The following is a 72,089-nucleotide window of genomic DNA, read 5'->3' on the forward strand; positions in this document are numbered from 1 at the left end:
AAAGCTGCGTCGAATGAAACCCGTTGTAGCTCTTAAAATAAAAGAAGAAGTTCAAAATCAAATAACTGCAGGTTTTATCAGGGTACCCAAATACCCCGAATGGGTAGCAAATTTGGTCCCAGTTTCGAAGAAGGATGGAAGGGTAAGAATGTGTGTCGCCTATCGAGATTTAAATAAGGCAAGTCCAAAGGACGACTTCCTTTTACCACACATCGATATCTTAGTAGATAATACAGTAAATCATGTGCTTCTCTCGTTTATGGATAGATACGCGGGGTACAACCAGATTCTCATGGAGGAATAAGACATGGAGAAAACGACATTCATAACACCTTGGGGTACTTACTGTTACACGGTAATGCCATTCGGGTTGAAAAACACGAGTGCTACTTACCAACGAGCAGCAACTGCCCTACTCCATGATATGATGCACAAAGAGGTTGAAGTATATGTATGATATGATTGTGAAGTCAAAAGATCGCCCAGGACATCAAGTAGCCTTAAGAAAATTCTTCGAAAGGCTAAGAAAATACAACATGAGGTTGAATCCATCTAAGTGTGCTTTTGGATTCACATCAGGCAAGCTCTTGGGATATGTCATAAGCTCTAGAGGAATAGAGATAGACCTAACCAAGATCAAGGCGATCATGTTGATGCCACTGCCCAAAATCGAGAAAGAAATTCAAGGATTTATTGGCCGGTTGTAATATATAAGTAGGTTCATATCGAAGCTAACAACGATATGCGAACCAATATTCAAGAAGCTAAAAAATAATGTGCCAGTAATATGGGACGATGAGTGTCAAAAAGCCTTTGAGAAGATCAAAGCCTATCTCGCAAATCCTCCCGTATTAGCACTAGCGCTTCCAGGGATCCCTCTTAGGTTGTACTTAACAGTCACCAAGGAGATAATGGAGGCTATGCTTGCGTAAGAAGTAGAAGGAAAAGAAAATGCAATCTACTATCTAAGCAAAAAAATGCTCGAGTATGAAGTACGCTACACACCGCTTGAGAAATTGTGCCTCGCATTAGTGTGGGCCACAACCAAGCTAAGACATTACATGCTCGTGCATACAGTCTTTGTAGTTTCTCAAATGGATCCACTTAAGTATCTATTCGAAAAGTCTACACTCAATGGGTGAATATCAAGATGGATAGTCAACTTAGCCCAATAAAAAGATTCATGCCTCAAAAGGCTATTAAAGGATCTGTAGTCTCGGACTTTCTAGCGGATTTCCCAATAGAAGATTCGACGCCAGTACACGACAACGAGTTTCCAGATGAAGACTTGATGGTTACAGAAGATGATACTTGGACTTTATACTTCGATGGAGCCTCAAACCAAAAAGGATGTGGCGTTGGAGTATTATTAGTATGACCTAAAGAAGAGCATGTTCCAATCTCTATAAAACTAGATTTCGACGTTACCAACAACGCTGCTGACTACGAAGCATGCGTGGTAGGCCTCGAAGCATCTTTGGCATTGGGAATGAAGAAATTACTATTAGGAGACTCTTATTTGATCATCAACAAAATTTCTAAAAGATGGAAAGTAAGGAGTGAAAGTCTAGCCCCTTACCAAACCTATCTGGAAACTCTCACCAACTAGTTGGAAAAGGTAGAATACACCTATCTACCTAGAGAGGAAAACCAATTCGCTGATGCCTTGGCAAGACTAGCCCAAAGAGAAATTAGGATTCCTACGGAAATTGAGCAAATGCCTTTAACCATAGAGAAAAGGCATAAATTAAACCGACTTACATTCAAGCTAAAGTAGATGATGCAGTGGTCCAAGAAGAAGAAGAAGAAGAACCATGGTATATGGATATACTCTATTACGTCACCAAAGGAGAATATCCTCCTCATGCTGACAAAAGATCAAAACAAGCATTAAGACTCTTGGCTTCCCAATACGTACTCATAGACAACGAGTTACACAAAAGGGTACCTAAGGGTCGAGCTCTCTTATATGTAGGGGAAAAGTAAGCCCAAAGAGCTATGAGGATAGTCCACGAAGGCATTTGTGGAACCCATGTTAATGGCAAAATGCTAGTCCAAAAGTTAATACGAGAAGGGTATAATTGGACTACCATGAATAGGGATTGTCATCAATATGTAAAAATATGCCCTAAGTGCCAAATTTACGCTAACTTACAACATGTTCCTCCGTCTCTACTCTACACTTACACTTCACCACGGCCATTCGCACTTTAGGATTACAAGGATTGGCCTGACAAACTCCATTTCGCACTTTAGGGTTATCGCACGTCAATTTGTACATCAACAGGAAATACACCATTCTCCTTGGTTTATGGAATGGATGCCGTACAACCTTTAGAGCTAGAGATACCATCTCTACACATTACAGAAGAAAGTAAACTGGATGAAGTCGAATGGATTAGATCGAGCAAGATATTAAGAGCTAGTTCTACTCGATGAAAAGTGACTAAAAGCTCTACATCATACCCAATACTATCAAACCCGTATGGCTAGGCACTTTAATAAGAAGGTCAGGACAAGAAACATCAAAGTAGGAGACTTGGCGTTAAAAGCTCTAAGGAAAAATGTTTTGGATCCAAGGGGCAAATTTACGCCTAATTGGTCCGGACCATATATTGTCAAAACCATCTTAGAGAATATTTCAAGCATTACCCCAAACTTGAACCCCATTGTGATCATACACTAAAGTACGATGGCGTCCAAAGGGAAGGAAGCTAGAGAAAAAGAGTCGCCAACAAGTTTTAGGAACTTGTAAACCGTTCACAGGGTGAATGTTACACCCCTTAACGATCCAGGATATCCTCAACTCCAATAGGTCTGGAAGCATGACTGGTAGTTCGGGGATGAAGGTACAAATCCAACCTAAAAGAGAGTGAACATGCCCTAATAATAGGCCTCTACTTTATTCTTCTCGTATTCATGTGCGCTTTCTGACTAACATGCAATCAAAAGGATTAACCCTAAACCTGTTTAACTATGTTGGTTGAATATTAATGCACAAATAAATCTATTATTGGCGATCACTTGAATTATAATCAAATTAACCATAACAAGATTATTAATTATCTTATTAAGCGTGATTACAAGTACAAATTCCCTTTAAACATGCATAAAAGGTGTGATCAAGCAATAACATTAATAAACATCAAACAACATGATATTAACAAATTATATATAAGTTATCCGTCAATTAACAAATAACATGGAATAATTCGTAAATTAAAAAATTATGTAAAACAATTTGTAAATTAACAAATTACGTGAAACAATTCGCTAATTTACAAATTACGTGAAACAATTCGCTAATTAACAAATTATGTTAAATTATATAATTTAACACAATAATTATCATAATTATCATAATCATGTTAAAGCATAATATTAATAGCAAGATCCTAGGCATGATACTAACAAGATTAATAACAAACTCTAGCATGTCACTAAACAATAAAGATCAAATATATAGCCCTAACATGATACTATCATGAATATTTTGAAAGAAAATATGAAGCATCGCAGGAATTATAGTTGTCATATTTGATATTAGAAATTATAGTTGTTACCCTAAACATGATACTAAGAAGATCAAAACATCCCAACATGACACTAGGAATCATAATAACAATCTAAGCATGATTTCTATATCATAATATCAATAAATCAATTAAAGCACTTACTTGGATGCCTCGTACCTCTTTCTAATAACAAAATACACGCGTTAGTAACTTAAAGGAAAACAATAAAACAATTAAACTAAATAATTGAAATAGAGATTTGGGACCAAACCCTCAGAAATTAAACGTTTCACATCTAGGGCTAAGGCAACTTCGAACAATGCTAGGTGTTTCTAGATCTTGTGAATGCGGAATTTTGTATGCAAAAGACTAGTTTAGAAAAGAAAGAGAGAGAGTAATCAAGAGATTCTTGATGAGAGTTGGTGATAGAAAACGGAGGTTTTAGGAGGCTATTTATAGAGAAAATCAGCCGGATATGATAAAAAACGAATCAGAGTTTCGAAAAGAGTAAACGGAGGTTTTAGGAGGCTATTTATAGAGAAAATCAGCCGGATATGATAAAAAACGAATCAGAGTTTCAAAAAGAGTAAAAAACGATCGTAGCGCCGAACACGGCGACAGAGCTGTCGCCAGACGCCAGATCTCTCGCCAGGCGACAGTCTTGTCGTCCGACGCTGCAAGATAGTTTTTACGCATTTTGTTTTTATCGTATCTTTTGATCCAGAAATCCAAATAAGTCATATAACATGCCATTGGTTAGCTCTTGAAGTCTAATTTCCAATCCAATTAAAATCATTTGTAGATAAAAAAAATATGGCCGAAATAATGGAACGGTGTTAGTTTTGTATAGAGTTTCATATTCCATTCATATCTTTTTCGTTATAGCTCGGATTTAATATTATAATATATCATTGGAAAGATGATTTTAAGATCTATCCAATCATATAAAATTTGGATAAAGGTTATGAGGCACGAAAATAAAATCTGAATATATTCCACTTCGTACAAAATAAGGATTCTCAAAAGGAGTAGTTTTATTCAATTTCAAACTCTTTGAAACATAATTATCAATCCTAACTCCATTAAGATTTAAGAGAACTTTCTAGAATATTCTAGAAGACTATAATCAATCCTAATAGCTTTAGGAATGATAATTAATAATAGGCCCTCCTCTAGATCATTGGGCCGCATATAAAAACCAAACCGGACCCAGTTTAGTATTTTGGCCATAACTTCCTCATTATTCATCGGAATTGGGCTTATAATAAATCGTTGGAAAGGTCTTTTCAACCCCTATCCAACTACACTATTATTGGACCCTTATCATGGACCAAACTAAACAGGAATGCACGTTTTTCATAAATAAGGTAAGAAAAGAAATATTTTCAAAAATAGAAAGAAGAGATATTTTAATAAAAACATCTTCATCACTAGACTTTTAACACTTTCGCTTTATTCGATAATCAAATGACGTGAAAGGTATTCATCACTGGGTTTGGTATTGGGGAGACACATTTGGGTGTCTACACCATCCTATCAGGAGGTGTAGCAAAACTAACTGATATGGATGGCAATGAATTCTCAAACATGACTAACCTTGACCAACTTAAAAAGTATTACCCATAAATACTTGAGTAGGAAACTCAAAAGAGCTACATTTAGCCTGATTCCTTAGGAAAGGATACGTAGGCAACCCTTTACAGGGTGCGGCCACTTTAATTTTCGCAAACCTCACATCCCAGAAGCAATAAAAACTCAACGCAATAGCAACGCCACAGAAAGAAGTCTGTCGTGGCCGACAGACTGCAGCGCAAAGCGGCAGAGCCTGTCGCCCGATGACAGGAAGCAACGTCTGGCGACAGACGCAAAATAGTGGCGTCGATTTTCTGCGACTATCTGGGCAAATTTCGGTAAATTTTGGAAATTTTTCGACTTCCATACTCAAGAAAATTTCTAGAAAATAATTGAAGTTGTTTTCATTGCTTTAACAAATTAAATAAAAAAAAGTTGATTTAATTTAAAAAGCTGAAATTGCATTAATAAAAATAAAGTAAAAATTACATTATTGATAGAATTTAAATAAAAGCTTAAATAAAATAAAATTAAATTTAAACTAGTCTAATAAATTGGAAGTTAAGCAATGCTTCAATCTTTCTTCTCTTTCTTTGCCCTCTTCTAATTTTTATCTGCATCCTCTTCATCATCCATGACTTTAGCTAGTAGGCATCCTTTAGAGGACCTACATTCAATTTTAGAGTAAATGGTTTCTCCCTTAGCTAGGACTCCATGTTTCTTTTCTACCCAAACCTTCTTTTCTGAAGTGTCAGCTTTTCTTTTCCCTTAATCCCTTGTAGTGGCTTTCTTCTTAGGCATCACAAGTGTTTTAAATTCAACTTTTTCACCCAAGCGTTCCTTAATAGGAATCACTTTGTCACCTAAGCGGTTCTTCATATTGGTTCTACTCTAATTTTTCTTCATGTCCTTTGTAGGCTTATTAAGAAACCATTTCTTCACATCGTTGGGCAATGAAGGAGGAACCTTTTGGGTAATCACTTCCCATAAAGGCCTAGCACTCTTCTGGGGATCTCCGTCGTCCTTATGAATTCCCTATTTCACAAGAAGTAGACCGTACTGCCTTTTTACGCTTTAGGGATAATAAAATGTCATCTTGGTTAAGCTTGGAAGACGGTAGAAGGGTTGCTTGTTGACACCAACCATCTTCTCTATTTTCCACCATCGGACGACCCACTTGATAGCAAAGTTGCAAGAGGCAAAAACTTTATTCCACTCATGGCGACCCATCTTAGAGAAACGCTTCTTTCGCCTCACAAAGCAATTTGGAGTGTATTTTTCAATGTTGTCAGGAGGACTAATTAATTCTAGTCTCTCCATTAGCCATATCTGCAAAAAAATTCAGTGCAAATAATTAATATTACTATACAAAGACATGTTTTTGATTTCTATAATTAAAAATTTTATTTTTCAACCTGTAATAATATTGGAGAGCCCCGAAAAGGTGCTTTTGGATTTTTCTTTAATTCATCTAGACTAAGCATAGTCTCTCCAACAATTAATGGCATTGGATTCCTTCCAGATTCAATTTGCTCCAAAACAGTTAATATAATTGCTTGACCCTCATTAGTTCTACCACTAGTGTGAAGAAATTGGTTAAGCATGCAAAAGAGAAAAGCCCTTCTTCTATAAACATGAAAAGACTCAGAATAAGGTCTATCAAAGTAATGGCGTGCAAATTCTTGTAGATTGACTACGCTACCATCTACAATATTTGTTAGATCTCTGTCCTTTAAATTAAAGAAGCGCTCAAAATCTTTATAATAATATTCGTTTACTCTAGGGATTACCGCAAGATCTAATGAAGGGAAGCCTAGGATGGCACCAAATTCTTCCGGTAAAGGGCTAATTTCATCACACCCTAGTCTAAAGCAATGTGTATCTATATCCCAATATTCTAAGGCTATATGAATAAAATCTATGTCAAGATCTACCCCCTTAATACCATAAATACCTCCCATGTGGAAAAAAGTCAAGTTCTTTTATCTATTTAGCAGTTAAAGACCGACACCATTCACGAGTAAAATTGCTAAAACTCTTAGTGACTAAAGACATGATTATTTGTTGAGAAGCTAAAGTTATAATTAATCTATTCGAATTATATAGAAAATCGGTAGATTAGGGGGCTATTTATTTACAAGATCGATGCAGTTTGACTCCGGAAAGGATTCGGAAGCAGCGCATTGCAGTGCCTGACAACAAGCTTGTCGCCTTGCGACAGAGTCTGTCGCCTGGCGACAGCAGCAGCGCGTGGCGACAAGCGGCGTTGCAGCGCTTCTTCAGCGTGCTATGCAAACGTCGTTTTCTCTGGCTATGATTCGAATTTGTACAATGACTTTACAATTTTGCCCTGTGTTCAATTACCCCACACATATTAACATATTTTCATTTTCTTTTATTTTTGGATTTATTCAAGCTTAATTAACTTTAGGTTTGTTTTAAGTCCGATTTATTTTTTCATTTTTTCTTTTTAGGGGAGAAAGTCGGATACCCTCCATTAGTAATAAAATGATGGAAATTTTTGCGCAAAATTAATCACAATTTTTCACACACACATATGCACATAAAAATGAAAAATAAATGCAAAGATAAAACAACCATAATAGATAATAGTCTGTATATATGCTCCTCACCAACTCCGGTCTCGCCAGGAGTCGGAAACCTCAACTCAGGACCCGTCCACCCAGGGTCGCCCTAGTGATGAATCAGCAAAGGCTGAGGCTGCGGAGGCTGCTACGACGACGAGCCTACCTCGTACGTCCCACCACCTACCGGAGCCGATGTAGCCTCTCCTTGGCCCATCGGCCCAGTCCACGCACCCTCAGATGAAGAACCCGAGCCCTCCACTACCTCGGTCCGAGCAGCATCCGATCGGCCACCAAAAGCAGTGCGGCGACGCCTCGTGCCAGACCGAGTCGGCTCTCTCCTCACCTCGGGTCTCGACCGAGTACGTGAAGGGATAGGCTGTCCTTGAAAAAATAAATTAAGTCAGATGCAAAGATAATAGAAAAATGAAATGCAAAAATAAAGAGGAAAAAGTTACCTCCTGAGCAGCGTCGTCACAACGAAAGGAAGCAACGTTCCTCATCTGCACTAGCTGGCTCTGAAAGGCGTCTATGCACCTCGCCACCGCCAACACCACCTCGCGCGAAAACTGTCAAGAAAAAAAGTCAGTAACAATACAAGACAAATGTAAACAAATATCAAGCAGGTAACTCACCCGAGTCTGGTGGCGAGGGATGGATCGCTCTACGAAGCGCTGATCCTCAGGAGCCGGGGGGGATCATCTCCTCAACAGGACCGTACATCCCCTGATAGCTGATGGACATCCGAGGAGGAACGAACTCAGCAGGCTCAGTCTGGAAAAAAAAAAAAGCAAACCAAACTGAATAAAATACTACTTGGGGGCTACTCAGCAAAGAAATAAAAGATAAAAAGCATATCGTCGCCTCCTCAAACAAAACAGGGGTCGGAGCTAACAACAACAGCAAGTCCTCCTTGTAGCATCACCCCGAGCTAGCATAAGATCGCCAAGGGGTACCCGCATGTGACCTCTCCGTCAAGTTGATCAGCATCGCGTCATGGAACATGTGGCGAGGCGGAGGAGCAGGGACGACGAAGATCTCCGAAGAGTGCTGAATATAAACTCTCTCTCCTAAGTACACCGCCGCCTCATACGTCCCATGAAAGTACCGACGCTTAGCAGTGTACAGCGCAGCCAGCGTAGGAATAACCATACCGTCCCATGGCCGATATACTACCTCAGGCTCCTGCAAAATATGTCTATAAGATAAAGCTCTACAAAAAACAATACAAAAGACGAAAAATGTTCAAAAAGAACATACTGAGAGGATCAGCTCTCGGACATGGGCAGTAGCTGCCTGGTCACTGAAACGACCTCCCCAACAGGCGCCAACAGGGAGCTCGTGAGGAGATGGTCTCGTCGGCGCAAGCGAAGGAAATTACTCGTAGAACCAAATCTACAAAGATATAGAAAGATGTCAACAAGTGCTAATAAGAGTCTAGAGCTAACTTTTAAAGAGATAAAATATACCTCTACGACTCTCCAAAAGCTAGAGAGTATGACGTTTCCTGTGTAGGCTCTGTGGTGACAGGAGTCTCGCAAACCCCGCAAAAAGTCAGCATAGGCCAAGCTGGCCCAATCGTAAGTCCCGATAAGCTGAAGATCGCGGAGAGCAGGAAGGTAGTAAAGCAGCACCCGACTACCCTTGTCGGGGGAAAAGGCCGCTGACAGCAAAATAAGCTCAAAGATGCGCACCCGCTGCTCTCGGGTGGTCGCATCGTCCTCGAAAGCCATTGCCATAGTCGACCGTGAAAGGAATGGTGTCCTTCAAACAAGTGTATTATTCTGATAGCGGGTTCAGAATTATTAGAAAGCTAATATATTCAGTAAGGTCAAGTGATCGGAATGCCTGGGTGGAGGCCGCTTCCGATTAGTAATATTAATATAGTTAATATTACAGCTTAATCTTGACTGAACCCTTCGGGTCACACCCAAGAAAAATATACGAACCAACTCGACGAATTAATTCGGAAGAAATTAATTCGTCGCCCGAGTGTTAAACATTTAGACGTCGGAAATTCGAGCTTGGAGCGTCGAAACCGAGCGTCGGAGAATCTCAAATGTCGAGCCAAAATTTAGGATTTGGCGAGACGGGAAAATGCATCAGGTAACAAGTAAAATCCTAGCCACGCAAAAGGCTAGGAATGCATGCCCAATAGGAGCATGCCACGTGGCAGCACACATGGCAAAACGTCATGTGGCAGCACACGTGGCAGCACACGTGGCCGCCACGTTGGCAGCCACCAAGTGGCAGCAGCCACGTTGGCAGCCACCAAGTGGCAACGTGCCACGTGGCAGCGCCATGGTGGCGGCGGGCCTCGGTGGCGACACATGTGGCAATGGCCGTGGACCCGGGTTGATGGGTCATGGACACGAGCCAAAATAAAATGGGCCAACCGAACCCAACTTGGGGCTCAAGGTTGGGTGACACATGGTTAGTTCACATTGCATGTGAAATGCCTTGGGGACCAAGTGAGAAAGTGGTCCACACCTAACCATGTGACACTTGTTACTTGTTCCTTTGTTTATTTAACTAAGGGTTGAATTCACCAATCTTTCTATGTGGGATCTTTTTGTGAAAAGTCCCACATTGAAAGATGAGTGAAATTCACAAGGCATACTTCCTTATAAATAGTCATGGCATGGCTTGAGAATTCTTTGCTTGAGTGGGAGTTAAAAAGAGCATTCCATAATTTTTGGGAAAACTCTTAAACTCATATAACACTCGGGTTTTGGTCGGACCTTGCTAACCCCAAGGTAGCGGAGCTTAAATTTGTATTCGCCTTTTTGTGGGTGGATACCGTCGGAGGCGCAGCGCTTGACGTGCTCGTAGCTTTCAAGTAAGAGCCCCGGTTTTTGGGCGAAGCTCGCTTCGAGGGTAAGATTTGTTATCTTTTCTTTGTGATTATTTATTTATGCTTTATGATTTTAATTATTGCGAGTGGTTCCTCGGGTCGGGGTTGTTTCCGCGGTGAGTCGGTTTCACCAAACCCCAACAGACCGAAAAAGCACTAATGGTGCTGTCGAATGGCAGCGCAGTCGAGTGAAACTCCAGTCTCGAGATGAGACTGAAGTCGGCTGGGTGACAGTCTTCTCGCCCCAAGGAAAGTGAAAAGTGTTGGTGGTGTCCCAGAAGAACTCCACCAAGGCACGAACCACGTGGTGGCCCGCGTAGAACGAATACATGGCCTGAGTTGCCCGGAACAGGGCAGTCATCCCACAGGACTCCCAAAGCAGTCGCAGCCCCTCATCGCCGCGAAAATACTTGTTGTACAGCTTGCCGATGGTCTCGTTGCCTGAACCATGGCTACGCGTCCTACCGCTAATGATCCCACAACGCACCCTCTCAGAAATGTGGTGCTCGGAGGCGAAAAACAGTGTCCGCTCATCCCACTCGGGGAAGGGACCGAGAGAAGTAGACGGATCTGCGTCCTCCTGTACGGGCTCATGCTCCCGTCGTGTGTCTCGGGACCGGGAACCAAAACCTCGTTGTCTAGCCATACTACATTATGCAAAATTGACAAAAATTAAGGTTCTATGGTATCTAAGGTTCGCCTAGCCGCATGATACTATGTTCGCAAAAAACAGAGTACGTAGTACTAAAATAGAGCATGATTTCAATTCAAGCATATATGGCATTTTTCAAGCAATCAAACAATTTCTTACAATATTATGATAATTATTGTGACAAATTGGACAAGAATTGCTAGCAAAAACGTCCAGAACAAGACACATTGTTCTCACAACCTTAAGAGGTTCGGCAATGGTGAATCGCTCATTTTGTAATACCCCGTATTTTCATACGTATTTTTCTAATTAATTATTATTTTCTAAAAAGGGTATTTTAGTAATTCAATTTACTATTTAAATCTTGGAGCCAAAATGATATTTGAATTTTGGCGCCAAAAGTATTTTGAAAACTAATCATTATTTTGGATAAGATTTATTATACATTTATCCTATTTTAAAAACCGGATTATTTATATATTTCGGATATTTTAATTAAGGCAAAAGCTATATTTTATTATTATTTTAATAAGTCCTAAAATCCCATTTATTTAGCTAAGTATTTCAGATTTTCTTATGTATAAAATCTGATTTTTATTAGTTAAATTATTTGGTGAATATTTGGTATTTTATTATTTAATTATTTATTACAATAAATATTATTTACACAATTATTTTTAATTCCTTTAAACTAGAAAAATATATTCCTAAAAACTAAATAGGAAGGCCGAAAATATGAGCTTAGGAAAGCTCAATAATTTCGGCCATCACATAAAGATTTTGGGAAAATATTTTGGTAATTTGTATTTTTAATTATCTGCCTTAAATCTCCTATTTTCCATAATTCTAATTCTCCATCTTTTTGATATCCAATTATTATATTTTCTTGCCATTTATTCTTCTTAATTATTCCCCAAGCAATTCCAATTTCCTTAACATTTTTCATGACATACATACCTTCCATATTCAATTATACACAATCTCTTCAAATATCAAAACTTTCCTTAAATCTTTGCTTACTTCTCCAAGTAATCTCTTAAACCCTAATTATCATAATTCTTCCTACATTTTCCTACCATAATTCATGATCATACTAGCCTATAAATACCCCTTCATACCTCTCACATTCTTCACACCAATTCTCTTCTTTTTCTTCTCCTCAATTTTACACAAATCATCCCGTTCATCTTTGAAGCCAATTTTCGGGCACTTCTGGTCCGTTTTTGGGGTAGTAACGTTTCACAGAAAGTTGTTCCTCTAGAAAACTCCTTGAGGTTAGGCTCAAGAATCACCCAATTCGGAGCTATATCAAAGGAGTTATAGCCTCTGAAAGTTCTGCCTTTTATTTCCTACGCAAATCCAATTCTTTTCTTCTCCTTTTCTTTTATTCAATTATTATTATTATGGGAGATTAATATAAAATTATTATGAGTAGTTTTAATTATATAAAATCAGATTTTAATAATTTTCATGTTGAATTAATTTAAGAGGTTCATGTACATTTAGTTGGGAGGGTTTAATTTAATTATTTGTGATTATTTGTTAACCTTATATTGATTAAGGTTATATTTACTTGTAGGGTGTTTTTGATCAAACTACTTGAGAGTTTTTTTGAAGTGTTGTTGGCTAAGTGAAGATCAAGGTACGTTAGGTGGCTAGATACCTTGAAAATGACCGATTTGAATAACATGTTTGAATGATTTTATGATGAATTGAATTAAATTGAATTGAATTATGGTTTATGAATTAAAAGTATGTTTAAAGGATTGGTTTTAATAATTAAATTGGAGTATTGATTTTTATAACATGTTTTGATTAATTAATTTATTATTCATGTTTAAAAAGGATTGGTTTTAAAAGCATGTTGAATTCATTAAAAGAAGTTTGAATTATTATTATTAAAGGTTGAATTATTGTATTTAAAAGAGGATTTATTGAATCATGGATTTATTATTATTTATGCTTTATAAGCATGTTGGTAATCCCACTATGCGGATTTGGTTTATTGATAAGGCCTTGGACTTTGCATGACCGGGTCTTTCCTCAAGAATAGCCTTGTAACATAAGGAGACTAGCTTGGGGGGTGTGCACACTTGGGAGAGGAATTGGTTTTAATATGAGGAATTGGTTTTAATATGAGGAATTGGTTTTAAAATAATTGGATTTGGTTTTATTGATTATTGATATTGGAATTATTAGATTATTTATTGAAAATTGGTTTTAAAGCATGTTTGCGAATAAATTGAGTTTAATTATCTCGCACATACTGTACTTAGCATAATTTGCTAACCCGTACTTCTTATTTGTTTTGGTTCGCCCTGTTTACCGTAATGGTAAGCAATGTTGCTTATTTTTAGGTATGAGTCAATAAATGATGCATTGGAGTCCCGGGATTGGTTTTCACTAAATTAGGAATTTGGTCTTGTATCTATTTGGAGTACTCATAACATTGGTTACTATTATGGTTATTATTAATAAAGAAGAGTATTGAAGTTTCCATTGCAAAGTATTGTTATTTTTAGTAAGTTGAGTAGCCTTGCGTAATCACGCGGCGGTGATATGCCTAAGTCTATCTCTACGGTATAATTATACGTATTATACTAGTATTTCCGTAGAGGGAGATTTGGGGGTGTTACACATTTCTCCATCAAATTGAGTCAAACAAGTCTCAAAATACTCCCAAGGCAATATACAAACATAATCAAGCAATTTCATGGCATAAAATTTGACAAACAAAGCAAGTTGAGCAATATAAGTTTCGAATTTTCAAGATATTTGTGAATAAACATGTGCAAAATTCAGCAAAATTCTAATGAGTTTGAAGAAAACTAAAATAGATCAGCAAACTAGATGAATAAAGCTTCGATTTGCAACAAGTTTGAGCAAATTTGGTTGAGAAACGAGCGAAAACGGACGATTTGAAGTTTCCTAACGAAATTTCGAATGAAAACAGCAGCAGTAGCGAAATGAGGAAGAAAGGGCCTTTATTCGAAAAACCCGAGTGCAGCACCGCGTGACAAAGTGCAGCGCCGGGCGACAAGAAGAAATCGCGGCGACAATAGTTGCTGGAAGCCGCTGTAGTGGCGACAGAATTTGAGGCCTCTCAAAATGATTATTTCGACCTCGTACAGCAGTTTGGGTTCCTTGGTACGCCAGTTACCCCCTCTAAGAAACTTGACATGATTTAGTAATCGGCTCGGTTGCAATCACAGTAAGTGATCGACCTGATAAATGATCGTCTCACTTAGCTTAAAGCGCCTAAACATTGGCTCATGGCAAAACACCGACATAATGGTTCATAAACAGCAAAGGCACCGACATCATGGTTCATAAACAATAAAAGCACCGACATACTGGTTCACAAGAAGCAAAAGCGCCGACGCACTGGCATAGCAAAAGGAAAGTTCAAGCGTACTTTAAAGGATCGAGCAGTCTTCGATCATGTTCCCTGGCTTGCGGAAGATGGTCACAAAGCGGTAGAAGGTCGTTTCAAGCGAAGCAATCCTCGATAGTGACTATCACAGCGGAAATTCGAGGCAGTTACAGGCGTAGCAGTCTTCAGGCGGTATCCCCTAGCTCAAGGAAGATCGTCAAAGCTCTTTGTTCAGAGAAGCGTGGACATATCAACATCAAAGCAGCAAGATGGCGTTCCCTAGCTTATAGAAGGTTGTCACAACAACAACAACAACACAACAAATCGGTTACTTTAGAGACGTGTGCTCGACGGTGCAAGATACGCGTTTCTTAACTCTTTTATCTGTTTTAGCTAACGCTAGTTTGCAATTAGCGGCTTTACAAGAATGATTTAGGATCGCAGAACGTTCTGGATCATTCCCCATCGCTATCGATACTTTGACTTTTGTTTTCGAAACTTGCGTTTCTCCAAACTCAGTCAAAGTGGGGGCTTCTGTAGACACCCATTTGTGTCTCCCCAAAAACCAAACCTGGTGATGAATACCTTTCACGTCGATTTATAATCAAATGAAGTGAAAGTATGGAAAGTCTAGTGTTGTGGTTAGTTTTAATTCTCTTCTTTCTTTCTGTTTTCGAAAAGCTATTTTATGAAAATAGTCAATCCAATTTAGTTTAGTCTATGGAAAGGGTCCAATAATAGTGTGGTTGGATTGGGTTTGAAAAGAGCTTTCCAAAGATATATTATAAGACCAATTCCGATGAATAATGAGGAAGTTATGGCCAAATTACTAAACTGGGCTCGGTTTGATCTTTATATACGGCCCAATGATCTAGAGGAGGGCCTATTATCAATTATCATTCCTAATGCAATTAGGATTGATTATAGGCTTCTAGAATCTTCTAGAAGGTTTTTTTTTTTAATTCTAATGTGATTAGTATTGATAATTGAGTTTTATTTAGAATAAAGAAGTGTTTTTAAATGAAATTACAGTTTTACCCCTTATACGGACTTTCACGCTTAATTTTATCAAAAAAATATGAAAACGTGGGAAAATTGCCTGCATCGCCGCATACCAGGATGTCGCCTGGCGACAAGCCTTTGTCGCGCGACGACAGAGGCTGTTGCGGCGCCAGCGTCGTGTTTTATTTTTCTTAAAACTCCAATTCTTTTTTATCATATTCCGGCTTATTTTCATTATAAATAGCGTCCTTAAATCTTCTTTGTGGATTACCAACTCTCATCAAGAAATTCTTGATACTCTCTCTCTCTCTCTTATTCTAAACCAACTTTTCACAAACAAAATTCCGCATTCACAAGATTTAGACACACCTAGCCAAGTTCGAAGTTGCCTTCGCCCTAGACGTGAATGGTTTGGTATTTCTGAGGGTTAGGTCCCAAATTCCTATTTCAATTATTTAATTTAATTTTTTGATTTTATATTTTCTTTGAAATTAATAACGTGTGTATTTTGTTATTAGAAAGAGGTACGAGGCATCCAAGTAAGTGCTTTAATTGTTTAATTGATATTATGACATAGAAATCATGTTTAGGTTGTTATTTTGATTCCTAGTATCATGTTAGGATGCTTTCCTTAATTAGTATGATGTTTAGGTTGACAACAATAAGTTCCTTATATCAATTATGATTTCTATGATGCTTCCTATTTTCTTTCCTAATATTCATGTTAGTATCATGTTAGGGCTAAAGCTTTGATTTTTATTGTTTAGTGACATGTTAGGGTTTGTTATTAATCTTGTTAGTATCATGCCTAGGATCATGCTATTATTATGCTTTAACATAATTATGATTGTCATTATGATGATAATTTGTTATGTTGCTTGATTATATTATTGTTATTGCTTGATCACACCTTTTATGCATACTTAAAGGGAATTTGTACTTGTAATCACGCTTAATAAGATAATTAATAATCTTTTTTAGGGTTAATTTTATTATAATTCAAGTGATCGCCAATAATAGATTTATTTGTGCATTAATATTCAACCAACATAGATTAAACAAGTTTAGGGTAAACCTATTGATTGCATGTTAGTCAAAAAGTGCACATGAATACGAGAAGACACTACAACAAAATTGGCCAAAGAGACCCACTATATAAGACCTGTTATCTACATAAGCGGTCTCTTTGATCCAAGAGACCATTTATTATTAATAACGGGTCTCTAACTTTTGTGTTGGAATGGTAAAAGTATTCGAGAGACCACTTATTTAAGACAACGGGTCTCTTGTGTGTTTTTTTTCAAAAAAATAATTTATCAAAATAAACCAGAGACCGCCTATTGAGAAAACCGGTCTCTTGTTTAGATAGATAGACTTGTTAACATTAAAAACGGGTCTCTTGTTTTTTAGGTTACACGTCCGCCACTCTCCTTTTCTCTTTTTAACTTCTCTCTCCTCTTCATTCACTCCCTAGTTACACGGCCTTACCCTACTCATTTCCTCCCTCTTTCTCTCTCGTCTCTTTCTCTCTCCTCCTTCAACCCTAACAAATTCCTTCAAGCCAAATAGCTAGCAACGATTCAATTTGAGCAGCCATTAACAAAGAAAAGGAAAGAGGAATGACAAAGCAAATAGAGCAAAATTATGGAATTTAAATTAAGCTCTTCGATTCCTCGATCGGTGAGTTCTTTGATCCCCTTTTTCAATTTTTTTTTTATTTTGCTCTTAGATGTGGCGCAAAAAATAGGGGGTTTTTCCCTTAATTTTTCTTTCTAGTTTATTAGTTTATTTGAGTAGATCTGATCTTTGAGTTTTAGTTATCTGATGTTCATTTTTTTTCTTAATTAAAAATCCAAATTTCTTATAATACTTGTTTTTAAACATTTTTTTTTGTTAAAAAATCAAAAATTTGTTTGATTTTTTGTTTAGCCATGGTAATAGATTATTGTTTGTATATTTTGCATGTTAATTTTTTCGTTTCAAAACCAATTTTCACCATTTTTTTATGAAATTTTTGTTTTGAAAACTTCTATCATAATCAGATCTAGTATTTTTCGTTATTATCGCTCACTTTCTTTAGTATGGAGTCGGATCTGGTATTATTCGTCATTATTAAGTTCGCATTAGATTTTATATATTTCTATTATCATTTTCAATTTCGGTTTCAGCTCTTCAAATTTAAGTTCTGGTATACTTTATTTTTTATTTTTAAATTTCTTTTAATTTAGAGAATTTCCTGATGAATTGTTCTTTTGCTTGTTAGTTTTTGAAATCAGTTTTTTTTTTCCTTGCTTTGATTTTTTTGTTCATTCATCAATTTAAACAACTTTTATTTTAGATCTAGTATTTCATTTATTAAATTAAACAATTTATCATTTTTTTTTTAATGTAAACGAATTTTATTTTGTATCTTGATTTTTAAATTTTTGCTTTTTCCTTTTTTTTTCATTCCTTTATAATTGTTCTGGTTTATTTCTAGATCATAATATCTGTTGTTTTAATTTTTTTTTTTTTGAATAGAAATTTGTAGTTTCAAGTTTCATATGATGATGACTAGAGGCAAATCGCTTGTTGGGTGGGAAGTGTCAGCGAAGCATAAGTGGTTGCCTAAGAAATGCTTTTGATGCTGGGTTTTGCAAGTTGGATATATGAGCGTTCAGCTACTCCACCTTCCCTGCTTCAATTCCCATTGTTTTTTTTTTTTTTTTTTGATAAGGGGGTTGAGTAATAAAATTTGTTTCTTCAATTTACAGAATTTTTGTTTTTTATTTTTATGTATTGAATTTTCTTTGACATCTGTACTATGTACGTAATTTTTGAGGAGTATACAAGAGTTATTTTTCTCCTTTGTATTTAATTATGAAAAATATGAATGAAATTAAGTAGTATATAGATGAATCGAATTGTAATTATAAAAATCTAATAAGCTATTTTTTTTTAATTTAAAATGTGACCAAAGAGACCCGTTGAGTTAAAAAGCGGTCTCACTTTTCTAAAAAAAAGAGACTGCCTAAATAAGATAGGCGGTCTCAGTTTTCTTAAAATAGAGACTGCTTTTCTTATAATGGCAGTCTTAATTTCTTAAAAGTTGAGACCGCTTTTCTTAAAGAGGCGATCTTAGCTTTCTCATTCTAGTGACCGCTTTTAATAAAGCAGTCTCTTTGCCAAAGAGACCGATGCGCTAGAGACCGCCTCTAAGGCAGTCTCTTTCGCTAATTTTGACGGGTCTCTTTGGCCAATTTTGTAGTAGTGAGAATAAAGTATAGGCCTATTATTAGGGCAGGTTCAATCTCTTTTAGGTTGGATTTGTACCTTCATCCCTGAACTTCCAGTCATGGTTCACCTATTGGAGTTGACGATCTCATGGATCGTTAAGTGGTGTAACCTTCACCCTGTGAGCGGTTTACAAGTTCCTAAAACTTGTTGGCGACTCTTTTGCTCTAGCTTCTTTCCCTTTGGACGCCACCATGCTTAAGTATAAGATCATAGTGGGGTTCAAGTTTGGGGTAATTTTTGAGATGTTCCCTACAAAGATGCTTTTGGAGCAAGCTCATTGTAATAGGAAAGCTCAAGATGCAAGGAAGTGGGTTCTCCAAGTTCTAGCTCTTGCGCTCTCAAGTCGTGCTCTCATGAAGATGGGGTGTTGAACCCACTGTCAAGTGCTTTTTTTAGACTGCCACTCTTGGTGTCCATCATCATCATTCGTTGCGCTCAATCAAAGCCATTACCGAACGCAGGTGCGCGGCCACCTCGCACGGGCGCGCAGCACAGTGGCGCAAGCGCGCGGCCACCCCGCGCGAGCGCAGGTGCACAGTGGCGCGGGCGTGCCCCTTCAAGTCCCTGTTTCGCTTGTCTTCATTTCGCGCCTCCTATAAAACCAATTTGTAACCTGATTTTTGTAAGTAGATTTAGATTGAAATTGGATGATAATTTTAGCTTAGTTGAGAGCTTCTCTCTCTAGTTTTCGGGTTAGTTTAGGAGTAGATTTTAGAGAGAGAAAGTGCGGAATTTCAATGGTGATTTAGAGATTGAAGATTTAATGGTCACAATTATGTTGAAGATCTTCTCTATTATCAATGAGCATTTCTAACTCTATCTCATTTTATTGCTTTGTTTAATATTCTTGTTTTTTTGGATTGATTTTGATGTTTGATGCTTTATTAGTGTAGTTGTTCTTCATATATTGTTGATTTTTTATTTCTTTAGTTGTTAATTGATTAGATGATGATGTTAGGGTAGTTGTTTGGCTAGGGATTGGGTAAAACTTGTATGATTGATTGATTATGCCTAATTTGGGGATTATGTTGATTAATTATTGAGATAAGTGATTAATGGAAATTGTGCATGTGTGTAATTCGATAGGCCTTGAGAATCATGCTAGATTACATTGTAATTGCTAACGATACTGACCATTGATTTAGGAATTGCAACTGTCGATTGAGTTTGATTTGTGACGTTCCTAGTTAGTGTCTCTCGTAGTTGGTTCTAGTTAGACCTCTAGGAGATAGCTTGTCGAGCTCTTTTGATTGCTCTTACCATTAGTTTTCGCAACCATTGATTTGCATCTTGTTCCCGAATTGCTACAATTGTCATGATTGCTTGTTGATCCCCATTCCCTAGTGCTTTATTTGTTTGGTTTCTTTGTTTTTTAGTTGGTTAGTGTTTACCTTTTATCTTTGTCTTTGACCTAGCTTTGGCGCATAATTAAGAGCGCTTGAACATTACCGTTCCTTTATGTTCGACCCTTGACTTGCCTCTATACTAGTATTTAGGTTTGTTAAGTGTTTAAAAATTTAGTTTGACCGAGGGAGGATTAGTTTCAACGACCTAGTTCCACCCCTCGTCAAAATGGCGCCGTTGCCGGGGAACGGTGTCTATGCTTGAGTGTTTTTGATTGTTTGAGTATCGGTCTTAGTATATATTTTTCTTTTATTTGATTTTTGTTTGTCTTGTAAAAAAAATCCAAGTACCTCGCTTCTTCAATTAGAGAATGAGCCGTTTTGGGTGTACTTTAATAGACTAGAGAACTTCATTATTTACCATGGTTGTGATCTTTGGCAGGCTTGCGAGATTTGTTATCATGATATGAATGAGCAAATTAGAGACATTATTGAAAGCATTTTTAATGGTAGATTTCATTGTCAATCGATGATGCTTGGGACTTTTATGTATGGTTTGCTAGAGATACTTATGATCATGGTCATGGTTATTCAAATGTTTCTGTTGATAAATGTTTCTTTTTCTTTTTGGACAGCTGATCAGGCTCTTCAACTGCCAAACGTCTTTTTGCTTTTTGCTCTCTTCAGTTTTTCTGAGCCGGCTGAGCAGACCGACTCTCTTTTTGTTTGTCAGACTTCTTAAAATCTAACTGATGGCTGGACAAGCAGAGGTTGGTAGCTTAAGTAAAGCTTTCTGCCTCTATCAGCGCCTCTTGGATTAATCAGACCCTCTTCCGAACAAGGTCGACCCATCCTTCAGACCCTTGAAGAAGTCTGTATAGGCTACCTCGTCAGAGAGCCCCTGGTTTTTAATTCTCACCAAATTGAACCGTCTTACATAGGAGCGAAGCCCTTCTCTCTCTCTCTCTCTCTCTCTCTCTCCGTCCTTGCCTTATGGTGCTCAAGTCAAGACTTGTTTTCTTGGCAGGGATGTTCATTGAGAATTTGGAGACAAATAGAAAAGCAAGCTTCCTGAAGCTGTCAATGCACCCGGCTAAAAGATTGTCGAACTATTGTTGGGATATGCCCTTCAAGGTAGCCGGGAAGCATCGCACCACATAGCATCCTCCAACCCCTGCATGTGCATAAGGTTGGAGTATGCCATGAGGTGGTCTTTCGGGTTGGAGGTACCATCATAGGCACCTACCAACAAATTCTTAACCTTGGTCGGCTGTGTCGCCATGGTTATCTCCTTGGTGAACGCAGAAGTTTGTTCACCAAGTTTGAGCAGACAGAGCTTCCAGCCCAAAGGTTGGACCATTGTATGTCGCATGTCCTCCAAAGAGGGTCGGCTGCATGAAATGAGGGGCGTATGGCCCGTATGTCATATGGGGCACATACGGGGCATTCCCAATCATCTGAGGGCGAGAGTGGACGGACTTACCGCCTGTATGGCTCTCATGCAAGGATTAAGTATTCCTTACAGATGTATTCTTGAAGCTGTTTGGAAAGCTTGATGTAGAGGCTGACTCAGACAGTTGTTGGTTCCGATTTCGTTCGATGATATGTCGAGCAACGGTAAAGGTTTTCTTGCTGCCATTCGGCTGAATAGCACGGATGACCTTCCTTGTGCCCGTCTAGGGCAGAAGGATCTTGGTCAAGCCAATGGCAGGCGTAGCCTTCTCCTTTGGATGTGGAGTAAGTCTCTTGTCTCTGACTAACTTCCTCCTCGCAGCTCGAGGGGATTTTTTGGCCGACTGACTCTTGTTAGAGCCAGTCGTCTTCTGGTTAACCAGGTCCTTGATCTCACCCTTGAAACTTGTCATGAATTTCATGAGCTCGTCTCGGTTTACTAGATCCTAACCTCCGGATGCCTTGGTATTCTAATATATCCAATTTATATAGTGTTTTACCCCCGTCCCACGGTCATAATTAGTAGTGTTTTTGGCTATTTAGGGCCACTTTTATTACTAATTTGTGTTTTCTAGTGTTTTCGTAGTTTTAGTTGAGTTTTACAGGAAATTGCACTTTTAGAGCATTTTCCTGGGTTTTCATGGATCGACTACGGAGGCTAGAAGGACACGACCATTCTTGAAGCCCAAGATCGGTGAGAGCCGGTGATTAAGGGCTCGGTATGTGATACCGGGGCTATTGGATCGACTAATCAAGACCCGATAAGGAAATCCGGATTGGGCCGAGGAATCGAGCCCAATCGAAATCCAAGCCTCGAAGAGGAAGCCGGGCCCGATCGGGCAAGCATACGCCCGATCGGGCGGCTGCGCGCAAAGGTACCCGCAAGGAAGAAGCGTGCCCGATCGGGTGAGCGAAGGCTCGATCGGGCGCGGCATACCAAGCATGGGCAAGTAAAAAGGCGGGCCCGATCGGGCGGCCCTTCGCCCAATCGGGCACGTGTTTTTTTTAGAGCTGATTAATTTTGTTTTAATTTTTGTTTTGAGGAAGGTTTAAGTATGAATTATGTACGTAAATTCTGATTACCTTCTTTCTTAGACTTTCTCTCTCTACTTAGGATATTTTCTCTCTCTTAATTTCTCTCTTAATTTTGTTCTTAATTACTTTCATTAATCCAGATTTCTTTTGGTAACAATTTCTTTTCTTTTAATTTCATTTATTTTATTTACTTCTTTGATTATGTTTTGCTTTATTCATTTGATTAGTTTAGTTATAATGATGTTTGAGTAGTTTTATTTCTAGGGTTTATGGGGATCTAATAAATAATATGAAGGGGTAAATTTGTGATTGTTGATTATCAAAGCTTGGTTTATTTCCTATTGATTGATTTAATGTTATGCAATTAGGTTTAGCCAGATTTAATTGTATGAGTTTAGCAATATTAATTCGAGATTCGACAGATGAGAATTGATGTTTAGGCTTAGTTTCAATAGGCGGACTAATTTATTAATGGTTAAGTCGAGATTCGACAGATGAGATTTAATACCGGTAAATTAACTCTGTGACTATAATACGTAGCGAAAGCCCTTTATAATCTGATTAATCAATGCTTGATGATTGCTTATTATGATTTGCCCTGGAATATTGTTTATTAGTGAACCTATGCCCTAGGTCTTTTAATATTTGATTTCTCCCTACTTTATTTCCTTCGATCTTATTTTTCGTAGTATAGACTTTATTTACAATAATATTGGTTACTTTGATAATTTAGGTTATAATAATTAATTAGGAGTAGAAAGACTTGTTTCCCTATGGAGTTCGACCCTACTTCCCTATCTACTTTAGTTAGAGGACTTAGGTAATTATTTTTTATTAGAGGATACGACTTTACCCCGTCAAAATTTGGCGCCGTTGCCGGGGAAACTGTTCTATTTTTATTTTCTGATTAATTTTTTTTGTAGTCTAGATTATCCTCTTTTGTCTCAGAGAACGTTAGTTTTTTGAGGCAATTCTCATATTTATCTTTTAGTTCCTTGTTTATGCCCAGGTGTTCCAGATCAGGTTACATCCCATTCGATCCTAAGATCGAGCGCTCGTTTCATAGGCAAAAGAAAATCTATAGACAAATTCTGGCGGGTTCTGAGGAAGACAACAGTCGAAGAGACCCTCCCTCTGATTCTAGTGACACGGAAATTCCTTTAGATTCAGAATCAGAGATGACGGCCTAGAAGAAACTCAGTGACTACTCGCAGCCGAAGCTCACAGATTTCCTGCACCTTACTCCCACTCCGGCGCTAGATGGAGTTCAGTTTGAAATCAAGCCCCAATTTATCACTATGATAGAGAGGAAGCAATTCAGCGGAGCTAAGGGTGAAGATCCTAATCTTCACATCGCAGATTTCTATCAGTATTGTAACACCATTAGACAAGTCGGGGTCACGCAGGACCAAATCAGGAAGATTCTTTTTCCTTTTTCATTATGTGGCAAGGCTAAATTATGGTTTAATGGTTTGAATAGAACTTCACTTGGTATTACTGACTGGGAAACTCTTGCTTTGAATTTCTATAATAAATATTATCTTGCAGAGAGAACAGCGGTACTAAGGAGTGCTATTCAGAACTTCGCTCAAGAAGCCTACGAAACGCTATATGAGGCTTGGGAGAGGTTCAAGGACCTACAGAGAGAATGCCCCCACCACAATCTAGCACAATGGCAATTGATCCAAGCATTCTACAATGGACTTAGAAATTCTTCTAGATCGGTGCTAGATTCTGCAGCCAGTGGGAGGTTCATGAATTTAAATGTGGACGATGCAGGACAGGTTATCGAAGACATGGCAATACACAATTCCCAATACGGGAATCCGAGGGGGTTTGCAAATAAAGGAAAACATAATGTCGATTCCGTATCCTTTTTGCAAGCTCAATTAACGTCTATTTGTAAAAAATTAGATAATCTTACTGTTGCTCCTAACTCTGTAGCTAATGTTTCTACTGTTTCTAACAATGAAGCTTTTTGTGAAAATTGTGGAATTTTAGGGAATTGGGAGCAAGATTGTAGGAGCTCCATGGAACAAGTTAATGCCTTTCAAACCTATAGGCAGAATAACCCATATTCCAACTCTTACAATGCCGGTTATCGAAACCACCCATATCTTTCATACCGGAGTACCAATGTACAAAACCCTCCACCTCCACAACAACCACAACAGCAACCCCCACCACAGCAAAAATATTATCACCCAAATTCCGGCCAGAAAAGCCAAGCATCACCCTCATCATCTTCCGACCCTGCCATGACAGAAATTAGAGCAATGCTTGCCAATATGCAAAAGCATATGGAGAGTAGGGATGCGCAAATTGATTCTATTCTAGCCCACAATAAAATCATGGATAATCAAATTGCACAACTTTCATCTACCCTACAATCCCATCAACAGGAAGCTCTACCATCAATACCTATCCATCCTACAGATCATGTCAATGCAATCACTCTAAGGAGTGGTTCACAACATGATGGACCTCCTATGCCAAAGGAAGATGGACCATTTCCTGATCTAGATTCCTCTATACCAAATGCTAATCCTGCTAACCCTGCAGGGCTACAAATAGATACGAACTCTACTAATGTTTCTATGCAGGGTAAATCTCAGGATAAGGGAGGAGATGTGCAGAGCCCGGTTATCAAACTTCCATTTGCTAATAGACAACTGAAGAGTAAGTTTGATAAACAATTCGGTAAGTTCTTAGAGGTTGTGAAAAACCTGCAGGTAACAATTCCTTTCACAGATTTAATCACTCAAGTTCCTACTTATGCTAAATTTATGAAAGACATTCTGACTAGGAAAAGGGCCTTTAATGAAGTAGAAACTGTAGCTTTCATAGAGGAGTGTAGCGCTTTATTGCAAAACAAATCCCCTCCTAAATTAAAGGATCCCTTTAGTTTTTCTATCCCTTGTCATATAGGGAATGTTTTTTATGATAAAGCTTTGTGTGATTTGGGTGCTAGTGTCAGTGTTATGCCATCGTCTGTTTGTGCTAAACTTAATATGGGAGAATTAAAAGTTACTAATATAACTTTGCAAATGGCAGATCGTTCCGTAAAATACCCCTTAGGTATTTTAGAGGACGTCCCTGTCAGAGTTGGTAAATTTTTTATTCCTGTTGATTTTGTTGTTTTAGACATGGCTGAGGATACGCAAATACCCATTATATTAGGTAGACCTTTTCTCCATACTGCAGGAGCCATTATTGATGTTAAAAATGGCAAACTAACCCTTTCTGTAGGTGACGATAATGTTACTTTTAATTTAGGGAAAGTTTTGAAAGGGCCTATGCTAGAGGAAAACTGTTGTTATATTGATGTAATTGATATAATGGATGATATTTGTGATGATAGCTTGCCACAGGTTCTTGCGAGGGATCCCCTAGAGGAAGTTCTCTGCGGGAATTTATCTATAGTCAATGCAAGCGTTTGGGGTAAAGAGGTACTGGATATTGAAAAAGCTCTTTCCTTAAAAGAGTTAAGCCCCAAGGAAACAATGAAGGTAGTAAATTTAGTTCAGGAATCGAAACCTGCAGAGGTCAAGAAACCTAAACTAAAACCTCTCCCTTCTCATTTAAAATATATTTTTTTTATATGAACAGGAACTATACCCCGTGATCATCAGTACTGCACTTAATGAGTTACAAACTTCCCAACTTCTAGGGGTTCTTCAAACCCATAAGAAAGCTATTAGGTACAGTATTGATGATCTCAAGGGTATTAGCCCTGACTTTTGTATGCACAGGATACATCTAGAGGACAACTATAAGCCCTGCATTCAACCCCAACGAAGATTAAATCCCAACATGCAGGAAGTAGTCAAGAAAGAGGTTATGAAACTACTTGATGCAGGTATTATCTATCCTATTTCTGACTCCAAATGGGTAAGTCCTGTGCAGGTAGTGCCAAAAAAGGGTGGGATGACTGTGATAACCAATGAAAAAAATGAATTAATTCCCACTAGAACTGTAACAGGGTGGCGTGTGTGCATTGATTATCGTAGATTAAATATCGCCACTAAAAAGGACCACTTCCCTCTTCCCTTTATAGATCAAATGCTTGAGAGGTTAGCTAACCATAAATTCTTTTGCTATTTGGATGGGTATTCGGGATTTTTCCAAATTCCGATTCACCCTGAAGATCAGGAAAAGACAACTTTTACATGCCCTTATGGCACTTTTGCATATCGTAGAATGCCTTTGGTTTATGTAATGCACCCGCTACCTTTCAACGTTGTATGATGAGCATCTTTTCTGATTTCATAGAGTCTATTATGGAAGTCTTTAGGGATGATTTTAGCGTGTATGGTTCTTCATTTGATTCATGTTTAATTAATCTCGCTAAAATTTTAAAACGATGTGAAGAATGCAATTTAGTCCTAAATTGGGAGAAATGTCACTTTATAGTGACAGAGGGAGTAGTTCTAGGTCACATTGTATCTGATAAGGTCATACAAGTAGACAAAGCTAAGATTTCAGTGATTGAGCAATTACCTCCCCCAGTTAATGTTAAGGGAGTTAGAAGTTTCTTGGGTCATGCGGGGTTTTATCGCCGCTTTATCAAAGATTTTTCTAAAATTACTAAACCACTGACTCAGCTTTTTCTCAAGGATGCTCCTTTTATTTTTACTAACGAGTGTCTTGAGGCTTTCAACAGGATTAAGTAGGCTTTGATATCGGCACCCATCATATGTGCTCCCGATTGGAATCTTCCTTTCGAGATCATGTGTGATGCAAGTGACTTTGCGCTAGGAGTCGTGCTCGGACAACAAAAGAACAAGGTTTTGCATGCTATTTATTATGCAAGAAAAACTTTGGATGAGGCCCAAGTCAACTATGCCACTACGGAGAAGGAGTTTCTTGCTGTTATTTATGCTTTAGAAAAATTTAGATCATATCTTGTTGGTTCTAAAGTCATTGTTTTTACTGACCATGCAGCATTGAAGTACTTGATAGCTAAGGCTACTCCGATGGGTTCTCTTGCTCCAAGATTTCAACATTGAAATAAAAGATAAAAAGGGAGTAGAGAACGTAGTGGCAGACCACTTGTCACGTATCAGGTATGATGAGGGTAAGGATTCTCTTCCTATAGATGATTCTTTCCCTGATCACAACCTATATGCAGTTGTAGAGCAACACCCATGGTGTGTAGATTTTGCTAATTATTTAGTGGGTGGTACCCTACCCCCTGACTTGTCCTACCAACAAAAAAATAAATTCCTTTCTGATGTTAAACATTATTTTTGGGATGATCCTTTTTTTGTTTCGTGAGTGTGCAGATGGATTGTTTCGCAGGTGTGTTCCTGAATGGGAAGTCCACGGTGTGCTTACTAGTTGCCGCACCTTACCCTATGGAGGACATCATGGCCCCACTAAAACGGTGGCCAAGATTAATGAGTCAGGTTTTTATTGGCCTACGATGTTTAAGGATGCTAACATTTTTGTGCAGGCTTGTGACTCTTGCCAGAGGTCTGGCAACATCTCGCGGAGGCATGAGATGCCCCAAACCGAAATTTTAGAAGTTGAAATTTTTGACGTCTGGGGTGTTGATTACATGGGACCGTTCCCTTCTTCAAAAAGGAACCGTTATATTCTTATTGTCGTTGACTATGTATCCAAGTGGGTTAAGGCCATCACCACTCCTACCAATGATGCCAAGGTGGTCCACAGACTTTTCAAGAAGACCATCTTTCCAAGATTTGGCGTGCCTAGAGCGATAATAAGTGACGGAGGTTCTCACTTCCATGAGCGGAAGTTAGACACTCTCCTCAAAAAGTATGGTGTCTACCATAGGAAAGGTTTAGCCTACCACCCCCAAACTAGTGGCCAAGTTGAGGTTTCTAACCGTGAGATCAAGGCCATTCTAGAGAAGGTGGTGGCAAAGTCAAGAAAAGATTGGAGCGACAAGTTGGATGACACCCTTTGGGCGTACAGAACTGCATTCAAGACCCCTATAGGTACTACTCCTTATAGACTCGTGTACGGTAAAGCATGTCATCTCCCGGTCAAATTGGAATATAAGGCATATTGGGCTATTAAGGAGCTCAATTTAGATGCCAAACTAGCGGGAGATAAGAGGTTACTTCAACTCAACCAACTCGATGAGTTTAGGTTGATGGCCTATGATAGTGCTCGAGTCTACAAGGAGAAGACGAAGAGGTGGCACGACAAGATGATCCTTCCGAGAGAATTCAAGGAGGGTGATAAAGTGTTACTATTCAACTCTCGACTTAAACTTTTCCCAGGAAGGTTAAGGTCAAGGTGGTCGGGTCCTTTTGTAGGCGTCGTTTGAAGTGCGCCTACGTTAAAAGCATGTTGTGAATATGCTTGGCACTCATAGGAAGTGGGAATTGACATTACGATTAGGGACAACGATTAGGGACAAATAAAGTAGGGAGCCGCCAACAAGTTTTTTGTGGAACTTGTAAACCGTTCACGGATCATAAAAAGGCAACCACGATAAGGGACAACGATAGGCAACAACGATTGACCCGTGAAGGTTACACCCCATTCATAATCCATGAGATTACTAACTCCATATGGTTCGGAACCACGAAAGGAGGATCGGGGATGATGGTACGAAGTGAGTCATGGAGTCACATTCGCACGTATTGGCCTCTACTCGATTCTTATAGTGAAAAGTGATTCCTGCGATCTCAAAGGCATACAAACAAAGATATTCAATTTGCTCCAAACTATTATTTAACTAAATTGGTTTAATATTAATGCAACACATAATTCTAAAATATTGTGATCACTTGAATTAACAACAAGATTAAAAAGGAACCTAAACCGGTTGTCCAAATTATCTTATTAGGCGTGATTTTCAATTACATATTCCCTTTAACATGCAATATGGTGATCAATAAAAATATAATAAAACAACATTAATATTAGAACCAATTTAATCACAATTCCATCAACATAAAATCGTTAGAAAAATAATAAAAATAAAAGGAGCATGACTCTTACTTTGACTCTGTTTGTTTGCAACTACAAAATAATAAAAGAGTTAGTAACTTCAAGAAAATAATAAAACAATGATTAAATTAAATTAAATAAAGTAAAGTTGATGTTGGGGCCAAACCCTCAAACAATTCTACCTTTCACGCCTTGGCTTAAGGATGGAACCACGAGTGAAGTATGGACTCCTTTGAGTACTTGAAGAAGAATTTTGAAGTAAGAAGGGTAGGCTAGTGTTTAGGCTAAAGCATAGAAGAGAGAAAATAAAATAATCGAATTACTCGGTGCCCCGTTCATCAGAAATGAGGGGGTATTTATAGGGAAAATGTGCTGAGGGAGCACACGGAACCCTAAAATGATAAAAACCCTAAAAAAGTATCCCGTGACACGGTCAAACTGTACCGTGACACGGGAAATCCCACCGTCAGACGGGAAACTTTCCCGTGACACGGTACAAATTTGCGTGACACGGGAAATATTTAGAAAACGGGATAAAAAACGCGTTAAGGGTTTACGCGGAAAAGACACGGAATGTCCCGTGTCACGGCAGACCTCCCGTGTCACGGGAAATCCCACCGTCAGACGGGAAGGATTCCCGTGACACGGTAGGTACCTGCCGTGGCGCGGGAAATTCCAGCCTGTTTTTCCGTCTAAATACATTTTTAACCCTAATTTCCTTCGGCATTTTAAGTGTCGATTGATAATTTCGGGCCTTTTCTGACTTTTTATTATTCGGGCTAAAATAAGAAAATAATTAAATAAAAATAAATAAAGGGTTTGGGCCAAAAATAAATAATAAAACAATAAAATAAAAAAGGCTTGGGCTAAAAATTAATTAATATGTTTGGGCTGAAATTAAAACTATGCTTTTACCAAACATCAAGACTAATCCATGGACTGTTCAAAAATATGAATTTAATAAAATACGATTTTTTAAGCACTCTCGGGATTAAATACTAAACCCGACCAATAGTGGCGGTGAAAGGTTGTTCATCATCGGGTTTGGTTTTGGGGAGACATTTTTAGGTGTCTACACCTTTTATTGTAAAAAGGGCCAATAAATTCGGTTCTGTGGAGGTTTTCGACGAACATGGTAACGAGTTCAAGGTTAATGGCCAAAGACTCAAGCTATATCATGAGGGGGCTACGATTGGTGCAGTTGAATTACTTCACCTAAGCGGTTCCGATTCACTTTGAGTTTCAATGTAGTAAGAGGGTCGTGCGGGACCTAGATAAACCAGCGCTTTGCGGGAGGCAACCCGTATTTCTTGCTTTCTAGACTAAATTTTTTATTCATTTTTTTTTTACTTTTTCTTAGAGAGGTGAGGAGAGTGAAATTTTACCTTTCATGAGTGTTTTGTACAGGTTTTAGATCACAAAGTACGGAGGTTTCAAGAGAAAAAGGCGAAGAAAGAGAAGCTCCAGGATTGGGTACGGGCCCGATCGGGCGCGCACCTAAGGTTCGGAATTGTAGAATATTTCGCCCGATCGGGTAAGGAGTCCCGATCGGGCGCGCAATATTGATTTTGTCGGAGCTTAATTTTGCCCGAACGGGCAAGGGGTCCCGATCGGGCGCGCAAGTGAAGAAAGAAATTAAGGGAAACTTCGCCCGATCGGGCGAGGCCGCCCGATCGGGTGGATTTTTGGAGAAATCGAGTGCCAAAAAAGAAATATCGGGCGAAGCTCGCCCGATCGGGCAGGCGAATTGGCGATTTCCAGGTTCGAGTTCGCGCCCGATCGGGCGGAGGTCGCCCGATCGGGCGCGCACTTTACAAATCGTCAGGAGCTACCTTCGCCCGATCGGGCGAGGCTTGCCCAATCGGGCGCGCCTATTTTATCCGGGTGTTTAAACCCTCCTTCTCCCTTTCTCTTTTCTTTTTCTTTCTTACTTCTTCTTTCTCTTTCACACTTTCTCTCTCTAAAACCTCCATTTTCAAACCTTCAACTCCACTTTCAATCCAAGATCTCCTCAAATTCACCCATCAAAACCTCAAAAATTTTACATATTCTTACTCCTCACACCTTCCTCTACATTTTCCACCCATTTTCTCCCACTTTCTCTCATAATTCCTTCTAACCCTTAGAGAGAGAAAGCTCCAAATACCAAATTTCCCACATACACATGGCTTCAAAGCGTTCTAGGCAACAAAGGGGCAAAAGTTCGAGGCAACAACAACCAATAGTCAACCCGGAGCTTCAAGTACCGGGATGGGAGGAGGTTGTTATCACCTCTGAGGAACAACGGCCTAGGATGCTAAATCTCATCGATCGACAGGTAATCTCAACCCGCTTTGTTCATCATCCCACGTTATCTAGATTAGGTCTTGATAAATATGTGAAAAAATTGTTTAAGGGTATAGGCATGAGTGGTTTTTTTCAAATGTGCCATGATACATATGATTATTTAACATTAGAATTTATCTCTAGTTTTAATGTTATTAAAATGAATACTATAATCACTCATGTGCAATTCCGATTATTGAACAACGATGTGCGTTTAACTCTTAAAGAATTTGGAAAGTTGTTTGAATTGAAATCGGATAAACAAATTGAACCCTCCCAAGACCACATTGCCGTGGTCTACAAGAGACTCACTGGGGAGGGTTTGGCTAACCTCCAACACGCCAAAGGGACGTGGATTCAACATCCCGTCCCAAAGTTTTGGCAAAGATTTGTCGGCCTCACTATTTTTGGGAGGCATGAACCAGCAAATGTAAGGAGGGATGAATTATAATTATTGGCATCCTATGTTATCCCTAATGCTGAAAAATTGAACATACCCCATAGGATAGCCAATCACTTTCAAAGGGCGGCCAATGCGGCTGAAGCGGGTAGGTCTAGGGCACCTATTGATTTTAGGGGGTTAGTGACCCATATTGCCATAAAACACCTAGGTTGGAACCCGGATGGGCATAGGAAAGTAGCGGGCTCAAACCTCATGGACCTAGCCTATTTAGGGAGTCTAAATTAGATGCAACCCGTGGGAGGTGACACTTGGTGGATAGTCCACCGACAATCGGGTAGGAGGGACCAAGCCTTTACCTTACCCAACCCCGCCTTGACCAAATTTGAGAAGGGAAAGCCTTCTTACACATTTAAGCTGAGATTAACGGTCAAGGCGAGGTTCAAGCACCTCACCCTTCACCACAACCCCACCAATCACCCCAAGACCAATCCCCCCCCCCCCCACACCATTCACCACGCTACCCACCACCTCCACCCTTCACCTATGGCATACCCACTTCCTCGGTCGATTATAACGTCGACCCCAATGCCCCTTATGACTTTTTGGCTTTTAGGAGCCAATTGGACCGTATAGAGATGGGGCAAGGGAGAGTAGAGGGCATGATGCAAAACCTAGATTCTAGGTTAAGCACCTTGGATGGTCGGGTAGGTCACATAGAGAGGAACCTTGGGAGGGGTCTATACCCCATGTACGATGACTATGCACGCCGAGGGGATATTCCCCCCGAGGCTTTAGTTCCCGACTGGTTCCAATACCCCCAAGGAGGGTATTCCACCCCCGGAGCATTTGGTACTTATGTGGACTACTCTTCAGTCCATGGATATGGGGGTGATGCTCCTTTTGGGGGTATGGGGGAAAATGTGAACCCTAACTACCTGCAGGTGGTTCGGGTTATGGTGGTGCTGGAACGAGCCAGGGTGGTGCCGCTCGAGCTATGGAGGAGGGTATAAGAGGATGGATGATGATGAGGAGTAGCTTCTCCTAGCTATCTTCCCAAGTCAATGAGGGCATTGCTTGATTTGGCTTGGGGGGAGATTTCTTGTATATATGGTAACTCTCTTTCTCTCTTTTCTATTTATTGCTTTCCTAGTGTAGTTTTAATTGCTTTCCCTTATGAAAAAAATACAAAAAATTTTGAAAAACAAAAAAATTCAAAAATACGTTCCAATGAATTGTAAATCATGCTTCCCTGTGTCCCATACTTAGAAAATATTTTTTTGATTCTTGGTATATGATAATGAGCTTTGTGAATTTGTTGATCATGATTTGAAGTTTAATTGTTTGGATTCCTAAACATGCGTCAATTTTGCCAACTATTTGTGAATATAGTGCTTGACTAGTTGATTCGGTTAGGAATGTGTGTTAGTTCCTGGTATGTCAATGAATTTGAGTATTGGTTTGCAACTATTATTAATGTTTATGTAGCTCAATATTATGCACATTGAGGAGGACGAAGGCATTTGTTATTTTAGGAAGCCTTCAGACGATATTAGATACATTTGTTCCCTTCTTGTTACCCATGTTGTTGCTTGTGCCATTTTATTGTTTATTTAGCCACATTACAAGCCTATATGAGCCCCATTGGTTACTACTCTGAAGCTTGGCTTGGGGGAGCTATTAGTTGGTGAGGTGAGGGAGTTGTGGTGTGCACATCATTTGCACAATGTGGGAATAAAAGAAGAGTGATTGTTCTTTGATATTATGATTGGAAAATATTGATGTTTTGTGTTACAAAGTTAAAAATTTCCAATATGAGGAAAAAGAAAAAAAAGAGCAAAGAAAAAAAGATGTTTCATATGTTCAAATGTTCTATTTGAAGGTTGTTCAAGAAAAAAAAAAAGAGTTCAAGTTTGAAAAAAGGAAAGGAAAAAAAAAAAAGAATGAGTTCAAAGTTTGTTGTTCACTCAAGTTTTACATTGTTATATTCTTATGAGTGAAATTGTAAGTGTTGGGATTGTTTATATTGTTTGGAGTTGTATTTGGTGGATTCTTGTTGGAGTTAGTTATGTTGTTGGAGATGTATGATCATCATTTATTTTTGATCATGGGTTTAGTAGGATTTGGCTCCCTTAATGCATAGCTTTTCTCTCACATATTCCCATATTTATCCTACCCTTTACCCTAGCCTTACATTACAAGCTTTAAAGACCTTCTGACCTTGTGCATAGAGTTGTATGAATGTGAAAGTGTTGTTTATCAATACAAGTTATGATTTGACATATTTCGAGTCGACTAGTAGGTTGAGCGTTCATTGTTTTAAACACACGAGAGTGTGAGTTGGGAGGGCATTGTTCACAAATAAAGGGGTTGGTTGGAGAGCAATCGAGTACATCTTTTACTCGCCACATAAATGAGAGTTGAGTGCGTGAGAACTAGTCTTGAATTCTATATGCTCATGTGGTTTGCTTTACTTGACAATTGTTGGGGATGAAGGATGATTAGATGAATGAGATTGATTGACATTGAAGCATGTTCATTAGATTTATCTTGAATCGTTTGTGCTTGATTTTGTTTATTGGGATAAGACATGTTTTATATGTTCATTGACGAGTTCTTTGCTTAGGGACAAGCAAAGGTTTGGCTTGGGGGAGTTTGATATATCCAATTTATATAGTGTTTTACCCCCGTCCCACGGTCATAATTAGTAGTGTTTTTGGCTCTTTAGGACCACTTTTATTACTAATTTGTGTTTTCTAGTGTTTTCGTAGTTTTAGTTGAGTTTTACAGGAAATTGCACTTTTGGAGCATTTTCCCGGGTTTTCATGGATCGACTACGGAGGCTAGAAGGACACGACCATTCTTGAAGCCCAGGATCGGTGAGAGCCGGTGATTAAGGGCTCGGTATGTGATACCGGGGCTATTGGATCGACTAATCAAGACCCGATGAGGAAATTCGGATTGGGCCGAGGAATCGAGCCCAATTGAAATCCAAGCCTCGAAGAGGAAGCCGGGCCCGATCGGGCAAGCATACGCTTGATCGGGCGGCTGCGCGCAAAGGCACCCTCAAGGAAGAAGCGCGCCCGATCGGGTGAGCGTAGGCTCGATCGAGCGCGGCAGACCAAGCTTGGGCAAGTAAAAAGGCGGGCCCGATCGGGCGGCCCTTCGCTCGATCGGGCGCGTGTTTTTCTTAGAGCTGATTAGTTTTGTTTTAATTTTTGTTTTGAGGAAGGTTTAAGTACGAATTATGTACGTAAATTCTGATTACCTTCTTTCTTAGACTTTCTCTCTCTACTTAGGATATTTTCTCTCTCTTAATTTCTTTCTCAACTTTGTTCTTAATTACTTTCATTAATCCAGATTTCTTTTGGTAACAATTTCTTCTCTTTTAATTTCATTTATTTTATTTACTTCTTTGATTATGTTTTGCTTTATTCATTTGATTAGTTTAGTTATGATGATGTTTGAGTAGTTTTATTTCTAGGTTTTATGGGGATCTAATAAATAATATGAAGGGGTAAATTTGTGATTGTTGATTATCAATGCTTGGTCTATTTCCTATTGATTGATTTAATGCTATGCAATTAGGTTTGGCCAGATTTAATTGTATGAGTTTAGCAATATTAATTCGAGATTCGACAGTTGAGAATTGATGTTTAGGCTTACTTTCAATAGGCGGACTAATTTATAAATGTTTAAGTCGAGATTCGACAGAAGAGATTTAATACCGGTAAATTAACTCTGTGATTATAATACGTAGCGAAAGCCCTTTATAATCTGATTAATCAATGCTTGATGATTGCTTATTATGATTTGCCCTGGAATATTGTTTATTAGTGAACCTATGCCCTAGGTCTTTTAATATTGGATTTCTCCCTACTTTATTTCCTTCGATCTTATTTTTCGTAGTATAGACTTTATTTACAATAATATTGGTTACTTTGATGATTTAGGTTATAATAATTAATTAGGAGTAGAAAGACTTGTTTCCCTGTGGAGTTCGACCCTACTTCCCTATCTACTTTAGTTAGAGGACTTAGGTGATTATTTTTTTATTAGGGGATACGACTTTACCCTATCATATTCCCAGGCGGTGGTCAAGCAGACTTGCTGGTACCAGCTTCATTGTTTACTCGTTCTAGCTTGTCTTTGGAACGGATTTTCTTGGCAATGAGTGACCCATCAGAGGCCACATATGTTTCGACGTCCACATCGTGGTCGTCTTCATGGTCTGTAAAGACCTCCCCATCAACCGTGAACGGGTAGGGTCTGGCGGTGGTACAGAATCTTGAACCTTTTTGAGGTACTCTCCCCATAGACGACGCCAAATGTTTTGGGTTTTTTTGTCCCGTGGGAGAGTTACAGCTCGAAGACTTGTCTGGTAGCACCTGTACCTACAAAATAACGAAGACTTCGGGTGGTTGGAGCTCCGCCTCCGACGATCAAGTTAGAACGTGTTGGAGAAAGTGAAACGGTGCGGAAAGTAAAGTGAGATCTTCTCGGATTATGAGATCAGGTGTTTTCTTTGATGAGAGAGAATGTAGAGTGGTGTAATAAATGGTTGAATTTGTCTTAAAAATGGGGGATATATATCTCCCTATTTATAAGGTCGTTGGAAATTGTGCCCTCTCTTAGGTTTTCTGACCTAGATTTAGGGCCTGCGTCGTTTTGAGGCTTTCTCGAGAATTAGGCCTTGAATGCCGCAATTTCAGCAGATATCTTAGGCTAACACGTGTCAGCTGGTGAGCACTCAGGTGGAGTTGTCCAGGCTTAACACGTGTCTATCTCTGATTTGTCCACGTATTTAGGGTATTTTTACCCTAAACAATACCAAAGTATTCGTCTCTTCAAAGACATCTGATAAAATTGGAACGATACAGAAAAGAGTAGCATGGCCCCTGCACAAGGATCACACGCATAAATGATACCAAAATATTTAGTAGTACCAACAAATCCAAAAATATTTTATTGGTATCAACATATTATTTGTTGGTATTTAGATGATATTATTTAAACACAAGTTAGGGCCTATTCTTTTTAATTTATTTTCAGTTCAGTTTTATTCAATCATTATTTCTTTCTCATATAAAATATTCAATTCAATTTAGTTATGTTTAATTCAGTCAATTAGAACAAGCCCTTAATACCAATACCAATTTTTAAATGAGCTGGTCTGCTGGACCCACAAGCAAAATTAAAAAAAAAAAAAAAAAACCTTTCTCTCTCCTCACACACTCTTCTCCACATTGCTGGGCCCATTGAAACTTTTTTTTTTTTTTTTTTTTTTTTTTTTTTTGGTGTAATATATCACTTCCCGCCTCACACACTCTTCTCCATCTCAAACTGAATCACCATGGGAAAAGAGAAGAAGAACAACAAGCGCCGCCGTCCCGACACCGACAATTCAAATTCCGACACCGACGATTCTCTCTCCACCATCAAAACTCCTCATCTTTCTCACAAATCCGTCCCTTTCCAAAAATGCCTTAAACCCGACACCACAATCCTCGAATCCCTCAAACAACTCGCTTACTCCATCAAAAACCCTCCTCCTTCCTCCTCTAAAAAACCTATTACTCTCGCCGACGTCTCTGCTTCCCTCTCCTCCTCCTGCCGTGAAGTTACCGACCTTTCTCTCTCCTCCGTTCAGTCAGAAATCGAAACCCTCGTTTTATCCCTCACTAAATCTATTCTCGCCGGAAATGGTTTCTCCTTCAGTGTACCCTCCCGTGCTTCATCCAACCATCTTTATATTCCTGAGCTAGACCGTATTGTTCTTAAAGACAAGTCCTCTTCTCGCCCCTTTGCCGCGGTTGGATCTGTCCGTAAAGCTACTGTGACTGCCCGGATTTTGTCGCTCATTCACCAGCTTTGTCTCCGTAGCATCCATGTTACGAAGCGTGATTTGTTTTACACTGATGTGAAATTATTCCAGGATCAATCTCAGAGCGATGCTGTTTTGGATGATGTTTCTTGTCTTCTTGGGTGTACTCGGTCGAGCTTGAATGTGGTTGCTTCTGAGAAGGGGATTGTTGTGGGTAGGCTTGTGTTTAGTGATAATGGAGATATGATTGATTGTACGAAAATGGGTGTTGGTGGGAAAGCGATTCCGCCTAATATTGATCGTGTGGGGGATATTCAGAGTGATGCATTGTTTGTTCTTTTGGTTGAGAAGGATGCCGCTTTTATGAGGTTGGCTGAAGATCGGTTTTACAATCGATTTCCATGTATCATCATTACTGCGAAAGGGCAGCCGGATGTTGCCACTAGGTTGTTTTTAAGGAAGTTGAAGCTTGAGTTGAATTTGCCTGTGTTAGCTTTGGTGGATAGTGATCCATATGGGTTAAAGATCTTATCGGTTTATGGGTGTGGCTCAAAGAATATGTCGTATGATAGCGCAAATTTGACTACACCAGACATCAAATGGCTGGGTATTAGGCCAAGTGATTTGGACAAGTATAAGATTCCAGAGCAATGTAGGTTGCCAATGACGGAGCAGGATATTAAAACGGGCAAGGACTTGCTGGAGGAAGATTTTGTGAAGAAGAATCCTGGTTGGGTTCAAGAGTTGGAGTTGATGGTTAAAACCAAACAGAAGGCTGAAATTCAGGCTCTCAGCTCTTTTGGGTTTCAGTACTTATCTGAAGTTTATTTGCCCCTCAAGTTGCAGCAGCGAGATTGGCTCTAATTCGATCTGTTTTGTATTGGTATTGAAGAGTGTCAATACTTGTATGCATAGAGGCAATGTGCATTGGCAGTGCGTATTATGTATCTGAGATTTTGCTAACAAGATGTATCTGAAATCTTTTTTACATGTCATATATTTCTGAGTTCCAAGAGTCCTGTTATATTAGTTTGTTGTATGAAATCATTTTTTACATGTCCAATATTTCTTAGTTTGTTCTTGGTTATGACGATTAAGATGCAGAGTTGCATACACTAAGTGTCATGGACGCAGGGGTGTGTATTGCCCAAAGCATCCACAAGTGTAACAGAATTTGCTCGTATAAATGAAATAAAAACAGTAAGTGATTTATTTCACCATTTCTATTTATTGGAATTTCTGTATTCATACAAGGCTCAGCTTTTGGATTTACATAGCTATATAGCTGTATGAGATATTTCGTATAAAAATGTTGTTAGATTTATTACAGTATGAAATAATGTACATGTACAATTAATGTCTAGAGCCAGCATCCGACCTTTGTAACCAATGGTTCAAAGATTTCCTTGGGACCAATAGCCTTTGCAGTACTGCAGGTCGTCGAGCTGAAGTGTCTAGACTATTAGGCAAATCACTCATTTTAGGAGCACCTCTCGAGTTTGAACCTAAATTGGAAGCACCTTCTTTATCTTGGGTTCTGTCAATTGTCATACCTGGATCTTCTGCATTGACTTCAAGCCTGAGTTCCTTCTTCAAAAGATTTTCTATTGCATCTCTGACCATACACCGTACGCCTACTTTTGTGATTCCTATGATAACTGTTAGATCATCTTTTACAGAACATCCTGCAATGAAATAAGAAGTTGAACACTATTGGATAACAATATTGCTGTTTATGGGACAACAAAAAATCGAAAGGAAATAAAAAGGCATATGATGTATATTAAAGAACAGCTAATTCAACTTAGCTGTCTATGCTGTACTAAAATGCTTTTCTAGTTTGGCAATTTCCTCTCCCCCCCCCCCCCCCCCCTTCTTCCCAGCACACACAATCATTGTACTTCAATTCCATTTTCATACCTGATTTATAATTTTCTTTAATCATACGTAAAGCTGCTAGAACTACAAGCCGGGCTTCTACCTGCACAACAAGTAGAAAACGTTCAATGAAGAAAAAGGCAGAGAGCTGAAGGCTTGAAACTGCACTCATATCAAATTACAACTCAGTGGAGTCTGTAAAGTGGTAGATAAGTTATAAAACTTTCAACATTACAAATATACCATGATTAGGAGAGTCTTCAATCAAGACTAAACAACAATATTCAACAGATTGACCTTTTGATAAAAGTGCTATGCTTAGTGTGTGACTCGGATTTTGTTAAAAAAAAAAGCTAAATAAACTCAACTATCCTGGCTTTTGCTACGGGCTCAACTTTGAAGCTCCAGACAAGCACTCTAAATAATAGGCTTGCTATGCAGAATCAATTGTGTAATAGGAAGTCAGAATTGCACACATCAATTCTATGAGGCAACATTGGGGAACCTAAACCATCTCCTGTTTTCTCTATAGTCTATAAACTATGCCTACTTGCCTTATCAAGCCAAGGAAAATTAGAAAAGATTCGCTGCTTTGATGCCACTGTCTTGATTACTTTGAATGTGAATCTTAATTAATAGCCAATTTGTTTAACTCAGGAACAAAATCATATCAAGGTCTCATTAGATAAAGAATAAAAAAAAATCCAAATTTCTAATGGTGGTACATGAAGATGGAAATAAAGTTTAATAAATTGATTAGCATTAGTTATAATTTGCTTTTTCATCTATTTTTATTAAAGCAATGCAGAAGAAAAGAGGCGGGATCTCAAGTCCCAAAAATTTGTATCTCTTCACTACAAAATGAAATGTTGCGTGTAATGAAAAAGCAAAGCTTCAAATTAATAGTACTTCAAATATATATTCAATGAGAAGATAATACCTCAGTTAATCTTATGCTACCAATAACAGAATTAGAATAACTATATCTTGAGATTCAATACCAAACAATGGATTCAACTGAAGTTATACAGATATTGTGTTTTAGCTGAAGTAATTACATTGATATACAACATAAAAATTAAAATAAAATTATTTAATTGGTTATTTAAGAGAATAATAAATATAAGTGAATATTTATATTTTAGTAATTCTTTTTTTTTTTTAGGTTACACCATTAAACATACCTTTGTCAGCCCCTGAATATCAACTGCAAGACTTTTAACTGTGTTCTTCCGTAAATGGGTTGCTACCCTTTCAAGAATCTGACTTCGCATTTCCCCTAGGTCAGCTTTGTTGAGTGAATATGAAAGTCCTTGCAGATTATTCCCTTGAATTACTCCTTCACACCATTCTTCAATCAGTAGTTTAAGATAGTAGTCATTGGATTTGTAGCTGATAGATAAAGTTAATGGAAAATCAAGAAGAATGTGAGAAAATATTATTTCATCAGAGCATGATATGCTGTGGAAGCATATATCCATAAATATCAAGACTTTGACTGAGTCCCAACAATCAAAACATTCAACATGCATGTGTATAAATCTTATGAACAGTATCATGCATGTGTATAAATCTTATGAACAGTATCATGCATGATATGATGATTGATACAATATCACCAGCTATAACACATAGCTAAACTGCAGGAAGCTGAAAGGCAGCAAAGCAAGATATTAAATGATTCAGGCCCCATAACACTGCTCCCCAGCAATTTTTAAGTCAAAATAATATGAACAACTGACAAGTTCACATGAGGCATAATGACTCCAGTAGTTATTTGTCTTCTAAACAATAAATCAATTAATAAAAGCCTTAATCCCATAAATGGGGTCGGCTACATGAACCAAATTTGATTATCTAGTGCGGTCATCCACAAAAATCTTCCTCCTCCATCCCTTACGACCCAATACATCATCATCATGCAACTCCATATACTTCATAATTCATATCCTTCCTAACTCCTTCCAACTAAGTCATTTTCGGTCTCCCTCTCCCTCTTTTAACCCCTCCATAGTCCCACTCTTCCACTCTTCGTACCGGTTACATGCCCAAACCAAAGCAGACGATTTTCCCTTAGTTTGCACTCCTACTTTCTTGTGAATAACCTCAATTCTGATTCTATCTCTTAGATCGTATATGTTGTTTATGTTCAGCTTGGTGGATACTTACAAATATTTTATAAAATAATATAGGTTCCGTTTAGTATGACGAAAAACATTTTCAACGAAAACAGATTTTTCATTAAAAAGCACAATTACAATGTAATTTTCCTTCGTTTGTATCCTTACAAGAAAAGTTGCACAAAAATTGAAAATGGGAGTGAAAAGGTGAGGATGGATGAGGAAAAAAAAAGGAGGTTAGAGGGAGGAAAATGTGACATCCCTTCTTTTGTAAATGAAAATGCTTTGCACTTAAGGCTAATTTTTCCACAATTAGAAACTTGTTTCCCACCCCTTCACTAAACAAACATAGGAAAATGAAGGAAAATCATTTTCCATGAAAACATTTTATATCAAACCAAACACTCCAAATAAACTTATAGTGCTAATTGTGCATACATGATATATCTGACTTTTTTTTTTTTGAATGGGACGTGATATAGTTAACTTAAATATAACTATATGATTTTTATATGGAAAATTTGTCACAAACCCTCTTAACAATTTATTTTTTTAAAATTTTTTGTTAAAACATATCGTATTTCAAACCCTTTTTTTTTTTTTTTGTCAAAAGCCACTTTTACCTGAAATATGGTCATTGACACATTATTCTGGCCTTAACCCCCACATCACTACCACACCACCTCCACCCGCATCATCATTGCCGCCCTACCACTCATCCTAACGACCTAACTACTCTCCCAAACGAAAATCACCCCTCACCATCCCAAAACCCTACCCTAACCTCTCGAAAATCACCCACACAACCTGAAATCACCCCTCATTGGCCTAAAACCTACCCTAGCCAATCGGATACCACCCCTCTCACCGCAAGAAGTCCACCATACAACCTCCTCTTTTCCCCCACCGTCGAAACCTTCTTCCCTCTCCTTGCATCTTTTCGGTAGTGAATGGGGAAGGGATGGCTAAGGGTTTTGGGGGTGGGGGGAGGGCGGTTGAGGGTTTTGCAAAGAGGGGGAAAGAGTCTCTAAGGTTTTAGGGGAAAGGGTCTCTAAGGTTTTAGGGGAAAGGGTCTCTAGGGTTTCGAGGGGAAGGGGGAAAGAGTCTTTAGGGTTTGGGGGAAGGGGGAGGGTTTTCCGAGGTTTGCTGGGTGGTTAAGGCAAAGGGGAGAGGCAGCAAGAGTGAAGGGAGAGACAGTTGGGTCTTCAGAGGGAGGGGAAGGGTGACAAGGTGATAGGTGGGTGGCGAGATGGGGTTTTGGGCTGGTGAGGGGTGATTTCAGGTTCCAAGGGTGGTTAGGGCTGTGATAGAACTGAAAAGCTAGTGCATATAATGGTGGTGGGTGGCCGAGTAAGGGTCAACACCGGAATAGTGGTTCAATGACCATATTTCGAGTAAAGGTGGCTTTTCACAAAATAATTTTGAAAGTAGGGCTATTTGGACAAAAGAAAAAATAATAAGGTGGTTTTTGACAGAATTTGTGCTTTATAAGGTGGTTTTGACAAATTTTTCTTTTTGTATATATTTTTATTATAATTTCTTAGTTTTAAAATGCTTATATAATTAGCTTTACTACATAAGCATCAATAATAATTTGCTTATAAAAAGGTTATTAAAAAAGAATAAAAAATATTGTAAAAAGGAGACAATAAATAAAGGATGATCTTCCATAATTTAATACTCCTTAAAGAAATTCCTTTGAACGCCAAGATATTCTCTGAATCGTTCAAAACTTGCATTCGGAAGTGCTTTTGCAAATATATCAGCAATTTGTTCTTCGGAAGTAAATAAAACTAAGCTGAACTTTGTGCACTTTAAACTTCACGCACGTAGTGAAATTTTATTTTAATATATTCTTTTTTTTTTTTTTTTTTAATGAGTATCAAATTCTTCGCAATAGCGATAGCATATTTACTATCACAATATATCTTTGTGGGTTATTTTTGAACTTCTCCCATTTTTGTTAAAACTCTTCTTAGCCGGATTGTCTGATTTGCTGATGCACATGCTGTAATATATTCTGCTTTTGTAGTTGATTGAGCCACAATATCATGCTTTTGACTTATCCAAGAAAATTCACCATTTCTAAGTGAAAACATGTATCCCAATGTATTTTTCATGTCAGTGATAGATATAGATCCAGCTCAATCACTCTCAAAATATCCAGCAAGTTCCAAATTTTTACTAGTCGTGTACCATATTATGTAATATGAGGTTCCTTTTAGATGACAAAGAACTTTTTTAATTGCTTGTGGGTGTGTTTGGCTTGGTTTCAGCATTATTATTGCTAACATGCTCCAACGTACATGGTACATGATGTTAGAACAAATTTAGAGTAATTAAACAAGGAAGACCACATATTTCTTCTAAGTACATATTACAGCCGCTTTCATAATAGTTTATTATCAACACTCTACGAAACACAAGGTTAACACGATATAACTATTGGGGTACAAAGAAAACACAATTGATTTTGGTTGTTTATCAAAATCAATCAACAAGAAGTTTGTGAACAAGTGTTTGTAAAAACCAAGAGAAAATGATCTAGAAAATTCTCTCAAAGGAAGCAATTTTAATGATGTTTTAATTCTTTATCATCTATCATGTATGTCAAATAAACTCAAGTTTATAGAGTTTATATGAAGAGCGGTTAACATCCAACAGATATGTCCGTTCACAAATCAATTTGTTTAAAAACTGCTAAAAGTCGTCACTTTTGAACTTCACTCAATCAGATAGGGCAAGCCCACACAGTTTGGCGTGCAAAAAACATTGAAAAAACCATGTAAATTCTGAAAGCACCTGTGCTCGATTAGACTGAGCAAAGTCGCCCAGTCAGGGGCCCAACATCGCAGTAAAATTTGAGATTTTCAGCGAAACTTGACTCGTGCAGTCGTGCTCACCCTACCGATCAGAAAGGGCGAAGCACAAATCAGTCGATTTTTTTCATGTATTGTCACTTTTGTACATCTTGCTTTGCAATGCCTCTAAGTATAATCATTTTATTATTCCTTCCAAACTCATTGTATTGTAAAAAGACTAAAAAACTCATATATGAACTCATAAGCACATTCATCTATTAATGTTCCAACATATCATATGTGGTTTATAGCATTTAGCATCTTCTGAATCATCTTCTTTGCTCAACTTTTCATTTTAAGCTATAAGAGAGGATATTGATTTGCTATTTTCCATATTAAACCTTTTTAAGATGTTTTGTCTTTTGTGCATATATTTTTTTTGACTTATGAAGATCCCTTGTACAAAGAAGGATTCATCTTTTCTCAATTTGGATCATTCTTCGATAATTTCATCCCATATTCCATCGGAGAATCGTATTGAATTTACAACACTAAAATATATGCTTGTTGTAATTAAAATTTCACTATGACATTGTACAACTTCAATATTTCATTAATCTGGGTTTTATTAAAGTTTAGTTTAAAATGAGAAGACATCTCATTAAATTATTCTAGTTTTTCCAAAAATTAATTAATGAGATCCTAAAATGAGGTGAAGAAAACATAAGATTAAATGTGTTGCAGATGAGTTAAATAGTTATACTATTCATTTGACCTCAAGTTCTACGTACACTTCATTTGGGCCAAAAGCAATAAATTTATCTATAAAACTAGTTTTGTCCCCCGTGCAATGCCAGGGTTGTTAATTGTATTTTAAGATTAATTTTTAATTTATATGTCAAATTTTAAAATATATCATTGATACAAAATTAGTTAGGAATTAATGTGATTTTATGACAATTTGATATCTAGTAGGCATGTAATGACTAACAATAAGTTTGGTAGAAATGTTCGAATTAATACATTAAAAAAACAAAAACATTAGCAAAAAATAAATTAAATAAAATTAATGTTCAAAACCCGTTGGATTGACCCGAACCCAAAACTTTAGGCAAGGGTTATACATTTCTTGATTCATAACCTGAAGTGACCCAATCCGAGATGACTCATGACCCGACCCTAATTAACAGGTCTACATAGTTTTAAAATTTTATTAGATAGTTAAGTATATTATTTAATAAATGGATGTTTTACGCTTTGAACTATTCCTTCGCTCTAAAAATGTTATGATATAAAAAATAAATTTATATGATAATTTTTTTGAATTATAATCTAATAATTTTTTTGAATAAAATTATAATTCAATTTGTACATATGAAATATTGGTATTTTAACGAAAATAAAACTCTAAACTAATAATTTTATCCTAAATTTCTATCCAAATATAATTCTAAACTAACTTTACTTATTCTATCCAACGTGGCGCGACACTTAGCGAAAAGTTGGAACGCCAAGTGTCGCTGCCTTGTGACTTGGCTAAAAGTTTAGCTTTATATATTAGTTATATGATGCCCAAATCTACATACTAGGCACATTATATTTTTAGCACTAGCAGAGATGGTTACAATGTCCTAAATTCCTGATGGATATCAAGGGTGAGGGAAATAAAGGCGGAGAGAAGTGAAGGGAAAAAAAAAAAAAAAAACAAAGGAATCCCTGTAGTGTAAGAAAGGCACTAAAATTAACAAGTTTGCATCATGACTTAATACCTGAAATTGAGAGCTATTATTTGAGACACAAAAAATCTTTGAACTTACCCAGCTTCCCGCATATCTTGATATATAGCTAGGCATTGTTGAACTTCTTGTAGGGAGCCATATTTGGTACGAGCTCTCAGCAGAGTATTATATGTTACCTGAAATAACCAGACTTTCAATCATCATCACATATTGGGACTTGGGAGTCTATAGTAAAATGCAGTTACTGCACAAGTGAAAGATATACACAAAATACGCTTGCCATGCCACCAAAAATAGACTAGTAGAACAGTAGAATAGCTTGAAGAATCCAGTCAATACAGATACTTGTACTTCACAGCTCATACTTACCAAATTTGGTTTAATGCGGTTCCTTTTCATTTCTGAGAATAATGAAAATGCCATATTCAGGTTTTTACATTCCACACAAACCTACATTAGAGGCCAAACATATTAATAACAAGAATTGACCTCATTCTGATAATATTCAAGATGACAGAAGCAAACCTTTATAGCAGTTGTATAAGCAACAACATCAGGCCTAATTCCTGAGTCGACCATGGATTTCATAATCTGCAGGGGTACAGGAAAGATATAAAGAATTTAAATTTCATTGATAGAATAGGAATGATTTTCAAGATAAGAAACAAACAAGCATGGTACTTCTTAAGGTGGAAAATGACATATAATTAAAGAAAAAATTAAGTGTTTGTGTAACTGGAATATGTATTACAATTAAGCAATGAAATTATAAAACCCTCTTGTCTTGCATCTTAAGCTTGCTCATCTTCAAAAGTAAGGATAGCCATTGATCCATATAAGAAATTAAACTTATACTTGAAATTTTGAAGGCCAGACCAAACTACAATAATTAGTCCATACTGTAAATTTATACATAAATCAAGACAAAGTAATCACTATCCTGCATGATATGTTGGAAAAAGCCAAAAAAGTACTTTCTTTAGCTTATGCAACTCTAATTTATAATAGCCCCATTAAAACCAACAAAAGATCATTATTTACCTGTAAGGCACCCGCTACATTTCCTGCTCTACCACAAATACTAATTAAAATTGTATAACTGATGTGATTCGGAGTAAGACCCGTTAATTTCATCTCATCAATTAAAGATTTTGCCCGGTAGAAGTCAGTACCACAAGCCTTCAAAAGTATATTGTATGTTGCAGTCGTTGGACTAAATGGAATACTCTTAGAAAAGCTCAAATTATGTGATGCAGTCATAATGTGCGGTGTATTTACAGTTGAATTTTCATCTGTTCGCAGAACATTTAAAGTTTTATATTCATTGGTAATAAGATCTTCACTAAAGTTTTCTGGAGATCCACTACTCTTCCAGGCATAGAAAAGACGAAATGCTCGGTCATACTGACATCCCTCCACACAGGCATGAAGAAGTGTGTTGAAACACTGTGAATTAGGCTGACAACCAGACATAAGCATCTCTTCAAAAAGCTGAGTTGCCTGGTCGACAAGACCACCATTAGCACATGCACTGATCAACGAAGACCATGTAACTGTATTGGGAGTAACACCAGCAGATAGCATATCTTCTTTGATTTTGATAGCCATTTGCCACAATTTTGCATCTGCAAATACCTGGAAATTTTATGCACTTGTTGAAATAAGCTATGCAAATGAAACAATCTAACTGCATATTTCACCCACAAATTACACAGAGAGATGCATAGGGCAATATGCAATAATGTGACTAAACTGAAGCATCAAGGGACAGCCAGAGAAGCCTGGCAAAAAAAGAATACCCAGTAAACATGGAAGGATATACCTTGATAATAGTGCTGTAAGTAAAAACATCTATTTTAATTGCTCCAGTTGATTCCAAATGCAATACCTCCCTGTATATGTCCTGAGCCAAGTCAACTCTTCCTGACAGACAGCAGGCCTTCAGAAGTATGTTGTAAGATGTCATATCTGCCTCAACACCCATACTCTGAAAGGACAAATAAAATATGAGACTGAATAACTGTTAATTATACAAGTCAAGACATATTTATAAATGATTCTCAAATTTTACTCTGCTGGTTATACCACACACATAATACAAATTAGGAAATCTGGATAAGTATTTAGGATGAGAAGTTAAAATTATTTTTAACAATTGTAGCAGCACATGTTTTGAACAAAGAATAAAAACAGTATGCAATAATTTTCGTTGGTTGCAACTTTGTAATAAAACAAGATACATTATGTGTATTGCAAAGTTAATCTAAAAACCAAAAAGGACCATAGTTGTCTGAACCAATAAAAGATCACTTTTGTCCCTTTTCCTGTTGGTTACTTGACTGGGAGTAAAGCTAAATACATTCAGACTTTCCAAAATCCACTAAGGTAACCAGAACATACAATTGGTTATTTCCGTTGTTCTAAGATACAACATTTACCCACAACACCTTTGTTATACCACATTGACTGATTGTGTATAATCAAAATTAAAACAGTACATAGTTAGATGGACGTATGATGTTATACTACAGCAGACAAAGGGATAAAGAAGAAAGGAACAAATCTATTCCAAAAAAAGTTAGGTACATGTCTCTCTCTAGTGTTCCGCAAGCTTTAGTATGTTACTACATAGAAATAGATGCTAGAAAGTTGAGACAGGACATTACTTGCATTTGCTTGTACACTTCCATTGTGTAAGTCAAGTCATGTGCATTCACATTCATGAGACTGTTGAAAACATAGATATTTGGGGTAACTTTCTGAGCCAGTAGATCCTGTAGTAATAACAGAAGCTTCAGAAAACAAGGACAACATACACAATAAAATTGAATTGGAAAATAGAATAAAGCGTGAAATGAGACAACACTCAAAAATTTTAGATGTTACAACTGATTCTTTTCAGACAAGAAGAGTTGGCCTATGCAGACAAAAATTTAAACTGTCCCTGCACAGGATATATCTAATTCTTCCTCTGCTCCATATCGCTTGCAACATACCTTTTGGGAGTGCATTTTGAGGAATGGATTTGAGGGTGTAAAAAATCAAATTAATCAAAATAATTTTAACACCTGTAAATTATTACCTTGTGCTTGTGTTTAAATTATATCGATTAATTTTGCTTGTTTAAACTCTCAAATATCTTTCTTAAAATGTGTGCCGAAAGGCATGTTGTGAGTAATATGGAAGTGCATACATTGCATTTATATCAAGGAAGGGAATATCATAATATGGCAAGAGTGATTAAGGATGTACATGGGATACTGTGCTCATCCTAGTACTATAATACTCCTTACATGTATGGAGTTTTACTATCTAAACTGGTTGTTTCCTTTTGATGCTTTTTGTTTCATGTTTGCTTCCCATTTCAATTCCATTCATAATACAGCTACTCCATTCCATAGAATCAAACAAATAAGCAAAATTCAGTTCCTTTTCATTCATTTTTCACTACCATTGACTAAATCAAAACAAAGGAATACCATTGAAAATGTCCCTTATTTGTTTTAGGGAAAATTGATATGAATTACATATATAATTTTTTCCATTTTTTTTTAGAAAATTGCACCATTTGTTAGATCCTATTCCTTTTTATGTTGGATCCCTTAGGTATGTTGCAAATTAGGTCTCTCCAAAGCATAGGATTTTTCCTTTATTACAACATCTATATTTTATTTGCAGATTTTAATCTAGCTATCGCCTATCGGTTTAATTTACATATCTTCAGTTTAGAATCCTCTTAACAAATCGTATTAGCAACACGCTCTAATAATGAATCCTCCTCAAACAACATTTGCAGTAGAATTACTAATTTTTTATTTCTCGGAAGTTGAGCAATAATTAATTTTAATTCATAGCTCATTGCTCAAAACAGGCATCACAAAGACTAGCAAATCTCAAAATAAAGTCAATTTCAAAACATGCATGTTGATACACCACGTATTTCAGGTAGTAATTATATACCAATACTAGCATGAAACCGAAAAGCTACTACAGAAGGCAAGTCAGCTTATCAGTCGATTAACCTTCACGCATTATACCCCAGTCAAGTGTACAGGAAAGTTATATCAAAACAAAATAAACATTATTCACAAAACGCACATTGTAGTGCTTTATCCTAACATAGCTGTCAAAGAAGCTACCTCATAGATCAACCTGGACTTGATGCAATCACCACATAAGCCACAAACATCGATTATAGTGCGGTAGACATACATGTTATGACCACTCAACTTCTGTTTCGAAGCTTCAAATACTTTTACAGCTGAAACCAGATCTGATCTCTTTCCAAATTCTTTAATCATGGTACAAAACAATATCTCTGCCTGTGGAAGGAGACAGGCATACCTGCCAAATTTGATTTTGACAATACCTGTTAAAGTGGACGTATAATTTAATTGTGTATCTACAAATGTTGCTTTAAATCATATTCTACTTTTCAGGTGATAAGGTAAATTGGTCCACAAAAGATATAAAAAGCCAAGATAATAAAGCTTCATGAATTTCTACACATTATAAGGCCAAATAAAATAAAAAAACCGATCAGACATCACAATCCCAAATCTGTAGACAAACATCCTTTGGATCATGACATGTGCTAAGGGAGCTAAATAGGAGACCAATGCCACTTTCACGATCACAAACTATATGACAGATACAAATATAATGCAGCAGCTAGATTCTATAACAGGAAGCTAAGAAGATCCAGTATGGCTAACCTTCAGCTGTGGATGATATGCGCTAGTAGGTCAGTCAGAAATTGGGTTTAGAACCATTTGGACTATATAACAGAATGATTAGTAATTTGAAGTTTTGATCACTTTAAATGTAACATCTATGTCTCTCCTTCATACTATGTCATATACAAAATGAAGGCATGTGAATTTGAGCCAAGCTCTTGAGTTGTTGCTTGCACATAAATAGGGTTATAACAACCTAAATGAAAATCACTCCAATTCAGCACTTTAATATTAACATCTAGAACTAGGCATCTTCCGTACTATGTCAATTACAAAAATAAGGCATGTGATTTTGAGCCAAGCCCTTAAATTATGCTTGCTTTGAAACGGAATAATATCAGCTTAAATGATAATCAACTCTTAAGAACTCTACTACGAATGCAGCATTACATGAGAAAATTAACTTTCGAATAGGATATCACTGTATTGACAAAGTTTTTTAGTCAACACTCTTCATTAAGATGCATGACAGTAGAAGAAATAAACAAAAGAGCACAACAATAATTTATTTTGTCCTAAAAGACAATGTATGATATTACTTCCATAAGAAGATATTAATGGAGAATCATAATGGTACCTTACGGCCAAGCTTGGGCTGCGCTTATCTATAGATATTTTTATCATTTCGCTGGGCTTGATCAAGTCTTTGATTGAAATTTGGAAACCTGGATGATTCAATGAAATGTCATAAAATAAAAGAAGTCAAACGATGAAACCCTTTTCATGATCACTCAAAGAGAACCAAACAATGACATTTCAAACCAAATTTGTAGGGTTTGGAAGTAACAACTTTTTGAGATACTCCTTCTATCCCTCTACAATAATGCCCCAAATATTTCACTATTTTAAAAGTTGTTTCGAGAAAAAACATGTGGTGTTATGAACTTGTCATCTTCCATGCATTTATCTATATCTTCCAAAAAGGGAATTTGGGTGAACACAGTGGGAGAAGCAATAAAGGAAAATGGGGCAAACCTTATGGGACGGAAGGAGTACTAGGCATTCAAGAACTAAGACAATAGAATATCTTCAAGTGAACCAACAACCATATGCGAAATGCAATAAACCAGCATATAGTATAAATGAGAAGAAAAAAAGACAACTATGAACACAAAATCCAAATATGAGAAAGTTACCCCCCTACCAAACAAGTATATGCATGTCATTTCTACGCCTCAACAAGCAATAATCAAGTCAGAGGTAATCACCCTTGAATCCTTGATGGAACTTACATGTGCTGCGGGTGTGTGTTGAGCATAGCCTTCTTAAAATCAAAGTGGGACACTCACATGTGTTATTTGGGAAGGCTGTGCTTCAACTCTCTTCCCAAATTTGAGGTCTTTTCTAACTTAGTCACATGTGATATTTCATGGGTGAGAGTGCATTTTCACAAAACTTCAATTCAATATGCCCCGAAGTATGTTAAAGCCATTAAAGGTCCCAACCATGGGCCTGGCTCTAACATACCATGTTAGAATGAGGACTAGGTCGAACTAGAGAAAGAGAGTCCGCCTCACAAGGCCAAACGAGGTTTCATCACACAACTATATCGATTACAAAGTGATGGTATTTCAACGAGGGACATTCATATGTGTTCTTGCTTCAACAACTTGTCACATTTCTTTAAAATAAAGAGACATTAGTATTATTGTTTCCAAACATAAGTCGACTTAGACAATGCGGCAATTAAATTCAAACAAAGGAAATACTAAGTAAGTCACCTTTAATAGATTAAAATCAAATTTCAAATTCTTAATAACAATGAAACAACTATTTGGAAAAAAAAAAAAAAAAAAAAAAAAAACATTTTCATAGTGAATCCTTAAATAACAAAGAAACATGGTGTATAGCAAAATTACCAGCCAACATTTCCATTAATTCAACGGCTTCGAGTAGATATCCCTCTTTTACAACCTTGAAACACTCTTTTTTAAGCAACTCCATAGTAGACCCATCAAACATTTTTAAAAGGGTAACATTCAATTGAAGCAAATATCCCAACAATTCAATAACATCCTTAATTCTCCCTTGTCTCAATCCCTTAATAACACCTGAAACCACAAGTTTAGAATTCAATTGTGTACCAAAAGACAAAGAACCAGTAGCATCAGAGCTCAAAACACGCTCCACAACCCTGACAAAATCATCGAACAACCCATCATCAACGAGCTTCGAAGCGATTTCGGCGTAATAAGTAAGATCATATTTACTAGAATTGAAGATTGGTGAGTCAGAATGAGGGAAAGTAAGAGGTGTAGAGGTAGAAGATGAAGAAGAAGGTGGAGTTAGGGAGGTGGGTTTGGAGAGAGAAAAGAAGATAATGTTGTGGAGGGAGAAAATTGGAGTTTGTTTATGGCTAAAGAAATGGTGATGGTGGTGGCGGTGGTGGTGGTGGTGGTGGCGAGTTGAGGTAACAATGGAGGATGAAAAAGCTGTGGTGATTACAAGATTCCTCATACTACGAATTTGGAGCACGGAAAGATGCTGAGAAAATCGGATGATTCTATAGTGACGAAAGAAAATATGATCACCATAAGGTTAAAGTAGGCCCAATGAGGTGTCATTTTCATGGTCATATAAGAAAAAAAAACCCTCCATTTTTAATGATAAACAATATGAGTGATTCATTTTTTCACACTACAAATTGAACACAATTAGTATTCTAATTTCTACAATACAAATATAATTTTTGAAAATTTTAATCCAACATAAAATAAATATTTTTCGAGAAAATATAAAACAAGTGTAAAAATTACATAAATAAAACTAAAAATTTGATAAATTAAAAAAATGCTGATAATAATAATTTATAGCAAAAATAGATTAATATATATAATTACTTGGATAAAAATACGTTAATTATGAACTATATAATCATTAAAATATTATAGTAGTCATATTTCAAACGACCACTATAGAATTTTTACCATTTTTTATGTTCCAAAAATTTATTTATGTAATTTTTTTTTTTTTTGATAAAGGATACAAACAGATTACATACTAATACTAAAGCTAATTAAATTAACTGTTGCTTCTCTGCAATTTGATGAGCTCGATGAACGCGCGGACGATCCACCTTATGTAAGCTACAATATTGAAAGGCTGATTCAAGTAGTTGAATCTTGCGGATGAGCTGGAGGTAAGCCACATTACCATGGCCATCCCCCCGAAGAAGGGTAACAAGATTATATAAATCAGTAAAAACCGTGATAGAATGAAACCTACGATCAGAAGCCCATTGTAGCTCGTACCAGCACGCCAAAGCCTCCGCATGTAAAGCTGAATTACACACCCCAAAATTACTTCCTCCCATGATTCGATCATCCAACAGGTCATCATTATCCAAGCACCAACCCATCCCAGCATGATGAGAGTCTTTGAACCAAGCACCATCAATTTGTAGTGAAAGTAAAGTACCATACCAAGCTGAGCTGTGTAAAACTTAAGCGGAGGAGAGGCCCCTGCGTCACCTCCCGCAGTATTATGGGTACTAGCCAAATCTGCCGAGGAGAAAAAGACTGAATGAGTGTACATGACCTCGCAAACTGTGAATCAAAGGGTTTGGAAGCAGAAGAATCCCTAAAGATTCTGGAGTTTCGGCATAACCACAAACTCCAAAGCGTGCCAACGAAGGTACCTAAACGAGCACTAGAAGGTTCATCCTGACTAATAAAAAGTAGGATATATTCTTGGATCCAATCTGAGAGAGAAAGGTCTCCATTAAATTCTGAGTGGATACCAAGGTATCCACCCCTCCAAACCGATCGTGCATTAACGCACATTCTGAAGAGATGTTGTAAGTCCTCGGGTTCTAAATGACAGAGGTCACATGACACATCTTGAACCGGGACTCCTCTATGATACAATTCTACCTTAACAGCTAGAGCCCGATGAAGCAATTTCCATAGGAACAACTTCCATTTAGGTTGTAACTGGAGAGACCAAAGCACTTTCCAGAAATAGTCAAAAGAAGAGTGAGTGGCCTTTAGAGAACGTTGTTGTTGAAGCATTGCATAGCCTGTTTTTACCGAGTACCTACCCGAAGGGGTACTAGCCCGATAACGAAAGTCTTCCTGAGTCGAATCAGGTTCTTCCGATGCGAGGATTGCAGAAGCATCCGAAGGCACAAACCAGTCGCGAATATTAGTAGAATCCCACTCCAATGACTGAGGACTGACAAGGGTTGGAACTAGGTCATTATCTAATTCTCCCTAAGTCAAACTAAATTTATAAACACTTAACAAACCTTATACGAGTATAGAGGCAAGCTAAGGGTCGAACCCAAAGGAATGAATCAAAGCCATGTTATAGTCTAACGTTAAGCTAAATCGAAGAGTTGTTAATGGTTGAGTATGGTAACTATGATAACAAGAATCAAGAATTCAATCAAATTGCTAAACACTAAGGATATAGGTTCCACATGCAAGCTAAACAATCATGCTAATTGATAGATCACCCAATTGATTCATACATTGCAAAGGACAAACGATAGTTGCAATCAAAGGAATTCAAAGGTTACCTCCTATAAACCAAACTAGGGTTCACTACGAATGATTAACAAGGAGAATCACAATCAAATAAAGCAATTCCCAAATCAATTGTTCGTGTCATTGGAATTTGCAATGCAATCTAGATTAATCTTATAGGTTGATCACTCCTAGTCTAATTAATCACATGCACAACTATGTCAACCAATTTAATTGCAACAATCAATCAAGGATCATCAATTAACAATAATCATCAATCAAGCATGCTTCCCCTTCTCCCTAGCAACTAATATACTCACTAATCATGGTGAATTCTAAAGCTAAAACAAATTCAATCACAAACACATTCATTTCAAGCTAAATCAAAAGGAAATTCAATCAATCAACAAATTCTCAAATCTAAACCAAACATTCAAGCATAAAAGTAAATTGCAATTGAAGTAAATTCAACGGAAAGAAATCTTACTAACTTTGATTGATTTGAAGAAAAATCAAATACTTGATTGAAGAAACAATGTTGAATTACAATTCAAATCCAAAGATTACAATCTCTACTTTCTCTCTAACTTCTCTCTAGTTTCTCTCTCTAAAAACTAAGCAAATGAAATATTATCTAAAAGTTGGCCTTCAAAAGGATTTACAAGAGTATATATAGACAAAGAAGAAAAGCTGATCGGCCGCGGCCTCTCCTCAAAGACTCCGCGAGCGCGTAGAAATGGGTACAGAACCATAACTACCTCCGCGGGCAGTCTAGGCAAAACCCGCGCCCGCAGGTACTGTAGCCCGCACCCGCGGCATAACCACCTGCGCCCGCAGGTACTGTAGCCCGCACCCGCGGCTCACAGCGCGGCAAAATGCCCTATTCCAAGCTCCCTCTCCAAAATTTCCGCGCCCACAAGTAGACCGCGGCTAGGGCGCAGAGAGTTCCTGCCAAAAATCACCAAAATTTGCACCAAAACCTGCGCCCGCGGCTCTGAGAAAATGAGGAGAGCCCTCTCTAAGCCCTCTCTAAGCCCTCTCCATGAGACTTGAAACTCCTTTGGTTGGCTCTTTTTGCTCCTCTTGAATCCTTTGCAAAGCTAAGTCTTTAGGCACTTACAAGAGAAACCAAAGAGAGAAAATAGAAGAGAAAAAGAGCAATATAAAAGGAAAACACGAAGAAATGCACATAAAGGAAATTAAAACACGAGAGAAGAAGAAATAGAGAAACTAGAGGAGAAATGATCAAAATGGTAAAAGAAAAGCATGAAAAGCATAGTGAAAATATCCTAAAACACTACCCTATGAGTGCCATAAATGACACTCATCAAATTCCCCCATGCTAGACTTTTGCTCGTCCCGAGCACAAAAAAAGCTAGAAAGGAAAAAGGATGGCTTATTAAGAAAAAAGAAAAAGAGAAGAAGAATATACGCTAAGACTCACTAACGTAGGAATCACGGTTGTTTTTAGCTACAACAAGCCCTTTAAACCCTCCTATGAGGACGATTGAGGTCTCATAAGAGTTTCCTAAGAGCTTAACCCACAACTCTTTGAAACAAAATGAGGCAAAATCATTTAAAAATAAAAGAAATTAAAACAAAAGTTCAAACAAATAGCTCTTTACAAGGACTTTCATAAATAGTTAAATGCAAATGCTTGAACACTTTTCTATAAGGAATGGGTATGCATGCTTCAAGATATTCACGGTTGATTGAAACATAAGGTTTTCTAAGCGTAGAGAACTAATGAGGTGCAATCCACTTTCATCCCAACCAATCTAGCCGCGTTCTCCCTATGGTTTCAAATCTTCCCTTAGTGAGCGTCCCTATGGTTCCTCGAAGGAACCGAAAAAAGAGTAGAATTTTTAGGGTTTCCCGACATCTTGACCTTGCATCCCTTTTCCTTAGGCTTTAACTCTTAATGCCCTCCCTTGGTATATGACTCAACCACTAGGTCGAAAGGACTTTCCCAAAGGTTGTAACGTAAGGGAAAAAGGTTAGGGGTAGGCTAAAATTTTCAAATTTGGTGGTTTCCCTAAAAGTGAAGCAAAGAACGGCGCCTTCCTTAGAATCACAATCAAGTAATCACCAAACAAAAACAAACTAACACCCCAAGCTTACTCAAAGCTATATCCACAAGTATATATACAAAAAGCGTAAACGCTTCTTCCCCAAGCTAAAAGGAAGCATTGTTCTCAATGCTTGAAAAGTAAAAAGAAATTATATCAAAATATTTTTGAGTTTTTCTCATTTTCACTTTTTTTTTCTTTGATAAATTTTGTGTTTTCATTCATAACAAAACAATTGTCCATGCCTCTTACACTTAGGACGACTTTTACAAATATGCAATTGCATTGTCCTTGCCTTTTGTTTTACATTGGACGACTTTTACTTATTCATTTGCCATTATTCACACATATATCACAACATAAGCTTGCTTTCAAAAGAACCAAATACCCAAACTTCCTCACCACAAACTCCAACAATAAAGATCAATTGCTTCACAAAAACCAATAATGGAAACGAAAATGAAACAAAAGGCTCAAGATCTAAAGATGTGGCCTGAAAAGAAGGGAAAAAGGCACAAATTGTTAGCAAGATGGCAAATGTAAACCCAAAGAACTAATACGAAATAAAAATCCTAGAAATGAAAAATTACCACCCCGAAAAGATGCCTTTGTCCTCCCTAGTTAGTTTGGTCTCGAGTTTGAGAATTATGAGTCAAGATTCTAGATTAGGTCCGCAATAGTGAAGGATCCATGCCGCTCATGCAAATAGATGTTGAAGGCTTGAAAAATATTGAAACTCACATGGATGTGGCAAAAACTCACTAAAGGTGTCAAATCAACCAAAGGAAGCAACTCCGTCTTACCACAAACCCAACGGAATCCGGCTTCAAGGCCCCAAAAGGTCTAAACCACTACCTTAGCATACCCTATCCTAGAGTCAACCGCAAATATTCTCAAAACATGCACACCCATTAAACATAGGAAATCATACATGCAAAGGCAAAATTCCAAAATGTAGAATGTCTAAAGAAAAGAGCTAAACAAGCAAAAAGAAGAAAAATTGCCTCAAAAAAATGTTTTATTTGTAATTGAAAGAAGGAAAAGAGCTAAAAATCAAAAGATAGAGTGAAAAGCACAAGAATGCAAGCAAAGACAAGTAATACCCAATCGTCAAACAAGTGGTCATTCGGCAACAACGCCAATGACCTCAAACAGGTTAGGTGTTACAAAGCAAACATCCTCGAACCATTAAACTCATCCTAAAGCTAATCCTAAACTAAGAAACCAAGAAAGAAATAGAAGAGATATAGAAAGATCTCACCGAGCGCCAAAACTATGCTACATGATCAAGGTGAAAGAGCACCTTACGCATCGTTGAAATCCAAAGCATAAGCAATAGAGCAAGGTGAGAATATAAGAACTATATACAAAGAAAATTGTTAGTAACTTCCAAACAAAATCAAACAAAATAAAGGGAAGAAAATAAAATAAAGAAAATAAAGAAAAGGCAAATAGCAACAGGAGTAGTATCCAATGAGACGACAGAACGAAGCAGTAACAAAAGCAAGATATCAGATAATCATCATCAGGAATCATCATAACAGAGATATAGAGAAAACGCATCAGACAGCAATCAGTGAATCAAACAACAAATCCAAAAAACCGGGCAGAGAAATCAATAAAAGCATAGCATCATCATAAAACCAAAGGACTTAGAGAACGGTACCAGAAGCAGATGAGACCAGGAATGAACTACAAAAGCAAGGGGAGAAAACAACGAAGCTCAATCAACAAACGACATATAATACCCCCAAGCTTAAAATGGGCCACCCCTAAGTCTAAACCTAAAGACAAATAGGCAAAAGAGAAACATCATATATAAAGCACAAAAGAAGGGGGGGGGGGCATGTATCATTCCGCACTATGGTAAGGGGTAGAATGAGAACACCCCTCACCGGTCTCCATCAAATGACTAGAGATTGCCATCTCGCTCACCTCCATGGGAGCCTTACCCCTCAACCGACTTTCCCTCCAAATTCTATCAAGCTCAAAATAATGAGACCAATCATCTAAGATCAGCTCACCCTACCTACCCCACCTACCAAAAGTCTCGGGGTCCGGAAAAGGTGAAGGATTAGCCGGATCATACGCATAATCACAACCCCCGGGACGCCTATAGTCGTAAGTGCCCGGGGTAGTACCTATGATAGATTTAGGGTGAATATGGGGGCCCTCCCAATAAGGGTACTAAAGTCTAGGACCCACAGTAGGATCAAAAGGCTCTCATTGAGGGACAAGTCCTTGTTGGACCAGGAGGTTCGGATAGTTGACGTAAGGATCTATCTCCCCCCTACAAACATGCAAATCATACAATCGATACGTATGGTAATCATAACCAAGGGAAAGGGGTTCACAAAAGGCATGGAGTACAACATGTTAGCAATAGAATCAAGCTTGGCATGAATTGTTGACATATCAAAAGTAGAAAGAGTGGGAGAAAGGGAAAGAATAGATGTACCTCCCGGTTCAACCGGGGGAAGAGAATGAGCAATCGATGAGCACACATTGGTTGAACGTCCTCTTGTACAATTTGTCCTTCGTCGGATTGAGGGATGAACATCTCGCATCGAGGGCCTCCAGGACAAAGAATCTCTCTCCTCGGGCCGAGTAGTTGCCTCCTTGCAAGGGATGACGAACCATTCCTTATACCGAGAGACCTTCCAAATAAAAACGTCGTCCTTTCTCGTTCGATCAATAAATTTTTGATTCACTTGCGCGAAGATGTTTAAGAAATGCGAGGGGGACTTTTCTCTAGGATCAATAATATCGGTGGAAGATCGTCTAGCATGGCCTTGTAATTTTCATTGATGCAAAGGCTAGGATAGGAATCATCCCACCCAATTGGATGCACCCCAAAAGGCAAACTCCATCACGAATATCCAAGAATCGAGAGATCAAATGCTCCGTGAAATCCACCGACTCAATCTCAAAATCATTTTGGTCGGCTATCCACAACCAACAAAGCTCCTCACGGGAGATAGCTCCCAAAGAGTCCTTGGAGCAAAGAGCGTATGTGAGGATTCGTTTGAAATATCGCATAGCCGGATGAATCATGGAAGCGGACTTTGAAGTTTGAGGGTCATACTTTCCTTCTTCCGAGATACTCCTCCACCAACGTTGCTCATCATATTTATGCTCATTTTCCATTCTACTATGAGCCGGATAGATACAATGATCCGGATCCTCGGCCCAACGAAACTTGAAATATGAACATAATTAAGCATCCGTCATAGAGTGATCATTGTTGAAGAGTTGGAAAGTCACAATTTTTGAGTAATTTGCACCGGGTTCATGGACAACCTCGAGAGAAGAAAGGAATTCATAAGTCACCCTAGCATAGGTAGGGGCACTCAAATCCAAGAATTCCAAAATATCAAGGCCTTTTGCAAGGAGGCGAACATCCTCATCAATCCCTAGAAACTTTGTTGTCGTTTGATCGTAGAAACGCGTTGGCCTAAGATTTCTCTTGGAAAGACGTTTGAAGCACTCCCAATGAGATTCTTTTGAAAACTCAATGCCATAAGTTTCCTCAACCTCCAGTGGAGGCGGAATAATATATCTCGGCTTGCTTGACCTAGCTCTAGCTCGCTTCTTATGGCGAAGTGTGGCCATCTACAAAATATCAAGACTTAGCATAAGTAGTTGTTCAACAACAAGCACACAAAATGGAAATATTTCACAATAGAAGCAAGATATGGTAACAAATGAACAATGCCATTGATAACATCATGAGTATTAAGCAAATAAACATGGATTGAAGGCAAATTTGAACATAAGAAACCAAATCATGAGTCAATTTGAGCAAAATAAATCCCAAACATTGAATTATCAAAGATATGAAACTAATATAAAGAAAACCCATGAGAGAGAAAATAGCCAACAATTATTATTCAAGAGTTCAATCAAAGTTCGCACATTTATCATGAGGAAACTTCAATTCAACACCCAACAATATCATTCAACATAAATTCCAAGTGAAAAGAATTAACCATAGAGTTTCACCATGAAAGCACAGAGGTTCAAGCTTAAATCAAAAAGGAAGATAATGAATAGATAATAAGAAACCATACCTCAATGAAGCCTTAAAATGCTCGGAAAATGCTCAAAATAAAGATGTAAGAACAAATAAAACTCCCAAAAACAAACTCCAAACCTCAACACAAAACTTCAAAATTTTGAAAAAGTCTCATTATTTTTTTTTTGCTTGAATTGGGGAAAGAAATCTGATTTTTTTTGGGTTTTAGATTTGAAAACTTGATTTTGGCAATTGAAATAGATGTTGAAATGATAGTAAAAGAGGTGAAGTATGTTTGGTATTGCAAGAGAGGGTATAGGGTTTTAGGAGGCAAAAAATGAGAGAATTGAAAGATATGGTGCGTTTTGGGATTATAGGGGCTGCCAGCAGGTGCGCGCAACAGAGGGTCGCGCCTGCTCTCGATAATGCCGTGCCGGCGGGAAAATGCCCGCACCCGCGGGTAGCCCACAGCTAGCTCGCGGGAAGTTCCTGGTCGGATTTTGGCATTTTTGGTGCACGGGAATCCGCACCCGCGGGAAAATACCCGCTCCCGCGGGTGATATTTGTGGTGTGCGTGCGCGCAGCTTGGTGCGTGCGCACCACATACATCTCGGGAAGGATCTAAAAAGAGAAAAATCCCTTAATAATGCTTTCGTGTTTGCATTCTCACCGTCCCTACCAAATGTCATGATCAAGGACTCAAAAATTTCATAAGAAACAATCCAAAATATGTTTGAACATGAATAAAAATCGATGAGAATGCAAACACGAGAACATATAACCTCAACGAACCCTTTCCTCTAAGCATAACCAAACCTCATGAAGTCTTGAAGTAGCACCAAAATTGTTGGAAATTTTCTCCGATTCAATTCCCATGGTACTTAAGATAAAAAAAAACAAACTAAAATAGAGAGAAATAAGAAAAGTTCTCAAATGAGGAAACAAGAGAAATATTATATCAAAGAAAAAGGTTAGAAACCGGGTTGCCTCCCGGGTAGCGCTTTTGGTTAACGTCGTTAGCTCGACGTCCTCCACAAATTAAGGTGGTTGGCGGAGAAACAATGAGTCCACAAAACCAACAAAAGCATCGTCGAAATGCTTCATTAGATGATTGCCTTTAGCCTTGTACGGAGAAAGAAAATCTTTCATTGAGACTTCTACAAAGACATTTGGAAAACCACTCTTAGCCGAATTGGGACCGCTCCATCTTGATCCTTTGATGCTAAGGTGTGATGGAAAAGGTTTGACCTCAACAATTAATACACCTTCACCTTCCTTTGAAGTGGCGGCTTGCAAAGCTTCTTGGCTTGATATTCATGCATATATGCTCATCCACTTCCTCAATGCCTCCATTAAACAAATCCTCATACATTGTCACTTCCTTGATAGGAGCACATATCTTATCCTTATTCAACAAGACATTCTCAAGAGGATCATTAGAAGTGAGCAAGTGCTCATGCATGGAAGATACAACAAGATCAAGAGAATCGATCTACATGCAATTTTCTAAAGATGAACATGGATATTTCATGCTTTCATTCAAATCAAATTCAATAACCTCTTCTCCTATCTCGAGTGAAATTTTTGCACTCTTAACATCAATCATAGCACCCGAGGTAGCAAGAAAAGGTCTACCAAGAATAATGGCTGGAATGGTAGCATCTTCATCCATTTCAAGCACCACAAAATCTACCGGAATTACAAACTTCCCTACTCTCAAAGGAACATCCTCAACCTTTCCCTTGGGAATCTTAATTGACCTATCAGCCAATTGCAAGGTAATCTTAGAAGGCATAAGTTCCCCTAACTCAAGTCTTTGATAAACCGAATATGGCATTAAGCTAACACTAGATCCTAAGTCACTTAAGGCATTATCAATTTGCATCTTGTTAATGGCACAAGGGATAGAGAAGTTTCCGGGATCTTTCAACTTGGGTGGCATCTTGTTCATTATAATTGCACTACAATTCTCGGTCAATTTGACCGTCTCCACGACATCACAAGACCTCCTACCACTCAAAATGTCTTTGAGGAATTTTGCATAGTTGGGCATTTGGGTAACAACTTCGGTAAAAGGTAGAGAAAGATGAAGTTGCATAAGCATGTCAATAAATATTCCAAATTGTTCATCCAACTTATGTCTCATGAATTTTTGTGGATATGGAAGCTTGGGTTTCACAATCTCTTTCTCCACTCTCACCTCTCTAGGTGTCTCAATCACAACCTCACTCAAAGATGCACCATTTCTCTCATCCTCTACCAAGACCTCCTTAGGACCCTCCTTAGTTCCACTCTTCCTAGGCAAATTCTTCTCAAGAACCTTACCACTCCTTGTAACAATAGCATTCACGGGTCTCTTGGGATCTAAGCCTTGGGAAGGTAAAGAAGAAGGACTAGCATGGTCTTTCAAAGCATTAGCAAGTTGAGAAATTTGGTTTTCAAGCATCTTATTACGAGTCATCACTTCATTGAATTTCTTGTCACTTACGGCCATGTAAGTGCTCAACAACTTTGTTTGATTTTCAATGATTTCCTCCAAATTAGTCCTAGAAGAAGAGGATTGTGAACAGAAATTATCAACTTGAGTCTTTGGAGCAAATCCGGGTGGAGGGCCTCTTTGATCATTATTTTGAAAATTGCCTCTCCCTTGATTGTTCCAGTTACCCCTATTTTGATTTTGACCATAACCTTGATTATGGTTACCACCACCTTGATTATGATTTCCATAACCTTGGTTTTGATTACCATAATTTTGGTTTTGATTTTGGCCACGATAACCTTGATTGTTATAGTTCCCTCGAGAACCTTGGTTCCCTTGGTTCCTATAACGACCACCTTGGTTATAATTTTCAAAATTACCATGGTTTTGGTAATTCCTATTCCATTGACCCCTTTGGTTATCAAAATTTTGCACATTATTATTGTTTGACACAAATTTCACATGTTCACTCTCATTATTGTCAAAATCATCATTACTCTCCGGAAAAGCATGAGGGCAATTATTAGAACCATGATCATATGAACCACACACATCACAAAACAAACAACCACTAGGCATGTTACTAGAAGAAGGAAGGGGATGAGAGTTAGAAGGAGTATCTCTCCCCTTAGATTGGGAGGGAAGACTTAGAGCTTGGGAAGAAGAATTCTCCAATTTTTCCTTGATTGCACTTACTTCCTTCCCCAAGTTTGCCATTTGTGAAGAGAGATTGTTAATTGCATTCACATGATCAACCGAGTACACCGAAGAGCTACTCTTGCTAGTTGATTCTCTCTCACCATCTTGCCAATCTCTATAGTACTTCACAACATCCTCAATGATATCCACCACTTCTTCTTCCGTCCTATTCATGATGGGACCTCCCGCTCCTCCATCAAGGCATGACTTGCCTTAGGGACTTAGGCCTCCATAGAAATTTTGAATAATTTGATAGGTTGGAATCCCATGGTGAGGACACTCCCTTTGATACTCCTTATATCTCTCCCATGCTTCATAGAGGCTCTCACTTGGCTTTTGTTTGAAGCCTTGAATCAAAGCTCTTGCCTCCGCCGTTTTCTTTTGTGGATAGAAACGAGTTAGAAATTACTTTGTAACCTTGTCCCATGTCATTAGAGAATTCAGCTTAACCTCCTTGTCTAGCCATTCCAAAGCACGCCCAATGAGAGAAAAGGGAAAGAGCTTGAGGCGGATGAATTCTTGGGAAACTCTATTCACCTTGATAGTATTGCAATATTTTTCAAACTCCTTGAGATGATTTAGTGGGCTCTCATGCTTGGCTCCACTAAATTGTCGCCTTTCTATCAAAGTGATCAGAGCCGGCCTAATTTCAAAATCATTTGTCGGTGTTGTAGGTGGAGCAATTCCACTCTCAAATAGGTAGCTTGCCTGTTCTTTCCATGCCACTCTCGGATTCTTTCCATTCTTGTTTGTTCCTATTGTTGCGGTTCTTTTTCACTTGAAATGCTAGATCTAAAAGATCGCCTAGCAACCCTTAGTTTTGTAATAGTCCTCTCGATCTCTGGATCAAATGACATAAGTGAATGACCACGTGCTCTATGCATACAACTCAAAGGAAATGATTAGTAGCACGGCTACAAGTGTAGCCTTAAAGAGGAAAATCTTTGTTATTTTTTTAGAATGAAATAGACTCAACAACTATAACAAAGCATCAATGTCATTCCCCGGCAATGGCGCCATTTTGACAAGGGTTGGAACTAGGTCGTTATCTAATTCTCCCTAAGTCAAACTAAATTTGTAAACGCTTAACAAACCTTATACGAGTATAGAGGCAAGCTACGGGTCGAACCCAAAGGAATGAATCAAAGCCATGTTACAGTCTAACGTTAAGCTAAATCGAAGAGTTGTTAATGGTTGAGTATGGTAACTATGATAGCAAGAATCAAGAATTCAATCAAATTGCTAAACACTAGGGATATAGGTTCCACATGCAAGCTTAACAATCATGCTAATTGATAGATCACCCAATTGATTCATACATTACAAAGGACAAACGATAGTTCTAATCAAAGGAATTCAAAGGTTACCTCCTATAAACCAAACTAGGGTTCACTATGAATGATTAACAAGGAGAATCACAATCAAATTCAATCAATTATAGCAATTCCCAAATCAATTGTTCGTGCCATTGGAATTTGCAATGCAATCTAGATTAATCTTATAGGTTAATCACTCCTAGTCTAATTAATCACATGCACAACTATGTCAACCAATTTAATTGGAAAAATCAATCAATCAATCAAGGATCATCAATTAACAATAATCATCAATCAAGCATGCTTCCCCTTCTCCCTAGCAATTAATCTACTCACTAATCATGGTGAATTCTAAATCTAAAACAAATTCAATCATAAGCATATTCATTTCAAGCTAAATCAAAAGGAAATTCAATCAATCAACAAATTCTCAAATCAAAACCATACATTCAAGCATAAAAGTAAATTGCAATTGAAGTAAATTCAAAGGAAAGAAATCTTACTAACTTTGATTGATATGAAGAAAAATAAAAAACTTGATTGAAGAAATAATGTTGAATTACAATTCAAATCCAAAGATTACAATCTCTACTTTGTCTCTAACTTCTCTCTAGTTTCTCTCTCTAAAAACTAAGCAAATGAAATATTATCTAAAAGTTGGCCTTCAAAAGGATTTACAAGAGTATATATAGACAAAGAAGAAAAGCTGATTGGCCGCGCCCTCTCCTCAAAGACTCCGCGGGCGCGCAGAAATGGGTATAGAACCCATAACTACCTCCGCGGGCAGTCTGGGCAAAACCCGCGCCCATAGGTACTGTAGCCCGCGCCCGCGGCATAACCATCCGCGCCCGCGGCTTAGGGCTTGGCAAAATGCCCTGTTCCAGTAGAAGTAGTGGGCCGCAGTCTCTCTGAAGTGGAGCGCCCTCTCCAAAATTTCCGCGCCCGCAAGTAGACCGCGGTAAGGGCGCGTAGAGTTCCTGCAAAAAATCACCAAAATGTGCACCAAAACCTGCGCCTGGGGCCCATAGATCTCGCTCCCGCGACTCTGAGAAAATGAGGAGAGCCCTCTCCATGAGACTTGAAACTCCTTTTCTTGACTCTTTTTGCTCCTCTTGAATCTTTTGCAAAGCTAAGTCTTTAGGCACCTACAAGAGAAATCAAAGAGAGAAAATAGAAGAGAAAAAGAGCAATATAAGAGGAAAACACGAAGAAATGCACATAAAGGAAAGTAAAAGACGAGAGAAGAAGAAATAGAAAAACTAAAGGAGAAATAATCAAAATGGTAAAAGAAAAGCATGAAAATAGTGAAAATATCCTAAAACACTACCCTATGAATGACATAAATGACACTCATCAAGGATGGATGAAAAAACTAACGGTATGAGCTGCAGAATTGGGCACTGAAATTTTGGGTTTAAACTCAGGAATGCGACTATTGACCCATTTAGCCGAATCAGCGAGAGTAGAGCGGCCGTTACCAATTTTCCAGTTGCAACCCTATTTTGAAAGGGTGTCCGCCTTTAGTGACCCCCGAATACTATAAGAATGACGACCAGAGAAGGTAGTCCCACTGTGAGAGTCATTGGAAAGAAAGGTCGTACGGGCGCCGAAAGCTCTTGAAAAGAGTCTCCAAACCTGTTTCATGAGCAAAGCCTTGATGACAAGCAGCAAATGCCCAAGCCACCCAGGCCACGAGGAAGATGCATGGTATCCTTCTTAACCCAATGCATACCTTTAGTATCAGAATGCGCCCAGAAGTATCGCATTAGTAAGGAATCAATTTTCCCGGTAACTGAGACCGGTAACTCATAGCAATCGAGAACATGGGACGCCATTGCCACCAGGATAGAGTTTATGAAAATTAACTTCTGTGATTGGGAGAATTGGACAGTGTAGACACCCATTTGTGTCTCCCCAAAAACCAAACCCAGTGATGAGTACCTTTCACGTCGAATCATAATCGAATGAAGTGAAAGTGTGGAAAATTTAGTGTTGCGGATAGTTTTAATTTCTTTTCTCTTCTCTCTGTTTTTGAAAACTTATTTTAAGAAAACAGCCAATCCAATTTGGTTGGTCCATGATATGGGTCCAATAGTAGTGTAGTTGGATGGGGCTTGCGAAGACCTTTCCAACGATATATTATAAGCCCAATTCCGATGAATATTGAGGAAGTTATGGCCAATTTACTAAACTGGACCCGGTTTGAGCCTTATATACGGCCCAATGATCTAGGGGAGGGCCTAATATGATTTATCATTCCTAATGCAATTAGGAATGGTTTTAGTCTTCTAGAATCTTCTAGAAGGTTCTTTTCATTCCTAATTCAATTAGCATTGATAAATTGACTTTTGACTTTTCAGAGTTTTAATCAAAATCAAATAGCATTTTCGAGGAAATTATATGATTTTATCCTCCAGTACGACAAACTTATCTGATTTTCGAAAACGCGTTAAATTTAAGCTTGGCGTCTGACCCCAGGCCTTGGCGCCTGGAACCAAGCCTGGCGCCTGGCGCTAGCCATTGGCGCCTGGCGCTAGTGTTGGTGCCTAGCGCCAGCTAGCCAGGGTTGGCGCCAGCTCTGTTTTTTATGCGTCAGACTCTGTTTTGATATTTTATCTTTTTGGCTGATTTTCTCTATAAATAACGTATTAAAAAACTCCGTTTTCATTCACCAATTCTCATCATCAATAATCATCTACATTCATCTACAATCAGTTTTCATTCGCAATCATCAATTCTCTTAATCATTCAATTCATTCATCTTTTTCTCTTTCTCTAAACTTTGCTTTTTTATACAAAATTCCGCATTCACAAGATCTAGAAACACCTAGCCATATTTGAAGTTGCCTTCGCCCTAGACGTGAAAGGTTTAATTTATGAGGGTTTGGTCCCAAATCTCTATTTCAATTATTTAATTTAATTGTTTGTTTTATTATTTTCCTTGAAGTTACTAACGTGTGTATTTTGTAATTAGAAAGAGGTACGAGGCATCAAAGTAAGTACTTTAATTGATTAATTGATATTATGATGTAGACATCATGTTTATATTGTTATTATGATATTCCTAGTATCATGTTTAGGGAAAAGGTTATAATATCAAATATGCTTATTATGATTCCTGCGATGCTTCCTATGTTCTTCCTAATGTTTATGATTGTTAGTATCATGTTAGGGCTAAAGATTTGATTTTTATTGCTTAGTGACATGCTAGGGTTTGTTATTAATCTTGTTAGTATCATGCCTAGTGTTTCGGGGGTTTTTGTCCCTTGGGAGAATTACAACACTGAGACTGGATTCAGCAAAGGACGCCTATACCTGCAAAGCAAACGGACCGCCGGATGGTCGGTGGTCCGCCTCCGAAGATTAAGTTAATAAGCGTTCGGTAATAAAACGTGCGGAAGTAAAGGTTATCTGCTCGGATTCCAAGCTCAGGTAAAGTGCTGTGTGTTCCTTGAAAACGACAGCTCTGTGATAAGTGACGTGTTGTCTCGTATTGCATGTATATTCTTTGTCTTGTCATAAATGTAAGAATGTCCCTATTTATAGGGTCCTTTTGGAAAGTGTGCCCCTCCTAGGATCTGGTGACCTAGGAATTAGGTCACGCCGTTTTACGGCGCCTCGGGATTTGGGCCTTTGAAGGCCGCCATCCCAGGGGCAATGCCTGAGTGACACGTGTCACTGAGCCTAAAAGGCCTTTGGGAATCTTTTGGGTGACACGTGTCGCCATCTGAATAGTCCATGCTGGATCATCAGTCTGCGTAGGACAGAAGAGTGTCCGCCTTCCACGTGTCATCATTCCATAGGTCCAAATGACACCTCTTTGGAGGACACGTGGCGCTTTCTGATTGGGCCACCTGGCCGGGTATAAAATACCCAAATCATTTGCCCCTCACAGGGTTCACGTGCATTGCACGTGACACCTGTGACAGGTGTCAGTATCCGAGTGGTCGGATTCAAAAAGTTACTGTTGGAGGGAAAATTTTTAGGGTTTTACCCCCCAATAAATAGTGAGGTTTGACCCTCCCCCCTTGGATTCACACCTTTGCGAATCTTTGGAGAATCTTGGACTTTTTGACTTAAAGAATCTCAAAATTCCCTAAGCGTTTTAACTTTTCAAGCATCCAACACTCGGCCAACTGTCCGACCGTTCTTCAGTCACCCAAGCGTCTTTCACCCTTCTTCTAAAGGTAACGCCTGTTTTTTCTTTTACTCTTCATTTTTTCTTTGTTTTCGAAAAAATGGTTCCCCGATCGCATGTAGCACGGCATAGGATAGTGATCAGCCGGTCACCGGGGACGGTTGAATCTAGAACTAGCAGTGCCGAATGCTTGGCCAAAGACCCTGCTTTGCGAACTTCTCCGAATCTGACCGTTTCCGTGTCTGTGCAGGACACTATGGCCAGAACCAAAAGAACAGCAAGACAATGTAGCTCCGATGGAATTTTCTACCATTCGGATGGGTCGACTGTTTATTCAGACGACTCAATAAGGGTGCCTCGAAGTGAGCTGTCGGAGCATCCTGACAACCCTTCTTATCTTCCTCCAACCCCCACCTATTACCATTCGCCCACATCTAGTGGAACTCCCAGTGATAGAATCCTGGGGGAGGCGGATGAAGAATATCAACCCGGGCCTTCTGGACAGGCACCGGAAGAGAGTCTAGGGGAGGACCCCGCTGGCACCAGTCGGCGGTCCCCTAGCTCTGATGACGAGTCGGCCTCGTCATCTTCTTCAAAGAACGCCTCCATAACTTCAGAGGAGGCAAGAACGAAAATAGATTCTTCCAGGGAGTCCCTGGCAGTGGATAAGGGGGAAAGCTGGGCTGAGCCGAGCGCTTCCAGGCGCTTGGAGAGAGCCCCCTACTATCATCATGTTCCGCCTAGCAGGCGGAGCTCCATGGCATCCGGCCTTGCCAATTTTAGGCGCAAGGTCGCTCTAGGCTATGGCTATACTTTGTCGGTCCCTAACGAGGGCGACACCATTACCTGGCCAGCTATCAAGACAGAGCATTCGGCTGCTATGAAGCGGCCTTCCAAGCTGGCCTCCGCTTCCCTCTCCATCCGGCCGTGGAGAGGATCTTGGATGGATACCAACTGGGTATCTAGAAACTTGTACCCAACTCCTGGATTAATATTCTGGGGTACGTTGCCGCCTGTGAGATGCTGCAGGTGGAGGCGAGCTTTGAAGCGTTCGCCTACATGCACTATCTGAGCAGGGCGCCTGCTAGGGGCGGTGAGGGCTGGTACACCTTGACCACTTGCAAGGGGTACATGATAGCAGTTGGCAAAGAGAACAAGTGGAAAGACTGAAGGACTAAGTTTTACATAGTCAAGTCTGCCGACAGCCGCCTGAACCAAAAGTATAACAGGTGGAATAATAATCCACCTCTCCTAGCAGGCAGGAGTGCATTGCCGCCTCTTCCTAGGCGGGCAAAGGAGGAGATCATGGACAAGGGGTTGTTTACCGTGTCCGTGAGGACGAATGATGAGGGGGACAAGGAGGTCACCCCTCAATGCTATCTCCCTTTGTACAAATGGTTTGAAGAGGGAACGTTCTAAGCCGCGTGTGGGCTAAGCTCTGAAATGCCGAGAGGTAGTCGGCCGTCTGTTTCATATGCAATTTCATTTTGCTTTTCAA

General features: G+C 38.3%; 2 protein-coding genes, 1 non-coding gene and 1 pseudogene across 3 annotated transcripts; 3 read left to right on the forward strand and 1 right to left on the reverse strand.

Moving 5' to 3' along the window:
• The first annotated feature begins 37,152 nt into the window (after positions 1-37,152).
• Positions 37,153-37,249, forward strand: LOC145625650 (U6 spliceosomal RNA; annotated as a pseudogene).
• Positions 37,250-37,630: 381 nt separating this feature from the next.
• LOC145623932 (DNA topoisomerase 6 subunit A-like) lies at positions 37,631-39,189 on the forward strand. Its single transcript, XM_081676854.1, has one exon. The coding sequence runs from the start codon at positions 37,665-37,667 to the stop codon at positions 38,997-38,999; it is 1,335 nt and encodes a 444-aa protein (XP_081532980.1). The 5' UTR covers positions 37,631-37,664; the 3' UTR covers positions 39,000-39,189.
• A 133-nt stretch (positions 39,190-39,322) lies between these two features.
• Positions 39,323-53,905, reverse strand: LOC145623931 (pentatricopeptide repeat-containing protein At5g02830, chloroplastic-like). The gene is made up of 12 exons (XM_081676853.1): positions 53,269-53,905; positions 51,987-52,074; positions 50,813-51,017; positions 49,340-49,447; positions 48,496-48,660; positions 47,715-48,308; positions 47,199-47,264; positions 47,043-47,123; positions 46,752-46,849; positions 41,198-41,405; positions 40,056-40,116; positions 39,323-39,820 (listed from the first exon to the last, which is right to left on the reverse strand). Exons 1-12 carry the CDS (start codon positions 53,864-53,866, stop codon positions 39,489-39,491), a joined length of 2,604 nt encoding a protein of 867 aa, XP_081532979.1. The 5' UTR covers positions 53,867-53,905; the 3' UTR covers positions 39,323-39,488.
• Positions 53,906-65,399: 11,494 nt separating this feature from the next.
• Positions 65,400-65,505, forward strand: LOC145625723 (small nucleolar RNA R71). Its single transcript, XR_014110630.1, has one exon. It is a non-coding gene; the product is annotated as a small nucleolar RNA R71 (small nucleolar RNA).
• The last annotated feature ends 6,584 nt before the right edge of the window (positions 65,506-72,089 follow it).

The sequence above is a fragment of the Chenopodium album genome, chromosome 3, assembly GCF_948465745.1.
Source record: "Chenopodium album chromosome 3, dcCheAlbu1.1, whole genome shotgun sequence".
In the NCBI taxonomy this organism is placed as follows: Eukaryota; Viridiplantae; Streptophyta; class Magnoliopsida; order Caryophyllales; family Amaranthaceae; genus Chenopodium; species Chenopodium album.

Bases quoted from the DNA above. Each gene is read 5' to 3' on its own strand.
- LOC145623932 (XM_081676854.1), top strand. From the start codon at position 37,665: ATGGGAAAAGAGAAGAAGAACAACAAGCGCCGCCGTCCCGACACCGAC.
- LOC145623931 (XM_081676853.1), bottom strand. From the start codon at position 53,866: ATGAGGAATCTTGTAATCACCACAGCTTTTTCATCCTCCATTGTTACC. The intron at 49,448-50,812 runs GTAGCTTCTTTG...TTATTACTACAG, and splicing joins AGTCCAGGTTGATCTATGAG to GATCTACTGGCTCAGAAAGT. The intron at 41,406-46,751 runs GTAAGTTCAAAG...TTTATCTATCAG, and splicing joins CAAGATATGCGGGAAGCTGG to CTACAAATCCAATGACTACT.